We start from the raw sequence: 60,948 nt of genomic DNA on the forward strand, positions 1-60,948 counted from the left end.
AGGATCTGTTTGAGGTTGTGCATGACCTAGATTTAGAGTAAAAAATACTTCTCATCCTATCATTCAATTAAATAGTAATAGTATCTTCTGAGTGCCAGTTTAGAAGTGTGAAATTGTGCCCTTCCAACAATACTTACCACCATCACTTGTGCTACAAGGATCTGTTTGAGGTTCTCTAAGCTTTTGCCGACAAGAATTAGCCGCCTTCTTATGATCCTTCTTACGTTCTGATGGCAGTTTTGAAGACTTTCCTGCATCACCTGCTTGAAATAGTTTCTCTATACAACTGAATAGATGATACATAGTCTGCTCCAAAACTGTCTGCAGAAAAAGAGCAAGAAATAGCAGTTCAAACCTATCAGTAACCATGAAAATATTAGTATACCAACAAAAAACCGTGTAACATTAATATCACTTGCCTCCAGTGATGATGATCTTGAAAAATGAAATCCCTCATTCTTAGCACCCATTGAGCTGATATTTTGAAGAGTCAAATGCAGAGCAAGAGATGAATATGCCAAGATTGGAGTTGTATCCATATGTTCATAATTCATACAATGCACAATGCTGACTTCAGAAATGACCTTTAAAGCGAAGAATGCTGACTCTAGAGTTTTAGACCTTAATGTAGCTATTCGAGTGCCCTCAGACTTAATCAAGTCTATTATTTGCCAAGCTACACCTACAGCATTTGGATAAGCCTCCTCAAATATGGATGTGGACATATTGGGCAATTTTTTTCCACTAACATGCTTCTCTTTAGCTGAAATTTTGAAAGAGGACTTAGTTTTCTTCCGTTTCACTGAAGGAACACATTGCTTTGGCATCTCAGTGCCAAATTTGGTATGGCACCCATAGGCAGCTTTCTGCAAGAGTCTTGTTAGGACATCAAACATATCATCAAACCAATCACAAGACAGCATTAGCTTGTGGACAGACCTCACTTCTTCTTGCCTTTCCGTATTTTCAGATAAACCACTACAATCTGTGACTAGGCCCATGCATTCTTCAACAAACTCAGCGGCATCATCAGGAGAGATGGAGGAAATAATGTTGACTACAGAAGATTGAGCAGGCCCTGTTTCCGCAGCAGTAAACAAGCGCTTCAGTTTTCCACCAGAAAACAACTCTTTAAGGGCAGTTATGTACAATGGCTCAGTCACTAGGTTGTTGCAAAGGTATGCAGCACCAACAAGTAAACTCTCAATCTGATCTCCCTGCAGCTTTTTCGGTGACAGGACCAAACTGATGAAAACTTTGACAAGTTCCAAGAGAGACTTCATAGATGCCCCTTCTGATAGAGCAAATTCACAAAGCCGTGCTCCAGCTTTGGGGGACCTTTTTATAAGTGTGACACAGCGCTTGCATGCTTCTTCAGGAGTCACTTTGGAAGGAAAATATGATGGAATTAAAAGTTTTGTGATTTTCTGAGCAACAGGTGGCTGATCATCTGCAAGTGTTGATAATAATACATCTAAGCCCACGACCTGCAGCAAGAAACAAAGAATAATCAATAACCAATAAGAAGAAGGGCATATAAAATGGCCAAAGCAGATACAAAATTCACATTTTAAGAGAGCATTCTATACCTTATGAAACTGGAAAGTTCGGATATCCCTTAGAAGAAGAAGGAGATCAGCAATAGCAACTCTTACAGAAAGAGCAGGATCCAGAATCAGATGCCCCAGTCTTGGTAGAAGCACTTTAAGAATTTCATGAGATTGGGGATTACCAAGCAAATACATAATACCATTCAATGTAGAAAGCCTGACTTCATTGCATTTATCAGACGACATGTCATCAAAAATTTTGGTGATCATCTTTGTAATGGTTGAAGAAGGAATAATTTCCCAAAACAAATGAAGGATGCGACAGGATCCTTCAACTGCAACGACTCTAATTTCTGGACAATCATCTGAGAGTAATCTCTCCAATAAAAAGAACTGTTTATCAAGCATTGTATCTTTAGTTTCTTTCGTTGCATCAGGATCTTCGAGAGGGAATGAGTCTAAAAGCAAATGCAATGAATTTAACCGAACATTTGAGTTGGCAACCTGCCACAAAAAGCACACGAGTATTGAAGGGTATCTACATATAACAAGTTTGATACACTAAGTAACACAGTTCACTCTCTTATTAAGTGTAATTTCTCCCTTACAGTCTCTGCTGAGGCATCAGAAAGATGCGAGAGAGAGAGAGAAAGAGAGAGATTTTTTAGCAGCAACAATCACAATAAGGGAATATGCAATTGAACAATTACAATAAAGGATATGGGTATTTTTCCTTTTCCTGTATTCTCTTGGTGATCACTACATACCACCTGTGTTCATGGGTTGTAAGTACTTTTCTTTTTCCTTTATCCTCTAGGGAAAGAAATGCAAGAAATATGCAATCAAACAAGGGCATAATACCAAACATATCCTAAGACTGGCATATACATTATCTCATTATAGGCTATACAGCTCATGTCTACTCTCTTCAAAACATCATGGGTGTTATAAGGTAAAGGCGATTAATTACCTGTAGTGACCGAAATATCACAGGCTCAGTCAGTCGAAAAAGAAGTTTCTCGACCCCATTGGTGGTTCTTTGGTTTATGAATCCTCCCAGAACCCTCCTAATGGAGGCAGCCAATGCTCCAGAATTAGCATGTATTGCGCCTTCAATCAACCCCTGCAGAAACCCATTCTCAATTTCATTCCGCGATTCCCCTTCAACATGCTTCCAGGCCTGAAAAACAATATCCCCATATGTCTCCAACATCGACTTCCTCCCAAACGGAATCTGAGATCGAATCATCGCCAATGCTTCTTTTACAAGCTGACGGCTTAACCCGAACATAAAGGCGACGAACTTCCTTCCATCCTCGGTCTTCAGATAGAGGGGCGTAATGACACACCTTATCATCAAAAGCTTCAAATCCTCGATACTCTCATCCTCAAAATCAAACAGCGCAAACGCCTCGCGCAGCATGTACACTCTATGCACATCAACCTTCTTCTTCAGAGTCAACGACCTTGACAGCAAAAACGGGAGAGATTGTGAAATTAGAGTCTCTCTCCCCACCAACCCGTCCTTCCACCACTCCTCACACAAATTCGCAATCTCCGACAACAAAACCGAATCCGACTCAAAGAGAATCAAATTATCGTGCAACACCTGGACTGCCGGCAACAAGTCCGCCGGAGAAAACGTGTTCTTGGGGTGCGAAACGCATAAAAGCGCGATGTGCGAAAGAACCTGAAGATCTTGAAGTACTCCAGATTCGTGATTTTCTTCGACTTCTTCGTCCCTAGTCTTAGCCTGCCTAGAAGATCTCCGGCGACGCTTTGTCGGCGGCGAGGGAGGAGACTTTCCGGAGTCTCGAAGGTTCTGAAAGGAAGCGATGGAGTGAGAAATGGAGTTATGGAGAGAGGGAGGGAGAGAAGAAGAGAGAGGTGAGGAGGGGGTGATGCCATGAATTAAGCTCTTGAGAGAGGCTTTTGCTGACCTCAACCCTAGCTTTGTAGCAGAGGAGAGGAAGGACTCCGGCGACGCTTGGAGAGAGGATCGAAGCCTCTTGTCCATGGGAGGGGTGGTTTGGGAATTTTGATGTTCTCTTCGGCTTCCCCTTTAGAGTGAGTTTTTGAATATGGGAGGAGAGAGGTGAGAGAAGGAGAACGTCACTTGCCGGTGATGCGTTCTGAATGACGGGCCAATTAAAAGTGTGAGTGTGGTGGAGAATGAGGACTTTGAAACGACTTCGACCTCGTCGTTTTACTCTTGTTAAAGCTGTGATTTGCCTGTCTTTTTTAATGGACCGCCAATACCGTATATATATCTTATAAATTTCGAATTCGTTGATGGCGCGCTATTAGTAATTATAGTCGTACCCTCAATCACCCGAATTGAGGATCAAAGAGTTAACGTACATTTAAGCTTGGGTATGGGATGCCGAATCATTAATTTCCAGAAAATACTTGTCTAAAAATGTGATAAATCAGATAGTAATTATTTTCCTAAAAATTAAGGTTATATCTTCCAAAAACGTATCAAGAAAAAAAAATATTATGGTTACGTTTGGCTTCCAGAAAATTTGAGAGAAGATATGAACAAAATAAAAAGCTAAGAAGAGAAAAAAATGAAAATAATAATAATAATAATAATAAGTTTATGTTGTAAAATAAAGTGAGAGAAGAAGAAAGCTAAAAAGAGAGAATAAAATGTTTGAGAAAACTATATTGAATTTTATTAGGGATCCTTCCATTTTATAGGGAGTTATACAAGATATTTATAGATGATCATCCACAAGTTGTCAGTGGTACATAATCTCATATTTTTATGACACCCTCCTTGGATGATCATAAGAATATGTGTCATTAAAATCTTATTAAGAAAAACCTTATGGGAAAAACCCTAGTGAAGGAAAAAAAGTATAATATTCTTTTGGATTACTACAATTGCATCGTTAAAAACCTTGCCAATAAAACTCAATAGGACAAAACCTGGATGAAGGAAAAAATAGTGCAGTGTAGTGATATTCTTATCAATCAGTTCCCCCTCATGTTGACATGATTATATTTTCTCTAGTAGTACATCATAAATATTTTTGAGTCAACGTATTCCAATGAGTTTCTTGAGTATTGCAGTTGACAATGCCTTTGTGGATATATCTACTAAATTGTCACTTGATCTTATTCGTCGAATAACAATTTCATCATTCTTCTGGAGTTAATGAAAGTAAAAGACTTGAACAATATATGCTTAATTCTATCACTCTTAATGTATCATTCTTTAATATGTGCAATGCATGCAACATTATTAACTTGGTAGCATTACCTCTGATGGAGGGTAGTCCGCATGTTTCCATTATTTGCTTGATTGATCTCCACGATATTGTCGTACCACCATATATAAATACATACCTCATTTGAGATCGAACTTTGTGGGGGGTCTGAAAGATAGTTAACATCTACATATTCAAGCAATTAAGATTTTGAACATTCAAAATAACATAGACCCATGTTATTGTCGTACATGATTGACTTTATTCCAATGTCTCTGAGTTGGTGAAGAACTATATCCCATAAGTAAATTAACAAGGAATACAATATATGGTCATGTATAATTTGCAAGATTCATCGGTGCACTAATAATATTGTAATATGGTACTTTTAAACCAAGTAGTTTTTCATTATCTTCTTTAGGACAAAAGAGGTCATTTTTCACTTTAAGTGAATGAACTATCATTAGAGAATTTAATGGATGTGATTAACCCATATGAAAGTGCTTCAAAACTTTCTTAATGTATGTTGATTGATGTACTAAAACTCCATTTGAAAATGCTCGATCTACAAGCCGAGACAAAATTTTGTTTTTCCAAGATCTTTCATCTCAAATTCCCTTTTCAAGTAATTTGTTGTTCTTGTAAGCCCTTCAGGAGTTGGAGTTCCAACAAGATTTAAGTCATCAACATACACTGCAATAATTGCAAATCCGATTTTTGATTTCTTAATGAAGATGCATGGGTATATAGGATTATTCATATACCATTCTTTTAGCAAGTATTCGCTAAGGTGATAGTACCACATGTGTCCAGATTGTTTTAATACATACAAGGATTGTTGTAACTTGATCGAGTACATGCTACGAGACTTTATACAATTTGCTTCAGGCAATTTAAATCCTTCAGGGATTTTCATGTGTATATCATTATCCATGGATCCGTATAAATATGTTGTAATAACATCCATGAGACACATATCTAGTCTTTCTTAGACTATCAAACTAATTAAGAAACGAAATATGATTGCGTCCATGACGGAAGAGTATGTTTTCCCGTGATCAATACCAGGTCTCTACAAGAAACCTTGTGCTTACTAATCGAGCTTTATATCTTATGATCTCATTATTCTCATTGTGTTTTTATACAAATACCCATTTGTACCCAACATGCTTTACATCTTCAGGTGTTTGGACTATAGGCCCAAAAACTTCTCGTTTTGTTAATGAGTTTAACTCTGCTTGCATAGCTTCTTTCCATTTTGGCCAATTATTTTTATGTTAGCATTCTTCCACATTTTGTGGTTCAGGATCTTCATCATTTCTTATGATATTAGAGGTCACTTGGAAAGCGAAAATATTGTTAATAATAATATTATTTTGATCCAATTTTTTTCCCGTGTATACATAACTTATTGAGATTTCACAATTTTCAGGTACCTATAACTTTTCAGGGGCTTCTCGTTCAATATGTGCCTCTTCAAGGACTTCTTATTCAATATGTGCATCTTCAAGGGCTTCTTATTCAATATATGCATATTTAGAGGCTTTCTGCATTATTTGTGCCTCTTCTAGGGCTATAGATTTATTAATTTTAAACTGATAAGTCATTTTGATGGTCTCGTTTAGACTGTTAAGTTTTTCTTGGGTTCTTCTCTTCTGGGGAGTTACATCCTTTAAGCCGACAGGTCTACCACGCTTCAAGCGTATCTTAGATTCATTTTTTAATTGTCCTACATGGACATCAATCCGTGCTGGAGTATTTGCAGCCGAGATATATGTCTTTCAAAATTTCTTTGTATTAATGAATGCATCTGGTAATTGATTTGCAAGATTTTGCAAATAAATAATCTTTTAAACTTCCAATTCATATTGATTGGTACGAGGATCAAGATATGTCAAAGTCAATGCATTCCAAATAATTTCACGTCGTTCTTCTAGAACTAGCTCTTCTCCCCCTAACGGTGAGAAAATTGTCTCATTAAAATGATAATCCACACAATATGTCATTCGACCTTTTAAGTGTATAGGTAGACTAGTCACTAAATAAAAACTTTTGGTTTTATAATGTACATCCATATGACCTTTTACACCGAGGGACCAAGTTGGTCTTACAAGATTCTTCTAGATCTAGCATCGTATAAAGTGTCATTCACATGGAATCAAATACTACTAATGATATGTTATAAGCTATTTTGGAGCCTTTAATCAGGTTTCTATCACCTGATATAGTATTAACATTGTCTATCATGAATGTTGTGCAATTAATGAGACAAAAGTTTCATCAAAGTAACAAGTCATAAAGACTTCATCTTTATAGAATTGAAGAAATATTATCATAGAGAAAGAGTTAAAATCAATGGAAAAATATTAGTCATCGATGATAACTTAATAAGTTTTGTAAAAGCAATGAGAGCATATATAACACAATAAAACAAATATGAAAAGATAATTTAAAATTATATATTTCTTAAATAATCTCACACATTTGATTTTGTAAATGTGAAACAATTTATACATGAAATAACGAGGAAGTATTTCAATAATCAAACTGATTGTAGTGATATATCAATACTTTTATTCAAAATTTTATTATGATCTAAATCAATGTGCAAAAATTAATTTATAAATCAAATTTCAAGAGAACATATCATGATTTAAAGCATCTTGTTGTCTCAAAACTTTGATTGAAATACTACAAATTCATCTGAACATATAAGTAAAGATATAACATAATATATTGAGAACAATAGTTGAACCTATTGTAATTTCAAAATTATTTAGATAATAAAATATTGCATTAATAAAAATACCATATGTGGCAATGTACAATTATATATATTATTTTATATAACTAAAAAATTTTGAATCATAAAAACATGTCTTAAAGAAAATTGACATGCAAAATCAATTTATTAATCATATGATCGAGTCATATATTTCACATGTATCCAAAAAATCTCAATTTTCTAAATCAAAATATTATTGTGTATTAAACAACTAGAATAAAAAAAAAAAATTCCAAACAATCACCTCTAATACAAAAATATCATACTTTCATGCAATCCAAAATTCCACATTTATATGTAAAAAAAATTCTACCAATAACAGTATAACATATAATAATAGGAGTTTATAAAAACTATCAAACACTTACTTGTTTGTATAACTTGATATACATAATATTAATCTTTTGATAATATGTAAATATTATCTATATGTTTGTTATTATAGCTTCATGCTATAATATATTTCATTATAATTTTTGGTATATAAATTTTATAAATTTGTACAAAATTGTTAGTTAACAATTTTGTTTTCTATAGCTTCTAGTTATAAGAAAGTACATATTAACAACTTTGACATAACCTTTGATTAGCACAAAGAATATTAATTTTCTTATTTTCATACTTTCGGGTTATGAATAATAATATTTATATAACTTCTGGTTATATAACAAAATTTTAAAAATGTATCTTTTAGGTACATAGTTGTTCATTGATAATTTTGTTTTGTCTAACTTTTGGTTATACAAGAAAATTATAAATTGTATGCACAGCTTCTCACTATGAAACAATTGTTAATAAAAATTGTTTTCCATAATTCCTATTGTGAAAGATAAGTGAATACAAAAAAAAAAAAAATTAAAAGCCAATATTTTTCATAACTTCAAGTTATGATTATTTTTTTAAAACAAGAAAATATTCAAATTTGTACATAACTTTAGGCTATGAACTATTTATGTATAACTTTTAGTTATACAATATAATTAAAAGAAATTAAAAGTTAATATATTTCATAACCCCAAGTTATAATTATTTTGTAAGAACAAGAAAATATTTAAATTTGTACATAGCTTTAGGTTATGAATTGTTTTTTATATAAATTTATGCATAACTTCAGGTTATGAACTATTCATTTTATAACTTTCGACTATAATATTATTTTGTATAACTTCCAGTTATACTGTATAATTAAAAATAAATAATTAGGGATCACATACATAACTTCTAGTTATTTATTTGTAATTTTGTAATTTTTCTCATAACTTTTGGTTAGAGGGATTACACATATTTTTCATAACTTTTTGGTTATGAATTTACCCTATAATTTATAATTTATCTCATAGCTTCTAGTTATAGGAATTGTACATATTTATGCATTCGAATAAAATAAGTGAAAATAGAGAGTCAAAGGATAATAAAGTAGAAAATCATGATATAAATTTATCATATACCTTTTATGAGAAAGAAGAAAAAAGAGTTTGTTGAATTTTATTAGGGTCCTTCCGTTTTATAAGGAGTTACACAAGATATTTATGAATGATCATCCACAAGTTACTATAGTGGTACAAAATATCATATTTTATAACAATTTAAATTTAATAAATTATATTTATATATATTTTTAAATTTATTTTACTTATTTCTCTTTATTATATAAAAATAAAATAATTTAAGTATATATAATTTTCTTTTTTATAAATTTTAATTATATTTGATTTTATTTTTGCATTTTTTTTATGGTGAAACAAAAATAATTTTCCTTAGTACTTTTTTTTTTCCTTCATACTTTTTAAGGATGAAAATATCAGTATTGACAAATATAACAATAATTTGATTTTACGATGTGTCGAGAGGTGAATATTTTGAGACAAAAATATTGGTGGTTGACAGTTGATTAAAACTTATGAAAAACATTAATAAATGATATAAAAAGTAATAATAGATATTTTGAAATTGTTTTGTTAAAAAATTGATATATATATATATATATATATATATATATATATGATATAATTTATCATATTCGATAATAATGTGTTGATAAAAAATATGAATTTTATAAATATACATTCATATTAAGTTACATTAAATATTATTTGAAAATAATATTGTAAGATTTGATTATAATATATCTAATTTTAAAATATATTTAATATTAAAAAATCTACTTAAATAAAAAATTTAATATGATATATGTATAATTTTTTTTAATAGTTTTTATATTTAATAAATATATAAATGATATAAGAAATACCAATTAAAAAATTATCATGATAGGCTTTATATTTTTTGTAATCAATTAAATACAATTTAAAAATAAAATAATTAAAATTAATTAATTTATTAATATACTCTTTTAATATTTTTTAAGAATGGAATTTAATATATATATTGTTTGATCATATATAACATAGAAGGTAATCTTGCTAGAGTGGTTGTCATGGATCACTTCAAACCTTTTGGTTACATTTGGTTGATGGAAAATGATAGAATAAGATATGTATATTCTAGATATCATATTTTATTGAAGAAATACATATTTTATGATATATTTTCCAATGAAATATGATATTTTTTTATATATATATATATCTTATGAACATGATATTTTAAAGATAACATATATAATGAAATATATTATTTTATATTATGTTTATATTTGATTTGTGAAATTAATAAAAATATATGAAATATATATTATTTTCAATGTTTAAAATAAAAATTATAACACAATGCTTAAAATATATATATATATTGTTTAAAATATATATTATCAAATGGAATTGCAAAGCATCTCCATTAAGTTCAATGGGATTAGACTCTTCAATGAAATGAATATATTCTTAAACTTTTATCATTATAAATATTTTTTTAATGAATTAAAATTGTGTATTTATTATTTTTGTAATTATCTTATAAGCATTATTAGATTTACACGAGGGCCGAGGAGGCTTTTGCCTTTATCCAACCTTCACTGCACCTTCATCGCTTGGAAGGAACCATGCTCCCAACCTTGAAAAACTAAGTGAGTTATGCTCAACAACATGAATTAATGATTTGATATATACAATCAATATTCAAATTATTGATAGATTTTTAATGAATTTTTTATCGGTATTTTAAATCTTTCAAAATTATTGGAATTGAGTTTGGGTGTCTAAGTGAGTTGAAAATTTACATATGACATGTCTAGTAATTGTGTTGGATTTTTTTGGCCCGACATGATACACATAACACGATAAGATTTTCTTGGAACTATTTAAAATATGATTGAATGAACTTAACAAACATAGAATAGACTCGAATAATTTACAGAGACACAAATTACAAGTCATTTATTGTAATCAATTACTAAGATGCCACCCATACCCGAAATGAGAAGGTGAAGAACAATGACTGTTTGGGTTAGAATAGTAATGGAATGGTATGATTTGACAAATCAATAGTCTCCGAGGAATATTTTTTGTACAAAGGGAAGGAGGGCCAAGCAGCTGGCAGGCATACAAGGAGCCATTGCCATAGACCCATCTTGTAGCAGGCCGGGTGATAGTCACTGTGGGCTAAAGAACAATGTTGTACAATGCCAGACTGGAAATTCTGTGATCCAAATGAAGGGTTGCAGAGGGGTGGAGCCTTTTCCACACCAGTTTGCCATCAAACTTAACCCCAAATCCAAATAAACAAGGGGTCTCTTCTAAACTTCATCATGGTGGGTCGGGTCCTACAGCCATCAATGGAATTGGGATCAAGTACCAACATTTACCTTTTACTCGAAAAGTGAAAACAGAGGTTTACAATTTAGGCCGATGGTTCATTTCGAGTTGACCTATGAAAAATTAAAAGCTATTTATCAAGTTAATAACACAAAAAGTTTATTTAAGATTTGAATTAATTTTTATAATATCAAATATCATAAGGTAAACGGCCCATACCTATTGTTTGTACATATTTTTAGATTACATTATTTATACTGTTCTGCTTCGATCGTATTCGTTTGTCATTATACATATTCAACGGTCTGAATCTTTTGTTCATTAGATATCATTATATTAGCTTAGCATTTTCGAAAGATAAAATATGATAGGATGGTTTGCTACACATTTTCACAACATTTGCCCTGTAAAATCCTTGGCATGGTTGCAACATGCTAGGGTAGCATCCAAAAAACCTTAGAAACAAGTCAGGATTCATGATGTTGTGTTGTGTTTTAGCCCCCATTCAGTCTGGTGGACTATCCTATCAAACATTTGGGTCTCATTTGAAGTGAAGTTGCACTTGAGAGAAGAATCAGCAAAGGAACTCCTCGTAGATTTCCTCAATGACTTTGCTTTTTGATTTGATTTTTTTTATTTTTATTGGGGATGGATGAGCCCACACACTGATGAAAGTTAACAGCAAAAGGGAAGCTTCCCTCTAATCCAAAGGCAACACCAGGACATTCGATCAAATCCAATCACATTCATCTTTACACACTTTTTGATTGGCCCAAATGCAGCACAGATGTGTCAAATCAAACAAAAACAACTCCTCATTCCTCATGGCTTTCAGCCTTTTGAAAGACAACAGGAAGCATCCCAAGCTCCCCCATCAAAGGCCATGGGGTCTCAACTGATGCTTACACAAATATAAATATATTCCCCCCCCCATTCACAAACAAAAGAAAACAATACAACAGACTGAAAAAGTGGATGGGCAATACTAGCATTCATGAACGCAAAACAACTGCTAGAATAGGAATGAGATAAACAGTACTGATCTTCAATCTCCTTCCACTTCAGTCAGCTTCTTACCTCCTTACTTACTGTAGGCTAAAGTGATCCTTCTTTATTTATTTACTTTCACTTTTCTCTATCTGCTTGGTTGTCACTGGCTGAGACTTTTGTTAGGTATTGGAAAATGGAAACAATTCCCCAATCAAATTCCAAATCATACCATGAATTGGCAGACAACACTCATTTCATCTATAATCCAATCTATAACCAAGAATCATTTTTCCAGTAAAGAACTTCCTATATTCCAATCAATTAACACAAATCAACCTTTACTAAACAAATCAAATTCTCGCCTAATCATCGATGACAAATTTTAGCAGACTGGCAAACTTCATCACAGTCATTGTATATGAGTCTCCTCTTAGAACCAACAGCAGAAGTGAAAGAACTCTCATCAACATCAATAGAGCTGGAATTATCTGATAATGACAAATTTGGGGATATCAGTTGTTTGGGTGTCTTGGATTTTCCCATCTCTATTTCCTGCAGAAGCCTATAACAGGAAAAGATGTGCTCCTGTTCCAATGCAGTAAAAGATGAAAATCAGAGAAAATCACATTCTTCTTTAATTCCTAAGCCATGATTACATTCTTCCATAAACAAAGATGCATTGCCTGCTGATTAACAAGAAAGAAAAAACTCACATTTTCTCGAGAACCCCATAATGAGATCACACTCATCTTGCAATCCATTGTTTTCCTAGTTAATTGACCATCAAAGGCAGCTAACACTGCAGCTGCAGCAATCACTGAAGGCCGATGATCCATCAAGTTAACCTCTGCACAAAATATGAAAAAAAAAAAAAAAAAGTTAGTTTCTCCACTGATAAGCAAACATAATCATTCATAACTGAATCAGAAATCAATCCGTGTTCTGTTGATTACCTCTTGTTATAGCCAGAAGGAGTTCCATGGTTCTAGATACCAATTCTTTTGATTTGGATTCACCACAAAATTTGTTGATGAAGCATGGGATAAAATCAAAAGGAGTGATGGAAAGCATTTTCCATTCCAAAGTTTCCAAAACCATCAACTCCATTCTCCGAATCACCTTGTTATCGAAATAGTAGCCTTCAACCGGAAATTCAGACAGGTTTGGTACTCTGAGCTCTTCCATTTTGGCCGCCAATGATAAACATGCCACTGATAACAGTCCAGTAGCCCAAAACCTCTCGTTCTATCAACATTCATAACATCTCAAAATCACCATACACAATGAAATATAAGAAAGAAAAAAATATAAATTGATAGGGAATATCGGTTTGCTTACATCAATGGATCGCCTAGAAAGAAAGAGATCGAAATAAGCCACACATAGGTATGCTGTACGGTACTGAAACCCAAAGAACGCTCTAGTCTGGATCAAAACACACAACTCTCAGCAACCCAATCAAAATACATATTAGAGGAATATAACAGATATGCAGGGAAGAAGAGGAACAAACATTGAGAACCCATTTGATGGAGTCCAGGCGAGCCCGTTTCAGCCAGCTTTGGTTGGTGATTGAGCGATTATCAGAAGACATAGTGCTTTTAGTTTCTCTTTTGACCAAACTTTGTATATATTCATCCTCTGATTGGGAGAAAAGACATGGGTCCAAGTTCATATACTGGTCCTGTTCTTCCTCCCCAAAGCAAGCTTCATTTTCCTGGCACAAGAGACTGGGGAGAGAATATGAAGTCTCTGAGGTGTCTGAGTTTTCCATTGCTCTTCCCTCTGCATCTACCGAGGGAAAAAACAGAACCTTCAACTGAGGATGGTATTTCAAGATTTGAACCGCTGATTCCGGGGTTTGAGATTGAGAAAATGGAGAGAGATAGAGAAGACGACTCTGGCGTGATATGGTAAAGGCTTACTGATGTGTGGCGGTTTGGGGGGCGCCAAATTTAACGGAAGAGATATAGAGAGGCGCTTTTTAGCGGTTACACAGTATCTACAGTTGCACCCACGTACTTGCCCCTAAATTTCTCCAAATGTTTCGAGATTCTGGTATTTGGGGTGTGTACTGTTAAGGTAGAATCGTAGATAGTGTGGCCCCTAAAGATTGCAACCTTATGGGAGGGTATTTTTATTGTCTCATCTCATCCCTTGACCCGAATGCCATTCTACAAAGAAGATCATGGGAATTGCCCAAATTACATGTTCAATTAAAGATTTAATAAATCAAGGGTTTAATCCAATTTGGCCTTGAAAACACCAGAGTCTGTTCTATTTTTTTGGGCATGGGATTGTGTTTGGGGAGATAGAAAATATTGGAGCGCGTAGGGTTCCCAACAAGAAAACAGAGGCCACCTGCTTGTGTTGCATGTGACATGCCTGCTAAATTGTTTTTAACTTTTTACTGAATTTAGTTCTTTGGGTTTCACAATATTGGACCGTTGTATTGTTTTCGTGATGGGGAAAGCTCCCAGAAACTCAAAACAAACATAGTCAGTCGTAGTATGTTTTTACGTACCAATGTTGCAATGTCAGTGTTGGTGAGCTCCAAGAAGCTCAGTAAATTTGAACTTTCCAATAACATTCTTGATCTCTCTTGTACTCTGCAATACTTCTGTTCCTTAAACTATGTACTTGATTTTTATGGAAAGAGACGTATCTCAATCTTATATTGACATCTTTCTCTCTTATCATTTAGCTAATTATTCTTTACCACAAGCCAGTCAATTAGGTAAGTAGTACTTTTTGGGACCAACAACTTGCACAGCCACAAACTTAAATCATATGACTGGAAAATTTTAGCAAGTTTTGTAGAGTTGGGTGCTGCTTTGCTGGCCATTACATTGGTCATTTATTACCAGAGCAGTGGATTTCTGCAAATTCATAGAGAAGACAAAGTGGGGTAATTCTAAATGGAGCAGTGAGGGTCTAAAGCTAATGCATTACTCCAAAGGGGAGCTGATGAACTGTAAGAAAGAAAATAAATGATGAATGGGATCCTATTATTGATTAAATATGGGCTATGAGTAATCCCCTTTTCTGATAATTTTGATGGTCAGTCATGATTATATACCATAATAATACCCATGGAATGAATATGGTGTTTAATATGAACTTGGTGTAACATCAGTAGAAGTGAGTGGTGGAATGAAAGGGAGGCAAAATGTTGAGGTGGATGGATGATGTGTCATCACTCCATGGGAGAATTTGGGAAGAAAAGGCTTGGCCCACGGCATAGAAGCTAAGAAAAGAATTGATGATGGTGTGTAAAGACACGTGAACATGATTGCTGGGAGGAGCGTCTTCACGTGTGGAAAGGCTGGACCACCCCCAGGTTGTGTGTGTGAGGAAGAAGACGCTCCTCCTGTAAACAAAAGTTGCAGGTTTCAGATTAAATAATGAGAAATGGGAACATGTGTATTCAAAGTTGGAGAAGTGGGGGTCTAAGATATGTGGCTTGGGGCTGAGTGCAGCCACTGGAACCTTTGACTCACAAACCCCATACGGTCAGCAGCTTTGACTGTAGTGCTCCATTACAATTTACACACAACCTAGGCTTAGGGTGGTGGGTTGAATCATGGTTTGAATCCACTGCCAAAATTCCAAATTTCCAAACATGGGTTTATGAGCAATAAGAAGAAGCTATCCAGATGGCTTCCTTTTCTCTGCAATTTGTTTAGCAGCTCAGCAGAGATGCCCATCAGATTTGAGGTACCACTTTCAGAAGTTTCAATTCTATTTGAATACCCATTTAGATTTCTGTAGAAATGCCTCTCTTTTTTAGGCCTTGTTTGCATATAAGAGGCCAAAACGTCCTTTTTAAGTTCACTTATACCTGTACTAAAACTTTTACGATATCAATATTGTTGTTTAAAAATTATGACTTTAACTTCAACTTCAACTTTGATTTAGGATTACGATAACCCCACAGCCTACACATGAAAAATAAACAAATCCCTCATGCCCCTGTATCAAGGCTGGACTTCAAAAACTAATGAAATCAACTCCAAGTTTCAGGTCTCAAAAAAATAAAGAAATTGGGGGAGTTAGGTTTGGCTCCTTTTTGTTCTTGCAGTCCAAGAATGAGATGGGGGGTTTTTAAATGTAGTGCGAGATCTATGCTGACCATGCTTCCATAAAATAATCAAAAGAATCACTCAAATAGATATTATTGCTCTTTTTGTTTCTTCTTTTTGCCTTTGAGCATGCTGTAGATAGCGCCCATTTGCAGGACAAATAGGATCAGAATTGGCCCAAACTGAAGCTTCACAACTCCATTGCAATGCATGCTTGCATCTGGCCAAACCGGATTAAAAAAATACATACCTTAAATATGACATCTAAAATATAACGATATGATATAAAACTTGTATGAATTGGTCAATGCACATGTCCTGGGTTCGGATCGAGATCAGGCCGATGGACCTTAAACCAAGCCCAAACAATTCATGGGCGGGTTGAGATTTCTGAATCCAAAACAGGCATTTGGTTTTATGGGTTGGGCCTGAATCTGGCTCTAGCCATGAAATGATGTATTGGAATGCAGACACCCAGGATATTTTGATCTGAGTTCAATTATTTTCACCTCATGTACAAAGGAAAATCAAGATTTTCTTCCGACTAAATACCCTAATTGTTAAGGAATGTAATTACTTACATTTCCTGAATATACTTAGTTATATAAAATATTCTTTTGTCTCTACCTTTGACACTCGTATAGTCTGCCTCCATGCTTGTTTTACTTTGAGTAGGAATTTCTAAAACCTTCTTCATTCTATTAGTTTTTCTTCCCTTTCTTGCCTGCAACTCAATTTTGGTATCAGAGCCAAAGATGTCCATCATAGTTTGTTCTACTCTGGAAACCCTAATTTTAACTCAACTCCAACTCTTAATTCGAATATTACCTAAACCAATTACCTATCTCTTTCTTAACCACTTACTATCAAATGTGATTAGACGAATTTGCAACTCTAGAAAAACCAACTTTTGAATGTGATAATAGCCAATGAGTTTGAGGATTTCATTAAGGGAGATGTGGTTATACTAGACAAATTTTTGGAAGATGCCTACCTACAAATCAATCTACTCTTCATGTGATGGAAAGTGGAAACAGACAAATAGACTTGTCATGAATTGAATTTATGTCTCACTAACTCTTGTCATGGTGGGAAGAATTGTAGAATACAAAACTATTCGAAAAATAAGAGTAACTTTTAATAGAGTCTATTAATTCCCTTCAATTGCTACTATGTCAGAGACAAACTCTCATCCTTTCTACAGATATTACTTCTATTAAGGAAGTCCTTGATCTACTATGGGTGAGCCATTATTTTTTAGAGATAAGCTCGTATATACACTTTGAATAGATGAATAAGGAAGATGTTAAGACGTGTGATCTTTATCTAGAATAGATGAAGAGGTTCATAGTCTTTTTTTACACATGAATACTAATCGGAACAAAGGAATATTGTCCAACAATTCAATTTTCCGCAAGCTAACCTTATTGTTTATCCACCAAAACAAATTTCAAAAAAATCAGCATCCAAATTTTCATAAATACCCACAAAGTCCATATCCATCCTCTCCAAACAAGCTCATTAATCCTTATCAACCTTTTTGCGGAAACTCTAAGCCTAACATCCTTGAGGTTTCTCAAGAACAACCACAATCATCTTTTAAATTATTTCAGACAAAATGTGAAAATTTTGGATTAGAGCCGCAATGTCTAATTTATTTTCAATTGTTATCATCAAGTCAACTTAAGCTATCAGTCACAGTTTTCAAACTCTTAACTTAAGTTCTAATTTCTAAATCAAAATCTCATTATTGCAATGCTCACCACTTTAGCAACTCCTACTATGCCCTCTAATTGTTGTGATCATTCTTAGTATATGGATTCCAAAGCAACACATCATTTTTCACTAAAGTTTGACAATTTGACAAATCTATTTGTATTCATCTGTGATGAAAGACAAACATGTCTTGCACACTCGTCATATTTGTTTTCTTCCTTTTTTTTAACATATTTGAATTATTTTTTCGTATAAACACTAGGTACAATCCTTTTTTAAAGGAATTTTTAGAAAATCGTACTTCCAAAAATAATCTTAAAATTATCTTTAACTTGTATCAAATTGAATTTCACATGAAATTAGCATTAAAAAAATGAACTCTGAATTAATAAATGAACTCATAACAAATAAATTCAATATAAAATGAACTCATTTTCACCGGCAGCTCAGACCTCAAATCATTTTCACTGGCAGCTCAGGCCTCAAATCAAATAGTGGGAATAATTTTTTCACCTTATTAAAAGCAAGCTTTTCATTAGATTAAATATACCACTAATACCCCTATTCTTGTCCCTTGGAATAATTCTTCTATTTGTGGGCCCCTACATAGACCCCATTTCTGACTCCGCCAACGGTGTAAATGCGCAGGAAAGAGTACTAGACCCAGAAAAGGTTATATTTTTGTATTTATTCTTCAAATAATCCTTTTTTAAATGGGCAGTCGGGGGTCCCAGCGTTCTCTTAATCAGGCCGCAATGATGCTAAACTGCCTTCATAAACTAACCTATTGCCGTCTCTCCTTATCTTGAAGCTTGCCACGATGCTCAAACGTTTCTCCTTATCGCCGCGTGTTGACGATGAATTCGCCACATCGGATACACGTCAGATGATCAAATTTGTTCTCTCTTTCCTAATAAAAATACTCATGGGCAAGTTAGAAAAGGTAATCTCGAATTCTCCACTCCCCACGAGAAGCCAAAAGGGAAAATGACTAGTTTCGAACCATCTTTTCTTAGGATTTCAGGCTCCGTTAATGTCATTTCTTTGTCTGGCGTGGACAGGTAGAAGCTGAATCCGGTGTGGAGATCACAAATGGTTTTCTAAAAAATCAAAATAACAAATCATTTTAAGAGTAGTAGAGTACTTACTGATTATTTCTCCCTCTCCATGGACTGGTTGGTTAAATTGACTGGCTATTCACTGGCTGGCGGCTACCTGTTGCCACGCTTTGCCAACTAAAAAAAACACATGAAATGGCAGCCAGAAAAAATACAGCTGGATATGGGTTTCCATTTTTGTTGGGAATCGTAGAGAGGAGAGAAGATAAATTATGAGTCTGTTCACTGGCCAATCCATGGACGGTCCTCCTTCAACTGAACGGCAGTTGGACGACTCATGCGTACGCGGGAAAGCGCGTGAACACATTTGCATGCCGATATTTTCGTATCTATATTTTTTTAAAGCTTAAAACCGCACGTTCTTCATTTCTTCCATTACTAGTCCCATCTTGTGATAAGGACAGAAGAGTTGGGTTGTTTTAAAGTTCTTATTCTTCTTCATCTTGCTCAACAATCTCATCCTTTCTCAAGTCTCAATTCTCGACTCTATTTTCTGTTAGTCTTCCCTGTTTCTTTCTTTCTTGTGTTTGATCGAGGAAGTTAAGTGGGTCTCGCTCGAATCCGGGTTCTCATTTCGGGTTTCTGTTCTTCTTTGCTTCGGAAAGGTGTGTCTTTGTTCTTCGTTTCTCTTCTTAATTTGCATTTGATCTTGATTGTTGCTGAACCCTGCTGAGATTATAGGAAGAGGGCGTCGCCGTAATTTTCAAATATCGGCTCTTTGAAATGTTGTCGGTGCAGAATTTCAGATACTTAATAGAATGTAATAAATGAACAGGAATTGAATTATGAAGATTTTGATTCTAAGTTTTATTTGTTGGGATTTGGTTTCGGATATGTAGAAGTGCTAATCAAAGGATATATCTTCTACCAGAGTTGCATTGGTGAATTTTTTAACAACTGACAAGTACCTTTCACTGTCGAAGCTATTAGCACTTGGGTCTCCCTTGATCTGACTTTTTGCATTTGGGTGATCTAATGCACTGTCTGATCTAGTAAGATCATCATGGGAAAGTTAAAATTGGAGCAATTCTTTCGGTCTGAAGATGTTAGGTTTATGATGTGTACTTATTGCATGAGTCCAAACTTTTTTTTTTCTCCCTTCGAGGTTGTTTAGGTGCGAGAATGTGAAAGGCATTTCTAGGGTTTCTTGGATTTAAGCACCATGATTTCTCATGGATACCTTCCTTCCAGTAACTGGGTTTTGAAGAAAAAGACCATTTTGAGTTGTTGATCAAGTTGGAAACAAAAAAACCAAAGGGATCTTTTCTAGTTTACATGATCCATATTCTTTCTTTTTCTTTTTTTAATTGCCCCTGATCTAAACTAGAAACTGAATTCTTCTGATTTCATGCATTTCTTCACATCCATTTCCACCCATTTGTCATCATACAATGAACACTAACTAGATGGGATCAGAGAGGAACTGATGAAAATTTAGCATTATTTAAGAGATATAGAAAAGGGAAAAAGAAGGGCTCCATCCAAATATTTTTCTTTGAATTTAAGATCTAAGAAATTTAAAAGCTTCTATATCCATGTTGTGGATGTAAAAAGGTGCTGATTTTGATTTTTGTATTAACTCTGCAGAAGAGGACCTAGAAACTGATGGGAAAGGCGGACAGCATCTCAGAGGGATCTCCTCTGCTTGCCAATGGAGTTCCCCCAGTGGCACCTCCATTACCAGGTCCTGCAACAACCAGTTATCGCCAAAAGGGGCTGGTGAAGGATGGAAGATGCAGCTGTGTCAATGCAGCAGTAAGGGATTTGTGGGATCGCCTCTTCGATGAAGCTTGCGGAGCAGATGTCACTATTAATACTGATAATGGTGGCATCCTCTATGCACATGCTAGCATTCTTGTAAGTTCCTCCATTACATCTCAGTTATATGAAGTAAAAGCTTTTCTCCCTGACTAATGGCATTCCTCACTAAGTAAAAAATACGATAGTAGCACAATTTTAGCTGAGGATAGAAGAAAACATAGAAGAATCATGTCATGTGCCATTGTACTGTCTTATTCATGTTATTAAACATTAAAATGCCAGATATGGGGAAATTTGATTGATTGGGCATGTAGGCACAGTATGTTTACAAATAGATTATATTCTTTACTCACTCGATGTTTGCCAACAGGGAATGTCCTCTCCAGTGATGAAAGGCATGTTAAAGCAAACGAGAGGCCGTGGCCGCTGGCAATCGATCTCCATTCGTGGTGTTCCACTTGATGCAGTTCGGGTTTTCATTAGATTCTTGTATTCATCCTGGTAAATACTCTCTCTTTGTTTGTGCTCATTTTGAAACATAAAAAAAATTGTTCCCAAATTTAATTATTGGAAATAGATTAAACTTGCCACTTTGCGAGGGTTATGGAGATTCATCCTATTAGTTTCTTAGCGAGTGGATTGATCAATCTCCCATGGATGCAGCATTTTCTACATCTCTGGAAGAACATAAAATCATAAGAAGAAACTGTTATTAATGCCACAATGATATACCTGCTCTGTACTAATGAATCGGTGCTTATGCATGCAGCTATGAGCAAGAAGATATGGACGAATTTGCAGTTCCTCTGTTGGTTTTATCGCACGTGTTTGTGATTCCCCATTTGAAGCGAGTGTGTGAGCACCACCTAGAGCATGGTTTGCTAACCATAGACAATGTAATAGATGTTTTTCAGCTTGCATTATTATGTGATGCTCCTCGCCTTACCCTCATCTGTCACCGCATGATCCTGAAGAACTTTAAGGCTGTTGCTAATAATGAAGGGTGGAAAGCAATGAAAAAGAGCCATCCAATCCTAGAAAAAGAAATTCTTGAGTCAGTCACTGAAGCAGATACAGTAAGTTTCTGAGACTGTATCCAGAAATTCATTTTAAAAGCCCAACCCCAATTTGCATAATCATCTGGTGTAACTCTTTCACGCCACTTGCAGAGGCAAAAGCAGAGGGTCAGAAGATTAAACGAGAAGAAGATCTATTTAGAACTATATGAAGCAATGGAGGCCCTTGTTCATATATGTAGAGATGGTTGCCGGACAATTGGTCCATATGACAAGATTTTGAAAGAAGACCAGGCACCGTGTAAATATGAAGCCTGTAAAGGACTGGAATTGCTGGTCAGACACTTTGCTGGTTGCAAACTCAGAGCTCCTGGTGGTTGCACACATTGCAAGAGAATGTGGCAGCTCTTGGAATTACACTCCCGTCTCTGTGCTGATTCAGATATATGCAGGGTTCCTTTATGCAGGTGAATCTCTTTACCTTTAGCTCTCTTGTTTTCTCGTCATGTGTTACTTGAATTCGTAAGGTTCCCCATTGGTGGATTCCATATGCCAATTATCTCTATGTTGTCCATATTGGTAGACAGCATGCTGTTCTTTTACTTTCCATCAGAATAATGCTACTTAACTTTCCACTTACTTGAGAAAATTCTACCATTTTTCAGGAATTTTAAGGACAGAATCAAGAAACAGAGCAAGAAAGATGAGATGAAGTGGAGAATACTAGTGAGAAAAATCTTGAGAGCAAAGGGCATTGGGAAAGCACCATTCTTTTAAACAGCAATTGCTGGGTTTTGATGACAAAGAGTTGTAAATGTGCAGTTACCCATTTGTAGATAGAATCCCACCAAGAGGCCGTGGTGGGTGTTCCTTTTGTATCTCAATTTGAAATTATGAAGCAGAGGATCAATTCCATTTCCATATCTTTGATTTTGCAAGTCCCAGGGAACTTCCCAAATAATGCTATGGATGCTAAACCATTTTCACACTACCTTTTCTTTTTTCTGTTTCCATTTGCCTAAAAAATCTCGTGAAAATGATTTTTTAATGGGCCTTTTGGGAAATGTGCTTCTCCAAAAATTGCCAAAAAAAATCTGCTTTTGGTGGATGGGAGATTGAGCTGCTTATGAAGCAGACCCCCTAAATATATGGTCCACCATCACCTTGAAAGTTTTATTTTATTTACTAACCCCACATTGGTGGAGCTTTTGTTTGCTTTTTGCAGAAGACAGTAGTCTTTTTTTTTAAAAAAAATTCAAAACCATTTCTACCAAGAATATTTCTACTACATAAAATGATTCTGAAACTACCTTAGTTTAGGATTTTACATAAAAACTATCGGTATAAAAAGTTAACTTGCCTCTAACCCTTGTGGGTTCTGCACTGAAAAACTTCCAGAGAGAGGAGACGTAGTGGTTTTGAAGTGCTGGCCATCCCCCCCTCCTGCTTCCCAGATATGTGCCCCATATTCAATAGGGAATCTTTTAATTATTCACCTTCTTCTCCATGGCTCCGCAAAACTGTAAGAATCAGAAAGGATCCCTTTTTTTGAGTCTCTCTTGGTATGTCTACAATTTCTATTTCATCTGCATTTTTTACCTTTTCAGACTTAGTTTGGTTACTTGTATTCTCCAAGGAAAATCCATTTAAAAGTAGAATTTCCAGATCGTATAATTCTCCTGGTAGTGTTAGGTACATCTTAGGAAACCATTTTGATTATAGGCATTTGATGCTCATAACAATGGTGTGATTGAGCTGGAGCTGGGAACATGTACTTTTATTTCTCCATGGCTTCATAAGCAAGAACATAACATTTGTTGGATTAATACACTCAAAACAGTACTGGTTCCTAATGGCACTAAAAAAAATGCTGAACAAGTGCTAATTATTAGTAATAACTATCAATCAAATGCAGACTGAAGCAATATAGATGACATCTAAAAATATGTGTGGGGATCTGATTGAAATTAAGAAGACTATCTTAACTATAGCAACCTGTGTTGAATATTCATTGTAGGTGTTGAATGTTGGAAACCCTCAATGTTGTTTTTTTTTGAATGAGTAGAACCATTCTGGGTGTCTTATTCTTATTCCAAGCTGTGGACTCTATGCCTCTGCTGTCCTCTTACATTGCTACAATGTTGGCCTCTGATATCTCTGTGTGTGTGGAGTGGGAGTTTTTTTGGTAATGAGCGACTGGGTTCATATTGAGACCATCCTACTCATTTGACATGGGCCTTGTCATGTTGCTTCAATTGAAAATGAATCTGTAAAGGAAGACTTGGGAGTATCTGGTAATTGAGAGTCTTGGCATATTTTCATGGAGATGAGCTTTCCTCGTCTGAACTTGTATCTTGTCTCACATTGTACCTGCTGAGAACTGGCAGTGAAGCAGTTGCAGATATCCGGAAGGATCTAGCAGAACCCACCATTGTTCTGTCCTGCATCCTTCCCACTTCCTTGCACACTTGATCCAATATGGAGAGAAAATCTCTTACGATCATGAAGATTCTGAAAGGATGGGCTTCTTCCTTTGCTGCATCACCATGAAAATATTCTGTGGCCTCTTTCACAAGCAATAGTGCCTTTCTTTCATCGGTCTTAATCTTGATGATTTCTTCTTCAGCCTCTTTAAGAAACAGCTTCATTGAGTCGAAGAATTTCCCTGTGACATTTGGCTTCTGATATTGCAAAACCAATTTCACTTTTTCAAGGCCTACTTCAAGTTTAGACACATAGCTGCTTAAGACATCTGAGTCCATTCCTGCTGCTTTTTTCACATTGCCGAGGTCCCGGCTCAGCCCAGCCACAACCTGCAATCCTTGCTTCTTGAAGTCATCCTCCATTTTAGTTTGTGACTTGGTTTGAAGATTCTCATTGGTAGGATCAGAACCTCCATCTTCAGACCTGATAATCTCTTGCACCACAAAGTGGAGCAACGTTGTCTTACCATCTGTTCCCTTTATGTCTACTAATTTCAAGAGTGTGTCGAGTTTAAAAGCTCTAGCATCACCCCTGTTGGTGCCAACATTCATTCGATTTCCTGTCCTGAGAACAGCTTCAAGGAGTTTAAGGAACAGGCGGCTGTTCTTCAATTCCTCACTTGCTGCCTGACAAATTTGGAAGATAATGAGGTCTCATGAATAGTTCTCTTAAGGAACAAGTATAGACAATTGATCTGTAGCCATTTCTAATCTACACTATTCCAGGTTTAATATTTGAACATAAAATTTGTAGAGTTTAGAAGTGAGTTCATGGGATTGCTGGAGATCAAGATAAAATGAGGCACTGAATCTTGTTTAGCATAGAATTTAAAAAGATGCAATTGGGCTAGAAATTATTGTTGACAATACCTCTAGGGTTTGAAAGGACTTCCTCAGGTATTTTACTTCTGTATCAAAATTGGCTCTGTATAGCATGGCTTCAACTCTTTTGAATGCATATGGGATATCGAGTACTGCTTTGAGAAATCGTTCTGCAGTTCCTAGTTTCGAGATGTCACCACTGTAATCTCGAAGTTTTATTTCTTCCTCCTTGGTGGGAGCCATCTTTACTAAAGTTTCCAAAAGCTCAGCACCCAAGCTTTCTGGGTTACCTGCCACAGACAAAAATATTTCACTTAGGATCCCCACAAACAATTATTTGCAAAGCAAGCATTAAATGAACATTAATGGACATATAATCTGTTTTAATTCATTCTTTTCTTTTTTGGCATTTGTAACATGCTCATATCGTATCTATAACAAGAAACATATATAGCACTAGGCTATTCTCTCCCCGGTTATTACTTGTGCTCTATGTGTAACTTCCTAATGTTAAGCTGTGTGTGTATGTGTGTAACTTTGCATTTGACTCAGAAAAAGGAAGTCTGCAGAATGTGGAGACAAGCAGAATAGATTGGTTTTCTTAAAATAAACATCGTATCGATTTTGATTGTTAGTTAGCTCAGCTCATTGGGAGGGATTAGAAAGGATAACCCCATGGGTGATATGGTTGAAAGATGGATAGAGAGGGACAGGACCTGTCACTTTTGGAACACACACACTTTTAACTCCAGTCTCATGAGTGCTTGGGGTCATTCAGACCTGGTTATCATTTTGCCGTGCCATTTATGACATTAGCATCAGCGTAATGGTGTAAGCCTTGTATGAAACAGAATCTGCTGGTGCTGGTAAAGGAGAAAGTTATCTCAGATGGGCCAAATCTATGTCACTCTCAGAAATAGGATGCTAATGTAGCTGAGTGTAACCTAGATGATGATGAAGCCAGCTGCGTAGTGGCGACCATAGAATCCAGGCAAGTGAATGAAATGATATGGTAGCTTAGTGTCACGGACTTAGTCGTTCACTAAGCTCGTGCGGCACTTAGACAAGCCAAGACGCTTGATCTTGCTAAGTCAGCCTTGCTCCCCAATGCTTAGCTTGCTAGGCTAAGACACTTGCAACTCAAAAGCTTAAGAAGCTTGGTAGGCAACTCCTTAAAGAATGGAAGCTTTATTATCTCAAGAAAGCCTTTACAAGTGCTTGGATGCTCACTTGCTTGGTGCCTTGGCCAAATGAGGCCCTCACCTATTTATAGGCACCAATGGAACTCTCTGGAACCTTGGAGGGTTCCTTACATCTCAAGACTATTCTAGAATGTCCTACATCATTCTAGTTACAAGCCTATATACAAGTATATACAAGAGTCTTCTAGACTTCTCTAGAAAGCCCCGGACCCCTCTTGTGCCTTCCACCATAGTGTAGAATTGTGTGGACTTCTCCAAACTTCTCTAGAACCTTCCACACTCTTCCCATTCTTAGGAGTCTCCAGAAGCTTCCTGGCCCTATATAAGGCCATGGGGAGGCTCATTTGGGTCAGCTTGTGACACTCTCCCCCACCTATGCCGCAGACGTCCTCGTCGCGCCTTCTGCCCGGAACCGCTCGATCTGTTCCTGGAACTGCCATAGTGCCTCTGCTGGCTCCCAGCTAGCCTCACTTTCTGGTAGTCCTTTCCATTTCACTAAGTATTCCGTAGCAGGTGGTACCCCTCGTCTCCTGATGACCCGGTCTGCGAGGACGAGTTCTACCTCCTTATCATAGGAGGTCACGACCGCTGTAGGTGCCCTCTTGGACAACCCTCGGCTTGGATTATCCTTGTCTTCATGATAGGGCTTCAAGTAGCTGGCATGGAAGACAGGATGAATCTTCAACCTCGGGGGCAGCTCGACTTTATAGGACACCTTGCCGACCTTCCCAAGTATGGGGAAGGGTCCTTCATACCTCCTCACAAGGCCCTTGTGCACCGGCCTTAGGGACTTGAATTGTTGGGGAAGGAGCTTGACAAGCACCATGTCTCCAACCTTATACTCCGTGTGTCGTCGCTTCTTGTCAGCCCACTTCTTCATTTTCTTAGCGGCCTTGTCCAAGTATGAGCGTGCTATATCAGCTTGCTCGTGCCACCCTTTTGCGAACTTGAAAGCCGCTGGACTTCTCCCCGTGTAGCCAATTGTTAGGGTGTGAGGAGTTAACGGTTGCTGTCCCGTAGCTAGCTCGAACGGACTCTTGTTGGTCGCCTCACTCCTTTGTAGGTTGTATGAGAACTGGGCTACATCTAGTAACTTAGCCCAATCCTTCTGGTTGGCACTCACGAAGTGCCTTAGGTAGAGCTCCAATAAGGCATTTACCCTCTCAGTCTGTCCATCTGTCTGTGGGTGAAAGCTTGTGGAGAAGTGAAGCTCCGAACCCATAAGCTTGAAGAGTTCCGTCCAAAACTTCCCAGTGAAGCGCGGGTCGCGATCACTGATGATGAACTTAGGCAACCCCCAATACTTGACTACGTGCTTTAGGAATAGCCTTGCCGTCTCTTCCGCCGTGCAGTCAGTCGGGGCTGCTATGAAGGTTGCATACTTAGAGAACCTGTCCACCACCACTATGATAGACCCATTGTCCTCTGACTTGGGTAGCCCGATGATGAAGTCCATGGTGACGCTGTCCCATGGGCGTTCTGCTATAGGTAGTGGCTCTAACAGGCCTCTAGGTTGTCGTTGCTCCACCTTGTCTTGTTGGCACACAAGACAAGTCCTCACATAGGCCTCAACCTCGTCCCGTATCTGAGGCCAATAGTACGCCGACTCGAGTAGTGCCCTAGTGCGTCGTTGCCCAGGGTGCCCAGCCCACTTGGTGTCGTGGCACTCCTTAATCAGGTTCCTCCTTATGTTCCCCCACTTAGGCACGTAGAGTCGTCTCCCTTTGGTATAGAGTAGGCCGTCCTCCACCCAAAATCGCTTAGTCTTTCCTTCATGAGCCAGGGCAATAAGGCTTTTAGCCACTGGATCATGTTGCAGTCCCTCCTTTAGAAGATCCACTATATCTCCTTGGGGCTGACTTGTTATGGACGCTAGCTCGGCTTTGCGACTTAGGGCGTCGGCCACATGGTTAGCACTTCCTGGCTTATACTCCAGCGTATAGTCGAACTCGGCCAGGAAGTCTTGCCACCTAGCTTGTTTAGGACTCAGCTTCTTCTGTGTTTGGAAGTAGCTAGTGGCCACATTGTCGGTCTTCACTATGAAGTGAGACCCTAGTAGATAGTGCCTCCAGGTGCGCAAGCAGTGGACGATAGCAGTCATCTCTTTTTCTTGCACCGTGTAACGCCTCTCCGCGTCGTTTAGCTTGCGACTCTCAAATGCGATTGGGTGCCTCTCTTGCATAAGGACTCCCCCAATAGCGAAGTCTGAAGCATCTGTGTGTACCTCAAAGACCTTGGTGTGGTCGGGTAGTGCCAACACTGGCTCCTCAGTCACAGCCTTCTTCAAGTCCTCAAAGGCTTGTTGGCACCTTTCATCCCATTCCCATGCCTTATTCTTCTTAAGGAGATCAGTGAGTGGGGCAGCCCTTGCCGAATAACCCTTTATGAACCGCCGGTAATAATTAACTAGACCAAGGAAAGATCTGAGTTGAGGTACCTTGGTTGGTGGATCCCATTCTTGGATGGCCTTCACCTTGCTATTATCCATCATCAGCTTGCCATCTCTGATGCGATGCCCAAGGAAGCTCACTTCCTCCTTAGCAAACAAACATTTCTCCTTCTTTACGTATAGCTCGTTCTGCCTCAAGATCTTAAAGACCTTCCTCAAGTGTTCTTTGTGCTCCTTTAGAGTGTTACTATAGATGACTATGTCATCCAAGTACACCACCACGAACTTGTCCAAGTATGGGTGGAAGATCTTGTTCATGAGGGTGCAGAACGTTGCTGGGGCATTGGTGAGTCCGAAAGGCATCACTAAGAACTCATATGAGCCATACCTGGTCACACATGTAGTCTTCGGCTCATCTCCCTCCGCAATCCTGACTTGGTAGTAGCCCGACCTTAAGTCCAGCTTCGTGAAGTACCTGGCCCTTCCAAGTTGATCGAACAAGTCAGCAATGAGAGGGATGGGATACTTGTTCTTCACCGTCACCTTATTGAGTGCCCGGTAATCTATGCACATTCGTAGGGACCCATCATGCTTCTTCTGAAATAGGACCGGCGCGCCATAGGGAGCCTTGGACGGTTGGATGAACCCCGCATCTAGCAACTCCTTGAGTTGTCTCCTTAGCTCCTCCAACTCAGGTGGTGCCATCCTATATGGCCCCATAGCAGGGGGCTTGGCTCCTGGCTCCAACTCAATCTTGTGATCTTCCTCTCTTCTAGGAGGAAGTCTCTTAGGCAACTCGGGCGGCATCACGTCCTTGAACTCATCAAGGACCCCCTCGATTTCCTTAGGAATGGGTTCTCCCGACCCATCATCCTTCTCTTCCTTTAAGGTGGCGAGGTAGGTCACCTCTTCCCTCTTTAACCCCTTCTTTACTTGCATAGCAGATAGCATAGGGGTCTTGAGCGTACCTTCAGTGACCGTAGGGACCATGCACGGCTTCTCCTCCTCTAGGATAGCCATTGAGCGTAGGAAAGGTAGTGGCACGGCCTTGACCTTCTGTAGGAAATCCATTCCTAGCACCATCTTGAAGTCGTCCATGGGTGCCACTGTGAAGTCGACCCTTCCTTCCCACGAGCCAATGTGCATAGTCACCCCGCGAGCTACTCCCTGCGATGGCTTGGCGGCTGAATTGACTGCCTTGAGCCATCCTCCTTCTTTGGATGCTTGGAGCTCCAACCTTTTTGCCTCATCCTCCGAGACAAAGTTGTGAGTGGCACCTGTGTCCACCAGGGCCTTGGTGGCCTTACCATTCACAAGGGCCTCCACGTACATCAGCCCTTTGCTTTGAGGCGTCTTAGGCATCGGCTTGGCCTTAAGGGCATTTAGGAGCTGCAACGATCCCATCTTAGCATCGTCTTCCTGCTCCTTCTCCTCGATCATAGCATTTAAAGCCTTCCTCTTAGGGCAGTCCCGTGCCCAGTGCGGACCATCGCACAAGAAGCAATTGGTCCTGGGCTTGAACTCCTTCCGCTTGTCCTTGCCTTTGCCATCCTTGCCACTAGGGCCCTTGCTCGATCCTTCCTTAGGAGTGTGGCCCTGCGACCTCTTGTCTCCCCCACCTTTGGCCGGGTTACCCTTGGATGGTGGCTTGGGCTTGGAGGAGTCTCCCCTTCTATAATCCACTAAGGACTCGGCTACTGCCATGGCCGTGGCTAGGTCTTGGACACCACGTCTCCTCAACTCTTGCTCGGCTCAGCTTTGCAAGTTGTCCATGAAGTTGAACAGTAGCTCCTCCTCAGCCATGTTAGGTATCTCAAGCATAAGAGTAGAGAATTCTTTGACATACTCACGGATCGAGCCCGTGTGCTTGAGACGCTTCAAACTCTTCCTTGCTAGATAAGCCACATCTTCGGGATAGAATTGCCTCTTGATTTCTCTCTTGAAGGCATCCCATGTGTCTATGGTGCATGTCCCTCTCTCTATGTCGGCAAACCGTCGACGCCACCATAGAGTAGCATTATCGGTGAGGTAGAGGGTCGCGGTGCGTACCTTAGTGGCTTCATCCGTTAGTGTAATTGCCTCAAAGTAACGCTCCATGTGCCACAAGAAGTTATCCAGCTCCTTGGCATCCCTCTTGCCACTGAACGTGTGTGGCTTGGGCACCTCCACCCTTGGTGCCTCATGAGTGGCCATGACTCGTGCTGATACCGCAGTCTTGTAGATGGCCAGCTCTTGTCGGATCTCTTGGTCTCGGGCATCCATGCGTGCAGCCAAGGCTTCCATCCTTGACTCCACACTAGCGAACATGGTCATGACCTTGTCTTGGAAGGACATGAACTCCTCATGTGACACCGGCTGAACTTGTGAGCCTAGCGCTCCCTCGCGAAGGTCTTGGATCTGTTCCCTTAGATCCTCTAATCCCTTCTCCATGCCTTGCTCGATCAAGTCCACCCCTTCCCGGGTGTCCGCCATGGCTAGCTCCACCTTGGCTAGCCTTGCCTCCATGTTGGCTAAGGCGTCATGAGACTTATCCTTCCTACCTCGGCCTCGTGCAGCACGTTCTATCTCCCGTCCACGGGTTTGCTCGCTAGTCTCCTCCACGTTAGAGCCCGACATGCTTCCTTTGGTATGCCCACCTCGTAACCGTGCTCTGATACCACTTGTCACGGACTTAGTCGTTCACTAAGCTCGTGCGGCACTTAGACAAGCCAAGACGCTTGATCTTGCTAAGTCAGCCTTGCTCCCCAATGCTTAGCTTGCTAGGCTAAGACACTTGCAACTCAAAAGCTTAAGAAGCTTGGTAGGCAACTCCTTAAAGAATGGAAGCTTTATTATCTCAAGAAAGCCTTTACAAGTGCTTGGATGCTCACTTGCTTGGTGCCTTGGCCAAATGAGGCCCTCACCTATTTATAGGCACCAATGGAACTCTCTGGAACCTTGGAGGGTTCCTTACATCTCAAGACTATTCTAGAATGTCCTACATCATTCTAGTTACAAGCCTATATACAAGTATATACAAGAGTCTTCTAGACTTCTCTAGAAAGCCCCGGACCCCTCTTGTGCCTTCCACCATAGTGTAGAATTGTGTGGACTTCTCCAAACTTCTCTAGAACCTTCCACACTCTTCCCATTCTTAGGAGTCTCCAGAAGCTTCCTGGCCCTATATAAGGCCATGGGGAGGCTCATTTGGGTCAGCTTGTGACATTAGGCATGCTTAGTGATGCCAAGCACCAAGGCCTTAGAACTTTGGTGCAATAGTTTGGACCACCACCAAAACAAATCATTCAACATGTACAAAGGGATTGAAACAATTAGCAAGAAAAGAAAAATAAAAAGAAATGCACTTATTTGGCCAAGTATCTTTTATGGAGAAACAAAGGATTAAGACAGGGTGTTTTCAATTGGAGCAGAAGCAAAATAATGCTCCAGAATATAATATTATGATATCAAAAGCTTATAGAGTGCTTTGAGAAGTAAAATTATTGATTGAAGTTCAATAGTTACAACGCAAATATTTCACATGGAACCTTGTTCCAGAGGCTTTTGGGTCTTAATGAAAAACTCGACTCACAAGATAGGAATAAGAGAGTACAAAAAACTAAGTTGTAGTTTGATTCTGACGAAGATGGATCTTACTGATGAAGAATTAGCAGTAGAAACTTAATCTCGTAATGCTATAGATGTTTAGTAATTTGGCATTAAGTGTATCTATTCTATTTTCTGGTAAGAACTATCTTCTATCATCTGATCTAAAGGGTCTTTGGACAACAGTTCTAGCAGTCTTCTTATTTTCCTTTTGAAAACCAGCGTGTTCTTGAGAATGACCCCTTACCCTTTTTTCTTATATTTCCAATTTTGACATGTAATGCCGATATGATTTTAATGGTCAGGACTTGCTTCTTGTTTGTGTTCATAATATAGATTAATTTTGCTACTGTTTTGGTGGGCAACCAGGTGCTGCAATGCAAGCAAACCATGACTTAAGCTACAAGAATCATCCTACTTCTTATCATCGATGAGTATGAAGAATGAAAAGGATATTGAACCTCAGATAAAGAAGCTGGAGTTTTTCCATGTTTGACACAAGGTTTAGGATACATACCATCCAAAAGAGCTTCGGAAACCTCATCTCGTGTCACATTCAATGCCCTTAACAAAATAGCTATGTTCTGTGACTTCTTTGGATCCAACACTCTGTTCTCCTGCTCAACAGGGGGGAGAACTGATTTTCTAGTTGCTTCTTTGGGAATAGAAACCGCGGAATTGCAGCCAAAGAGAGTCTCCATCATGTCCTCATTTAATCTGAAAAAACAAGTGAGTTATACCCAAGATCAGAGTCTGTATATCAATGTTTGTTAGCATCTTCCAACTATTAACGGTTTACTTACTGAAAGGAGCTCGATTTCAGTTGGTCCCACACTGTGGCTCTATCCGAAGTTGCCCGTACTTTGTCCCAGTGCAGAGGCTTAAGCTTGGGTTTCGCTCCATCCACATCATCAGCATCAAGCCTCCCAGAAGAACTTGCGCCTCCACTGCCATTTTCAAGGGGTTTTGTCATCTCATTCCCAGGAGTGGAGTTTGTTTTAAGAATTCGAGATTGTGGAGTTGTCAATACTTCAGATGGAATCAGGGGGACACTTGATTCCGAACTCCCCGATTTCCTGGGTGTTGTTAGTGGTGGAGGAGGTGGAGGAGGAGGCGGAGCTGGGATTGTGGATGTCTCTGTGAATTGGTTGGTCAATGCCTGAAGTCGCGCCACATTCGGTGGGGGTGGAGGTGTCGAAAACTTTGGCCTTTTAGGGGTGTGTGCAATTGCTAGTTGACTAGATTGAGCACTGAGCTGTTGCGGTGGCCGTGACGGAGGTGGCGGAGGAGGAGGAGGAGGAGGAGGTTGCTGCTTTATTGATGGTATGATAGCATGCTTAGTCTCCGGCGACGAAGCTGAACGCCGCGATTTGGGAGAGGTCCTCTTAGAATGAGGAACTGGACTGGTACCATGAGATTCAGTTTTCGCAGGAGTTGCAGAGCTGCTGTTGATCGAATTACTATTCTGTCGTGAAACCGGAGTGTAAAAGCCTTCGTCATTGCCGATGGAGGAGGCTTGCGGCGTGTAGAAGACTGTCTCATGACCCTCCTCATCCGACCACGACATAGCCTGAGGTGAATTATTTCTGACCGGAGGGTTGTTCAGTGGTGGCAGTGGCTGCAGCTCTGGACTAGGCCGATACCGATCCGATCTTTTAATCGAATTCAGCTTATGATAAGGCGATCCATTTGTTCCATTGGCACCATTCGCCTCATTGCCCGATCTTCTCGACGGCTCCACCGTCCCAATGTACAGAAAACTCGACGGCGGCACTCTCGATTCCTCCTGAAAACTCTGCGAACCCCCACCGACAAGCTTCTGTGACTCGCCAGGATGCTTCACTCGGTGGCGATACAAGAAGAAAGCCAGCGCCGATAACATCCCAAGTGTGACGATCCCAACCGATATCGCAATGGCCACTTTCTTAGTAGGCTTGGTGGGTTGAGTTGCGGTGGGAATTGGGGCTGTGCCATTGGTAGTCGCAGGGGGAGGCTGGCTGGCATCGGTAGTGGGTCCGGTGGGAACCTCCGGGAAGAATGGCTGGTCGGGATTAGGAAAAACCTGACTGTCAGGCGGTGGAGGCGGCGGAGAATCTGCACCAGGGGGCGGCGAACTGTCTGGAAATAAGGGCTGATGCAGAATTCTTCTTTGGCTAAGAGCAGTAGCAGCAGTATGAAGTGAGAATGATAGAAGAAGAACGAAAAAGAGGTAGAAACAAACAAGTCTCATGACTAATTTTCATGGGCTAATCTTAAGTTGTTGTCTTCCTCCCAATTCATCTCTGGTTTTTGTGTTCCCAAGTTGCAAGCAATTCCCTCTGCTCCCACTCAGACTCAGACACAGAGAGAAGAAGCTTCTTTCCGCTGCAAGATCTGGATGCCCGGCCTAGCTGATGTCAGCAGTAGCCGCATTTTCTTTCTTCCAAAATTTTATTAATTTTAAATCTAATAAGTTGGTAAAAGAGTAGTGGGGTATTCCATACCCTTCTTATGGTCTGGGGAATTGGGAATTCCAAATAGCAGTGAGAATCTGCTTTGCCGTGGGGTTCCCTTCATTTCATTTTATTTTATTTATCTTTTAATTTTATAAATATAAATGGACTATGATACGGTGAGACCTGAGACTAAAGAAACCACTTCCATCTCCTTTCTCCTCCACCCTTTATATTATTTTTGTCCTAGGTGGTGACGGTGGGACACATTCCCGTTAATTTTCCCCATTTTATGCCGTTAAATCCCGCCTCCATATATATTTTTAAGGACATACAGAACCCGTAACGTTCAAAAATAGTCTTTTACAGGTGACAATAATCCTACACAAATCTAATAAAGCAGAGATTTGGAAACCCAAGGTAAGGCTAAAGCTGTAAATTCGATTGAAAAAGAACTTATAAAAAAAAAAAGAGTTAACGTTATCTCCATCGGCTTTGCCATTGATTCACCGACCAATTCACCCCATCGGACAAGCACACGTCCTCGAGCATATGCTTTTCGCTTTTCTTTTTCTCACCTTTCTCTTTCCTCCCAACATTCTTTTGCAATGACAATACTATCCTTTTCCTTTTCTTTTTCCACCCCCTACTCCAACTTTACCCATATTTTATGGATGACAGAGAGGAAGCTGAAACTGGTTTGTATGGTCTCATGTGAGAGTGCATGGATTGAAATCTTTCCAAGGGTCATTTTCACTCCGACTCATCATTTCATTTGCTGGTTGAATTGAACAGGTGGAATCATATGTCTTGTTGTTTGTTAGTGCTTTTAGTGAAGACTGAGGCAAACAAATGATATGGGATTTTTTCCCCCCACTTGGGTTCCTAACAGTAGAGGAAGACAAAGCTTTAGGACTTCTGTATTCCACACTGATAGCAACCATTTAACCGATTGATTCTCAGTAGAAAAACAAAATAAACCCAACATTTAGTCACCTTATTAGTCTTTTCTTCCACCGACAAAAGCATTCTGATTAACAAAACCCATCAAATTAATCAACTATTTTTCTGGACTTATCCTATGTGACTTGCTCTTCCTTACCACTTTTTAACTGTGTGGAGCTTATTGGTGACGTTTGAGAGGTTAAGATACATAATGAAGATTCATCTCCTAATTGGATTATCCCCCACGCCAAGCATCTGGCTTTGCTTGCTGGAATTGCAATCAGGAATATGTAGGGCCATGGATATGTGCCTTCCTTCTCTCTTGCATATTTACATATGCTTCTCAAAATCACAGAAAGACTCCACTTTTCAGTTTCTTCTTGGGCATTGACGTTGAAACACTGGCTTCCCATGAGCCTAATCAGTAATCACACAGTCCTTGTCTGTCTCCTTGTTAGGGAAGACTAATCAGTCCGAACCCCAAATAATTAAATCAAGACTAATCCATATGGCTTGTCTATTAGAAGAGACAGATCCCATACTAACATCAACAAGACACAGGGTGATAGAGCTCAATTCTTATAAACGTGATAGGTCTTATTGAATCACGGGTTGTGATTTGGATAAGGTGAAAATTTAAGATTTTTCTAAAAAGTATGTATTGGTTCACGGATAAGACTAGAAAGGTATTTATTTTTTATCTGAATAGAAAAAAGATAAAATATTTAGTTTTTTCTATTTAATTAAAAATAACCCAATGACATATATCAATATAATTAAATTAAACTTATATATAATAAGTTCACTTTAATTAAGTTAGTTAATATCAATAAGGTATTTTTAGTTGAATGAAAAAAATCAAATATTTCGGTTTTTTTTTATTCAACCAAAAAACAAACACCACCTAAACTTCCACAAATAATTAAGGAGAATTTTCAACCATTATGTTGTAATGATTTCCATTTCCACACGACCTCATCTTGTTATATCTCCTCTACAATTTAATAGCTTCCTATCTCTTTCTTCTACAAGCTACATGAATGGTTTCTTCATATGGACATATAATTAATATCAGAGCAACTGATACATTAAAAGATTACCCCAAAAAAAAAAAACAAAAAACATCTAGAGTGGCATTAAGAAGGAAGTGAATCAAGGTACGAGTAGGGGTGGGGCTACATACTTGATCGTTGTATCACTTTCATGAAAAAGACCAAAGCTGCATCCAGTCCGAAGAGAGGAAAAAGCAATGATAAAAAATGAAAATACACCATGACGGGGCAAAAACCACCAGTGACTTCGGGCGAACATTCAATGGCTGTATGGATAGTAATAGCAATGATATGGAGCACTTTCATGGGCCGCAGCTGCCAGAATTTTAGGTGTTTTTTATCTTGTCCACTGGAAGTGGTTCATAATGCCCCTTGCCCCCACAGGCGTATAGTTTAGCATGGTTTTGGCAGCTGGGTTAGGTTTGAGGACTGTCAGGTATGAATCAGAGGAGAAGCTTTGGAAATTAGTAATTGAAAAATTGTTGAAAGATAGTAAGATATCGGAAGGTTGTTTATCATAAAGGTTATATTGAGCCAAAATATCATAGAAGATGAATGAAATCGACCCATCCAATCAAATTTATGATGAGACGTAGATAAATAAGATTAGGACATCAGCAATAAGACGAGAAAACATCTATGAGACCAAATTGGTTTTACCTTATAGATAGAATAAACTTAATAATACAGTCAAACCCCTCAATAATTACCTTTTTTTTTTTTTAATGATGCTTATATTTTAACAAATGCCCCATGCAAAAGTTGTTGCCTTGGCCTTTAGCCAGGTGGCATACAAGATTGTATGAGTAGGGCCCATTAGAATTATACTATGGGTACTCCTTTGTTCTTGAATGATCCAATTGCAGGGGGTAACTCAAACTGGGAACCAGATGAAACGGCGTCGTTTTAATTTTCCCAACGGTCATTCCACTTGGAATGATTCCAAAGGACGAGCCACGGTTCCACAGGAGTGATTGTGACCATTCCCTCTAATCGGGCTTCACAGATGTTCACACTTCCCACTCCAATCTGGCATTCCGTTCCGATTCCCAGAAAATTGTCCTTTCCCACCGGGAAAATATTTTCTCTACAACCGTTATCCTCCATAGTGAGCCCTTTTTTGTTTGGTCAAAGGGCAATTTCGGTTCAAATGTACATCCTGGAGCAAGGATAGTTTCAGGGATTGTAGGCAATAAAACTAGTGCCTTCCCCTGCACTCTAAAACCCCACCTTTTTATATGACATTGCACTCTATTGCAGAGAGAGGGGTTTAGGCTCTAGGTTTAATGTGATAGCTATCGGTCCAAACTCGCTCCTCTCTTCTCTGGGTTTTTAAGGGCTTTCTCTGTGTAACAGACATGTTGAAGATGGGGTCCCTCTTTCATATTATTATTTTCTTTCTCACTTTCTTGGTTCTCACTGGTAAGCCAAACTGTTTAACAACACTCTATTGCTCTATCTCATTATGGGTTTCTTCTTGCTTTTCTTCTTTCCGCTAACTCCATCCCCTTATTTGCAGGTTCCAGTTCAGAATCTGTCGAACTCTTAACCCTCTATGACTCTTCTCCAGTGGTTCTTCAAGCAATGTCTCACACTGGTGTTCCTATAGCAGTTTCTGTCAGTGAGGATGACCTCAATGAGGTCTCCGGGAGTGTTTTAATGGCTGAAAGTTGGATCAGAACCCATGTTTTGGCCCACTACCCTTCTACTAATATCACCACCATTGTTGTGGGGAACACCGTTCTCTGTAACAAAGACAAAGAAGACAAGTTGAGGTTGGTTTTGCCATCTCTGAGGAACGTCTATTACTCCCTAACAAGGTGGGGTTTGGAGAAAGATATCAAAGTCTCAGCCGCTTTTTCTTCCAACTGTTTAAACCCTGACTCTGTTCTTGATAGAGATGACTTGGCTGACAAAGTTATCAAACCTCTGCTCTCCTTTCTTGAGCTTACAAACTCAACTTACTCTGTCCACCCTCCTACAAATTTCTCTCCTTTGTCAGATGAGAGTGCAGGTTTGGTGTCTTCACACTCAGAGTCAATGAAAAAGCTTGGAACTTCAAAGCTTAGGGTTAATGTGATAGTTCAAAGCGCAAAGGAAGGCAAACCCCAGAGCAGGAAGCTCTCATTCATGCATTCCAAGTTTGTAGAACCATACCCAGCGAGACCAACCCCATTACCAGAGCTGTCACCATCCCCAATCTACTCCTCCATTGGTTTCTCTGCTCCTGCAAATGTAGCTAAAAACCCTCTTCCCCCACTTCCCCCACTCGAAGGAACAGCTTCTCCACCGCCAATGACATTCCCTTTTGCCCCTGAAATGCCGCCTATTGTAATTCCAGCAAGCCCACCTTATAGTTTCTCATTGCCTCCTTGCAGTCCATTTGAGGCTGGTGCACCAGCACCGGAGACAGGCGTGAAGCAGGGACTATGGTGTGTGGCTAAGCCTAGTGTTCCTGCAGATACATTGCAGGAGGCAATGGACTATGCTTGTGGGGGTGGGGGTGCTGATTGTGAAGAGATTGAGCCTCATGGGAACTGCTATTATCCTGATACTGTTCTTGCCCATGCTTCCTATGCTTTCAATAGTTACTGGCAAAAACACAAGAAAAATGGAGGCACCTGTAGTTTTGGAGGGACTGCTATGCTCATCAACGCTGACCCAAGTGAGCTTCAACCGTGTCTGATATCATTTTATTATTATCTTCATGAATGCCACTTGTTATACTTTGATTATCTCTCTCAAATTTTAATCTTTTGGTGGTTTTAGTAGAAGTGTCATAACCCTTGTTTGGTTGCTGAGAAATAACTTTAAATTTTGGTTATGTTATTTGATTTCCAAAAGAAGATAAACCTAGTCTCAAGTTAGCCAAATGGTTGCATTATTCAGAGTTGAATGGGGGCTTCTATTTTATAGGGATACATATTAAAATTTTTGATTAAATTTAAGCATTTCCCCTTAATTTTTCTAAGCAGCCTGACACAGCAAGGAATATAAGTTTTCTTTAATGACAGAAAGTCTTTGTTGCAGGTTTTCTACATTGTCGGTTCCTTCATTCTTAGCTAAAGACAATTGAGGAAGCCATTATGGAGACAATGGGGTTGTTTTGCCACAAGTTAGTATTGATATTCTGATTTCAAAGTAACATGCTCTATTTTATCGGATTATCTTTATTGATTAGAATAGTATTTACATGTAGTAAGTAGGAGGTAGGAACCTGGAAAATTTTGTTTCTTTCTTACTAATCTCCATGGTCTTCTATGCACAAAAGAAAGACTCTTTTTGACTTCCATCTTATATATGGTATGCCCTTTTGCTTTTGCTAGAAAAGGATTGCTCTCTCTCTCTCTTTGGGTTTTCTGTCAATTCCCACATTTGATTATGGATATGAAAGGGATTAGCTTGGGAGTAAATGGCAATTCATGGAGAATCTTCTCCATGCATAACCAACTCTGGTTTGTGAATAAACGACAACTCATGAAAAATCAAAGTGAACTATTATTAGTCTTGTAGGAGTTTTTGGTTTTGAAGCATTTCCTAATATGTCCTATTCGTAGTTCCATTTTCTCATCAAACAAACAAAGCCCTTAATTTTCTGCAATGGCCGAAGCTGAATCGAGTTTGAGCTCAACAACAAACCAAGACCTAATTCAGTGAGGTCTGCTTTGTCAAAAGCATTTTGCTATAAGTCTTCTACTTCATCATTCTATGATAATAGTCCTCTAATGATGTTCCAATCAAGATTCAAAATTGTATAAAGCTAGTTTATATCATTCCAACCAAGAACTTGAACATCTCAATACTTGCAGTCAAAATTGTCTACAGTATAAAGATACATACAGCAGGAGTTGGCTGCAGAGTCATCTAACATTGGATCCCTTGCCACATGGCCCAGTTCATTCGGGCTGTCTGATTCTTTTCTCGGTTGCTCTCATCAATTTCTTTTACCGATTGTCTATTTTCTGTCAGCCATGTCACCTGCCCATGTGGTGAGACCCACATTGGCATCAAATGGCATCAAAATTTGATAGGCTCTATACTCAATGAGTAGGTGAGTGCACCAAAGTTATATAGAGGATTTTGGAAAGAAGAAAAAATGCATGAAAAAGATGGCAAGGAAGCAACTCTTATCAGAGCCAGGTTTCGATCCTGGGACCTGTGGGTTATGGGCCCACCACGCTTCCGCTGCGCCACTCTGATTTGTTGTTATAAGAGGCTTTCTAAATCAAATATATTGTTTTGATTCTTTTGAATGCCTATCTACATCAAGATATGACAGCCGATAGGGATAGAAGTGCTGATTTTGTCAAAATATTTCTCAGAAATTTCTGCAGCTGCTTTTTTTTTTTTTTTCCTTTTTTCTCAAATTTTTCTTCAATTCTATGTAGGCACCCTAAAATGGCAGTTCTGCTCACTTCGTAGTCTCAACTTGGGTTGGCTAGTTTGGTGGCTAATCCAAGCTCGATCAAACCTAACTTCTAACTCAAAGCATGCAACCCAACCCAATTTCAATCTTTTAAGCTCGAGTTGAGCTTGAATTGGTTGGATTAAATTCTAATTGGTCGGGGTTATTATATGATTTTTAGATCCATCACAATGTTTTCTATAATTTTTTTAATATATTTATATAAAAATTTAAATAATAAATAAGGTAAAATTTTAAGATAATAATAAAAAAGTACAAATAAATTATATATACTTATAGAGAAATGAAAAAACATATGATATAGTTATAATTTGATATTTTTTTAATGATTTAAAAAGATAAATAAAATTAATAAATTTTTTTATAGGTAAATAAGGAGAATGTATTTAGAGCACTTGTAAAATGGTGCAACAAAATATACATGGAATATACAAAAAATGCCATAAGGCAAGCAAGAGGAGAAAAAAGTAGAGTAAAACCTACCACCCTTTGCAAGACTGCCAACCCCATCCCAAAGCCCACTAACAGTAAAGATAAATAAAATTAATATTATTATATAAGATAATATCAATTATTAAATTTATATATTTATATATATGATGGGGTTGGTAGTCTTGTAATTAGACTCGAGTTAAGTTTTTTGAGTCAAAACTTCTTTCTGATTGGACCTTGTCAAAATTCTTATAATTCAATATATATATACGATGGTGTTGGTAGTCTTGTAATTAGACTCGGGTTAAGTTTTTTGAGTTAAAACTTCTTTCTGATTGGGCTCTGTCAAAATTCCTATAATTCAAGTCTAGCCTAAACCGATAATATCAATTATTAAATTATAATATATATATTTGATCGGTTTAGACTAGACTTGAATTATAGGAATTTTAACAGGGTCTAATCAGAAAGAAGTTTTAACTCAAAAAACTTAACCCAAGTCTAATCTAAGTATAAAAATTATTGTCCAAACCCACCCAAAAATCAGGTAGGACCAACCCATCCAATTGCACCCTTAGGCTTAATTGGTCTCAAAAATAAAAAACCAGTTGCATTACAAACGCTCAAAGATGGTAAGTGTTAGCTACCAATTTCCATCTGGAAGACTAGTCCTAGTTCTGCCATCTTTTTTCTTCCCTTTCTTGCTCTTTTCTCTAAATGTGGGGAAAAAATCCTCAATAGTTTCCATGTTGTCAAGCAGGTTAGGTAAAGTAGGTCCATTATTCATCAATTTGGATGAAAAAGGCCTGAAGAATTAATGAGGAACCTGTCTACAACTTGTCTCTATATCGTGTCAAATATGCCTTAGAATTTTAGACCAATAGAGGTCAGGGCAGGTTACAAAATGGGCCCAAAAGTGCAGAAATTTGAGAAGAATTTGAAGATTTTTTACCACTTAACATGGAGGTAGACTTGGAAATGTGGGGGTAACCCCGGTTACTTTCAAGAGCTAGTAAAATAGTTTTAATAAAGATTAATTTAGCTAGCTTCCTGCTTTATATTATGGATTGTTTTAAACTTATAGAAAGAAATAACAAGGATCTAAATAGAATTAACAAAAATTTCTTATGGTTGTCAAATTTAGGGTCTAATGAATCTAAAGAGATTCCTTTGATAGATTGGGAAGAGGTATGTAGACCTAATTTAAAGAAGGTATAGGAATTAGGAGGATGAAGAAGGTTTATTTAAGCTAGGGTGGAGAATCCTCACGGACAATAAAAGCATCTGTCCTATGGTTGGTTATTAAAGATGTCCTCTCTACTTGCAAGTATCTAATAAATAGAAGAATGGAAATTATAAATATGTGTTATATATTCAGTCAGAGCATTGACAATATTGACCATACTTCTAGAAAACGCTCTTTTGTTCAAGGAATTCGGGATCACAAAAAGTTTAATTGTCATACACCTCTATTGTATAAAGGCGAATTTTTATCTTGCCTTGAACTGTTGTGTAAAAATTATAAAAATGATTGGAGGCATATGAGTAATGCATCAATAATTATTGCGGAACGTATGATTTTAAGAGATAACGTGATGGTTGTTAAGATTAGTGGGTTCTTAAATCTAGAGATTGTTTAACTAACAAAGGTATTTATAATATCGAGTCTATCATTAAGAGATCAAGGTTTTCTAGAGATGTTATATAGAATTGGCACATTTTATTATTATTATTATTAAATTTTGCACACAAACACAACTCTCAGGTGCCACCACCAATGTCTCTAAACTAGACCCTTTCCAGAAACAAACGTGATTCAAAATAAATTGTGTGAGACCCTTGTAATCAAACCTCTAGTCTGTTGTGAATGGGATTTGTGGGGGCCTAGAAATCCTCCTATTAAACATCAAAAGGAGGGGAGGCACTGGGTGCTAGGTTGCTTTTATCATATCTTTCATGCTGGACCATCATTGATTTGGTTTCCCTATAAAGGGGGATGATGAAAATGACAAAAAGAATGGAGACATATGCAGTACAATTGCTAAGCTTTGTTGCAATGGAATTATGTGTTTTAGCAGCCCCGATTTTGGATTCCAATAATTGCCATTTCATCATCCCCTCTCCCCACCGACAATTCTCCACTTGCATCTCCTTCTCTTTCAAAATTGCCCCTGTTCTTGATGCCATTTTGCCCATTCAATAATCTCTCTTTGGACTATTGGGCTTCTCTCTCTCTGACCTTTTGGTAGTTTGAGGGTTTGAGGTTGGACAAAGTTTGAATGGGCCAGGGTCTCAGGCCCATTCAATAAACAGCCCAGGCCATGAATGCTGGTTGCAGAAAATGGCAAGTTCCATCCACATCCATGGAGAAATGTAAATTTACACTAGAAAGTTTAAGATGAGAGGTTGATTGATGAGCCTCTCTGAACTAATTCTTTGGAGTCTGCTTCTGGGTATCATGGGCATGACTGGTGCTGGCTTCATCCTGAAAAGAAGTATACCAAATCTTGTGAGTTGTGACCCTAAAAGCCTGGAATTAAAGAGTTGCAGACTAAGAAGAAATAAGAACTGAGCATACCTTCTCAGCAGAAGCAACTTCACACAACTTTTGCATTAACATCTCTTCCTCCACCTGCAGCAAATCATAGAATCATTCCTATCCCCAATCCCATACGCCAGTGTTAATAAATACACACTACTATACAATAGTTTCAAATCAATTTCTTTCATGTTTGCCCCAAATCCTTTGCAATGCAAACCCCTTAAAAAAGAAATTAAACCCTAAAAGCCCTTTTTAATAAAATTAATCTTTTGAGGACAAAAAAAAATTGAAATGGGAATTTAAAAACATTTTACCTGAAGCTTATGCAATTCATTTGAAATTGATTCGTACGTCTCCATGAGCAGCTCATGCTGTCTTTCTAGATGCCTGAACAAAAATGAACCATTAAATAAAGTAATTATGGTAATTATTATAATATAAAGGGGAGAAAATTTGATGGGCCTTACTCCAAGATGTCTCCTGTAATTTTGGTATCCATGATCCAATTCTACTTTGATCTGCCAACACCAAACACCAACTTGCAAAATAAACCCTAGATGTCCTCTAGAGGTTTAGGAGGAACGACGCCGTTTCTGAGGTCGGTGATGGGTTTGTGTTTTGGGTTTATGGGGGTGGCCGGTGGGACCGGATTTGGAGATGCCAAGTGGCTTTAGGTGTTGTTTGGCGTTTGCAAATAATGTTAATATTTAGTTTAGTTTTGGTTATGAAGAAAAATTTGGGGCAGAAAATCCATTCTATGGGTGTGGAGCTTTGACAGAATTTATTTGTGGTGATTGACCGTGGCCCAGCTGGCTTTGGTGTGGCCGACTTGCCGACTGGCCGCAGAATCTGTATTTTGGGGGAATGGATGCTCAGAAGGACATTATATTCTTTTGTTGCAATAACTAAACAATGGATGCATGACAACCCATAATTTGACGGGGCACAATCTAATTGAAAAACAGCGTGTGAGCGTAGAGCCTCAGAGGTTCTCACTTTTCATGTCTTGTCTTCCATTGAGCAGCCTGCCGTGATCACGAACTGACTGGGTCATGGCTCATGAGTCAATCCGTGGCCATTGTCCCAACCAACACGGTTATTAAGCCAAAAGACCAGATTGCCATCTTATTAAATAAATTGAACATCACTGCACTCACTGTCATGGACTTGGGAAGATTTATTCAATGGTGGCTAAACGGTGAGCAGGCTAGCATTTAGCCAGATGCTTCTTTTTGGGACTAGATTTGCAAGAGTGGAGGAGTTGTGTGTGAACTGAAATATTATTTCTTTGTAAAATAGCACATGAGAAGGATCTAGTTACAAGCATTTGATTGGAAGATTGTTCTTTAGTTTAAATGCTGCAACTTTTTGGGGTCCTCATGCCCCAGACACCATGTGTACAGGGTGGTGGCGAAGCCTTTAATTGCGCCACTCTGGTTGGGCTAAGCCGCCGGATTACAGTTGGGAGTCTTTGTCACGCCGCGTTACCCGACCTAATTTGGCCTGCACCAAAAGAGAAAAAGGATCGGATCAAGTACCTACGCTCTACCATCCTCATCAGCCTGTTGTTGCTTGAGCAACACGTGGGCTACCCACAGGATTCCCTGTTTTTCCAACGAACCCCACCAGCCCATTTGTTTTCACATGACAGGCTGCACCAATCCACACGAATGAGCCATGACTAATTAAATTAAGCTTCTTCTCTGGTCTCCCAACTCCGATATTGGGCCCTCGCTAAACTAAAATTTGTTCATGTAGTCCAAGAGTAAAGCACAACTAGGCTGTGCTAAGTGTCAACTGTTAAAAGAGACTTGGTAATGGTACAAAGTTGGTGTACAATAATCTGAGTTTGTATTTCACTTAGTATTTGTAAACCCAATTAATATTAATTTTATAGACAATAAGGCACAAAGTTGGTGTACAATAATTTTAGTATTAAATTTGGAATGTAGAACACCGTGTGGGGGTTGTCAATGGTGAAACACATATGTGTTTTGACTTGGAACTTGGAAGTAGTCCGGAGTCACCACTCCCCCCACTCACAAGCATGACCCACTTCCGCTTCAAACAGACGTGCAACCAATCTTCATATAAACCTCCATACCCCTCCCCTTCTTCTCATCAAATTTCTCTCTTCCTCTCCCCCCGTATATAATCCCTTTCTCCATCTCTTTCTTTCTCTCACTTACTCACTCGGCACTCATCGCTCTAGCATAGGATGGCTCTGGAGACTCTGAATTCACCCACTGCAGCCACCACGGTACAGTTCCACCATGACTCTGACCTCGACTACCTTGAGCCATGGACCAAGAGGAAGAGGTCCAAGCGTCCTCGCCTCGACAACCCACCTACTGAAGAAGAGTATCTGGCTCTCTGCCTCATCATGCTCGCTCAAGGAGGCCGCGGCGATGTTGCCACCCAGCTCCGCCACCACTCTCCGCCGCCCCCGCCGCCAGCCCTGACGCTCAGTTACAAGTGTAGTGTTTGCAACAAAGCCTTCCCGTCCTACCAGGCGTTGGGCGGACACAAGGCCAGTCACCGGAAGCTCGCCGGAATTGAAGATCAACCCACCACCGCCGGCACCTCCAACGCCTCAAACGCCCTTCCCTCGGTCAACACCAGTGGTAAAATCCATGAGTGCTCCATCTGCCACAAGACTTTCTCCTCAGGTCAAGCTTTGGGCGGACACAAGCGGTGCCACTACGATTCCGGCAGCAACGGCGGCAGCTCAGGAGACGGCGCAATTACGTGGTCGGATGGTACGCGTTGGAGCCACAGTCACCGTGACTTTGACTTGAATCTACCCGCACTGCCGGGTTTCTCGCCTGCTCCATGCGTTGACCGTGGAGGAAAAAGTCAACTTCCCTGCGAAGAGGAGGTGGAGAGCCCATTGTCGGCGAAGCATCATCCAGGAGTATAGATTCCGAGCACAGGGAAAATGGATTGGAGTGGACTTTTGATATTTAAAATTAATGGCTGAATTTCCTATTTAATTACTACAACTAGTGTATTGCCCTTGTACAGAAAAGTTATCAATTTTGGTAATCACTTTGATGTTGAATTGCTTAAATCATACGCCCATTTTTACTTTATCAAACTCCCAAAGTCAATATTTGTATAATGGCATCTGTATTAGCACCAATTTCTGAGTTATAATGGCCACCCATGTGGTACATGCACTCTCCCTCTTGCCAACCAAGAAAAAAGTAGGTCATACTGCATCTGCATGCATATGATCAGTGCTTCCGCATACTCCAATTTCATGTTTTACCCACATTTTATTCATTCATTATCACATCTACTCAACCAATCAAAGGACTAGTGAGAAGGTAGGGTGAGTGTGCTCATTGTTGGACTTGGGCCCTACTAATCATAACCATTGGTCGTCCGGCCTCCACTGCCTGCTGGAGATCCAATTAATACCCGGCTGCCACTTATCAGATTCTATAAATTAAGCTTCATTTATAGGTCTTCAAGGTTGTGGCCCAGAAGTTTTTGGACCAGCGCCCATAGGAACTGATCACTCTTCCGTTTTATTTTTATATGAATAAGCAGAGGCGTGGTAGAATTCGCTCTGTTCCGATGTTGATTGAAATGTAACTAACGAATTAGCTACCAATGTCTATTGTAGTGGATGGCATCGTATTCTACCTAGTCAAGCAGCCCAATTTGGTTTAATCTATTACCTATTCAATAATGTTGAAAGCAGCCTAAGATTTCTTTTCTTTTCTTTCTTTCTTTTTTTTTTTTTTTGGGAGGGTTTTTTCCCAGCTCTATCATATTACCATGAAGTCGACTATAATTGCGTTATGTCATCGGTGGCACCATTTTCGGGAGTACTTGCTTTTATGCTTGGATTGAACTCTACAAAGTCCAAACTACCAACTACCCTTCTCCCCAAGCTTTCCATCAGAACCATTCTTTGTATCATTGATGGCACTCGTATAAATGGTCGGCCTGGTGCTCCAATAGAAATAAGTCTGAGGGAAGACCAAGACTAGAATGATGTACAAGTGGCGTTTTGTTGGTCTAAGTCTACTCCTATCGCTGGTGCCGAGACTTTTCTGTTTGGCTTCGAGGAACCTACTGTGTTTTCAAGTGATGTCTAAGTTCTCCCCCTTTGATTAGTTGATGAAAATTCTTTAAGAACAAGTCTTTGTCTTTAGTAATGGGGTTATCACTTTGATGGGTTTGCATTGGCGCAGTGATGGTGGAATTTGAGGCTGCTACAGGGCTTCCAAGATTACACTCAGGATAGGATAAGTTGACAGGGGAAAAAATTAAGTTTCAAACTTGGAGGGCTTATTGGTACCAGTAGGCAGTACCTTTATAATCTAGTGATGTCACAAAAGCAGTTAAATACTAGAGTATATTATTAGGTATCACCTTAGAAGGAGAAGAAAAATTCGGAAACATTTCTTAAAAAAATAAAAATAAAATAAAATCCACCAACTATGAATATATTTACATTCCCATCCGGAGGAAGTATGAGATGTTGCACTCATTACAAAGTGCCTACAACATGTACAATGATGATGCTGATTAATTTTTTTATGGATGAGAAGTAACATATCTTATATCATATGATATGTTCTTTTATATGAAACTAACAGCTTTTATGTCTAAATAGTTTTCACAATCTCCTTGAATAGCTTAGTCCATTAGGGTTTTAATTCTGAATAAATTTGATACATTCAAAAGTTTTGATTTGCAGCAACATCCATATCTATTTTTCCCAGTTTCCAAAATAAAGGCTAATCGTTGGCTTAGCACTTACCCTTTCGATCGAATTGAAAAAGAAAAAAGGGTGTATCATGGGTTGGAACTTTAGATTTGGGCTCCCCTGCCCCATACCAGGTATCAGCTGGGCTTGCTTTTAACCATGAGCAAAGCTAGCTAGGGTCCAGCCCTGTTCAAATTGAAAGCAGAAGGGAGTTGGGCTGGCCTTTGTTTGAACGGATGGCCCTGAGGGCAAGAGCAGGCACCTCCAGCTCCATGATTGAAGGCTGAAAGTGGGGAATCAATGGGCTGAGACATGTCCTGTTGTTTTTTGTTTTTCCACATTCAAGTATAATGTGACTGCATGGTCATCATGGACAACAACGCATATCAAACTAGGCGTGGGCTTTCATATTCCTCACATTTGTCATATTGCATGAGTAGATTCTCGTACGTGTAAGTTGTAACCACCACCCTCTGTCTCTCAACACCATGCTCTATACTATAGCAGTCCACTATAGGGCTCTAGGTGGAGTTTCAGCCACAAAATCCAGAGACAATCATCATACAATGCTGCTGTTCATCATCACGCAAGGAGATGAGTTGAAGACTTGAGAAGCTAACTCGCTCTCAATTCTGAAAACCCAGACATTATTCAGATGCATAACTTCATGTGGGGTTGTGGGCACTTGGTTTGTTTAGGAGCTTAAATTCATTATGAGTATGATTCTGCAGGTTCTGGGATTTTGACATATGAGAAAAAGCAAATCAAAAGCTGCAAACCAAGACCAAACTCTCTCCAGGTATGGACCACCCAAAATTTCTATTCTTCAAACCATTATTAGGGTTCGTGCAGGTATCATACCTTTACTACAACAATGGCAGTGGAATCTATGTTAAATATAATCCAATCCCATTTCAATACTAGAATATGCAGCTAAATTTTTGTGGTTTGTAAAGGAGTTTGATCAGAACTTCTTACTCTTTTCACCTCTCAATCATCTTGTTTTAATTTTTATCTATGGTACTTGTTGAATAATTTCACTTGAAATTAATGTTACTATGATTTTGCTTCTGACAGTGTCAAAAAAATGTGGTTTAAAAAGATGTGATGAGTAGTCACAGTCCATTACCTTACATATGAAATTATTGTAAGAATTGCCTTTTCCATTGAAATGAAATGTTGAATGATTCAAAGTTGGTTTTTTTTTGTCACAATAATCATCACATCAAGCAAGGAGAAGTTAATTACTTTTGAAAGTGGTTTGGTGTCTTTAAGATTGATCTAATCCTAAATCATATCATATATTTATAATTTTTTTAGAAGGAAATGAGTGAGAGAGAGAGAGAGAGGGCAAAGATGAAGGCAAATACTTGCATGTTCATTGTATTGCAAAGATCTCATTTTTAAACCAGGAGTCCTTTAGAACACTGATCATCATGGTCAGTCTTTTTCTTTTTTGAAAGATGTCATGAAGGATGTCACCAAGGCCTTGGATTTAAGCTATATATTACTTGGAAACACAGGCTATCATGATTAGTTTGCGTCCCTTGGGCAGCATTTTAGCATGGATTACTACTGTCCAATGCCATTAACCACAACATGAGAATCTGTGCCCATGTGCTTTCTTACAGTCATCTGGCCTCCTCTTTTCTCTCCACGTTCATTTTCTATCCATTGACAGGACTTGAAGCATCATCAGGGAATATTGAAGAAGATCTATTAATGGGATTTAGGGCAGTGCTCTTAGGAAACATCAAGGCAATAAGACACTGAGATCATCCCATATTTGTATTCAGGGATCTTTCATTCTAGATTTCTCAACAAGAAGAAAAGAAAAAGAGGAGAAAAGGTATAGGATAAAGATGGGCAAGGGCCTTGCAGATAGCACGGCCACATGTTGTGGGTCAAACTTCACTTAGGCCAAACACAAGTGACATCCACAATGACACTCTTTTTTTTCCGGTGGGCACATCCCCACAAAGCTTCTGAGGTATTCAATTAAGATTCTACAAATCCATTTAGTATTATAGGAACGATAAGCCCTTAGGAAGGCGACATGTATTAAAAATAATAAACCCTTTGATGAAACCACTTTGAGACATACATGCGAAACGAATTAACCCTCAACCTTACTCCATTCCATACCATTTCTCCCGAGTAATATCTTTTCCGAGATCATGATTCAACTTTATGTCAAAACTTAAACTAAGGGTAGTACCTAACCTTTTTTTTTCTTCTCAAGAATCAATCTCATCTTCCATTGCTCCTTCATACTAAAATACCTGAAACCAATGCTTGAGTGGTCAGAGTCTGAATGCAAAGTAATATAAATAAAGCGAAGCATTATTATGGGGATGTGTTTAGAGTTGAAAGAAGGAGAATATGATAAACCCCATGTAATTGTATATGATTTCCAGTGATTTTTGGTGGCATTGAAGTAAGGAGATTGGAGCATGGCATGTGAGGTGGAAGGAACAAAAGATTGGATAAGGAAAAGGGGTTGGAGTTGTGGTCACAGTTTGTCCACTAGGTGAAGGGGAGATGTTCATCATTGTGATTCAACCAATCCATAAAAACAAATGGGATCATCATATTCAACTTTGCAAGCTACTCTATTAAGCTACATCTCATCCCCTCAATGGTCCATTCCCCAATTATCATCAATTAATCTTAGATTATTGAATAAGCTTCACAGCATATTAGTAGAATAAGCGTATTGAAGACGAAGTGGGGAAGCGTGGCCAAGTGAGAAGCCATGAGTAAGCCACGTGACAACCACAGTATGGGACAGGGCCCATATGTTGATATCACGATAAGTTAGTTGGTGATATATCGGGAGAATCTGGGAGACAAACAATCTCTAGTCTCTACTATATTTATTATATATATATTTTTGGGAATAATAAAAAAAAAATGAAATGGGTAGCATTATCATCAAAGTACGAGAGGGTATGGAGGAGTCGTTTTCTGGGATACAGGGGCTGTTTCTCGCACACAAAAACTAAGGCAGTAAAGTTGTATTTGATAAGGGGAGCATCGAAGTTGAGTTTGTCAGATTGGCGTGCATAACATAACATACCATTGAGATTTTGTGTAGAAGAGAGAAAATGGGGAATAGGAAAAGGTTGTTCATGGCTGTTGAAGTGAAAGAAAGTGAAATTTAGATGGTTTGGAGGGTGAAAAAGGGCGGAGAGAAAGGTGGAGGTGTGGGTGGGTGTAGTGGTGGTGCTTATTCAGACGAGGGTTGGGGGAACATTCTGAGGTATGGGTTTTTGTGTAGCTGGGATGGCTGGCAAAGATGAGAAACAGCTCATCCTTTTGATGGGGTGTGGTTTTTTGGGTTTGGGTTCTGTTGGGTGGTTTGTGTGATATGTGGGGTTCTGCTGGTCCTTGTCCCACAGGTATAGTGCTCATGCACTGAAAAACTGAATATTGTGTTGTTCTGCCCACTCACATTGGTTCCTCCTACTTTGCACAGTTAAAAGAGGGAAAGATGCATTTTTTAGGCCTATCAAGGCTGGAGTGTCTTTCTTTTCCACTGTTTTTCACTGGATTTTGCTTCATTTTTTAGATGGTTCCCACTTCACTCAATCATTTAGTTTTCCGATATTGTTGGGTTTGCTTCATTTGAGGTGACTTTCATTTTTATTTATTTATTTGTTTTGGTGCATTAGTGTTGATTGTTACTTGGTAAACATGGATGATCTTTCTGACCTAAGATTTGGGCTGTGTTGAATCTCTTGCTTTTAAAGCGAAATTGACAAGGGGAGATGTTTTTGGGTTGTGTTTTCCAAAAAGAGGATGATGAGTTTTTGTAATGGGTGTTTGGTGTTTGATTTGGTAAGAACATGGGTATGTTACTGGATTGATTGATTTCTGTGTCACTCTCTGGTTTGATTTGTTTTGACTATCATAGTTTCAACGGCAACTTAGCCAGTTTTCAGTTTGCTTCTACTTTGAAACCATTTTGTTGGTAATGGTGTTTAAGATGCTTGTTGTCTATATTCTTGGTGGTTTCTTCAACTCATACCGAGAAATGCTGTTTTCTGCTGCAGGTGTTCTAGCATCAATGGAGGAGAAAGGGGAAAGAAGATTTGGAAGGGAATGTGGATTCTAGGGTTTGGGTTCTGAAACTTTGTGGACCAAAACAACTATTGGCGGCGTGTGACTATTTGAAAAAGGAAAATAAAGAACAGGGAAAGCAAATACATAGAGAAAGATAAACAAATAAGGGTTGGGGTGTGGTGTCAGTGGTGGCGGTGCAAGTGGAGGCCTGGAGGGTTGTTTCTCTCTGGTTTTGAGAATTATTTATAGTGTTTGAGAAAGCATCTGTAGGCAGTGTCTCCTACGCTTACTTTCTGTGCCCGGGGTCCATGGGCTCTGCTACCTGACCAGGAAACAACCTCTTCTTTGGGTCTCTTGCCATTCAAGAGTACATTTTGTTAAAAATCACAATACCCCCATTTAGTCCCTCTCTTTTGCCTCGGTTCATGGGAAAGATTCGGTCATACTAGAACAACAGATCAGTTTTTTCTTTGATCAATTCTCCCTTTTACTTTAAGACCATAAATTTGGTTACCTTTAGGAATTCAATCCTGCTCCCCAGGGGGTTTTTATTTTCTTTTTTTCGGAGGTTTATGTTCTTGATTAGGGTTCGCTGAACTTTTGTGGATATAGTGGAAGTTGGGAGTTGGATTTGCAGTGGGAAAACGGATCTTTGCTTTGGCGAAATGAAGTTCATGAAACTTGGATCAAAGCCTGATTCTTTTCAGGCTGATGGGGACAATATTAGGTGAGTATGAGATCTGTATTTGGGGAACCCACTTGTGTTTCCTTTTTTTCTTTTTATTGAAAATTTATTTTGTTTTTGTTCTTGCTATTGTATTGGTGTTTGTTAATCTTAATCAACCGCCTGTTATTTAGGGTTTTCTTTTTCAATGTAAGATCTTTATTTCGATGATATTTTGGTCTGGGTTCCTCCACTGTTATCCCATTGGTTTTTTCTTTCCTTAGAATAAAAGGGTGTTTTCTGTGGCACTCTGGAATTCCCAATTCTTCTCTGAAACTCATCCTGGTTGTCTTGTTCTCAAACCTTATCCTACCCATATTGTGGCAGGTGTTGCTTACGTCAAAGATATGTGGCTAATAGCACCATTCATGATGTGTGTTCTGGTTCCCAACTAACTGAGTGACTGGACAACTGTTCTTTTTCTCTTGAGAAGTGTTTCACCAATTAGCGTAGATCTCTGCAGTTGCCTTGTGTTTTTCTAAAGATACAGTTGGTTTCTAGACGGCATGTGAAAAATGAAATTATTCCATTTTATTTTAGCAGTTGAGATAATGATAATAATAATAATAATTATTTGCTCTTATCACATTGTTATTTCATTGCAGCTACATGTACCTTTTAGGAAATTTCAAGAAATGACTCTAATTTTTATATATGACCTCCCACTTTTGAAAAATCCCTTGTGAGTGTGGATTTGTTTCTTATAGAGGATTAATTTTATTTACACATGCCACTCAAATGCTGACCCATTTTCTTTTGGAGGGTCATCTTGATTAACAGAAAGATTGCTCTGCTTGCTTTCTTTTAGGGGCCACTGATTTGGCATTCAGATGGATGTTCAAATTTAACACTACTGGTTGAAATAGGAATAAAGGGGAAATCAACAAAATGGAAAGGGAGGGGTTCTTTTGTTCATTTCTCTCATTTGGCACCTGAAATAATTCAAAGGGAGGAAGTTGATCATTGACACCTTTTTCCTCCAAATATTATAGAAGATGAGGATGAGTTAGTAAAAGAATTTTTCTTTTTCCATTCATTTTCAAGTGGAATTAGGAATACTGAGTGAATCATTCCAAATCCTTCTCATGATCTCACTCTGTTTTTCCCATTCTAAGGATTCCTTCTGTGTCAAATAAAGGAAGGTTGTGATTTTAATCTATATTCTTTCTTTCCTCCTTGAGCTCTATTTGCCTTCTCAGATCACAAAGTTCCCATGAGGGAGTTGTCTTCTGTCACTAGTGATATTTTGAGGAAAGTATGATAACTTCTGTCTTGGAAGTGTTTGGCCTTTTATCCAATGTCTGTGGTTCCTGCCAAGGAAGTTTCTATTTCATGAATTTGATTCTTGTGTTTAACATTTCTATTATACAAGTTTTTGGTTCATTAAGTATGATAGCATTCTCAAAGGAGCTACCACTTGGAAGTTCTTTATGTAAACGTGGCTTTTCTTGAATTATATCTTGTTAGATTCGAAGAGAAGACAATATTTTATCTTTTTGGATTTTCTGAAAATTTGGCCTGGTGCATTTTGAAAAGAAGGAACTTTTTACTCTAGCTATTGGATCCTTCATTCATGTTTGATTGACAGCTATAAAACTCAGATTTATTCTATGTTGAACAAGGATTTAATTTCCCTCTTATTGAGACTATATTTCATATCATGTTCTTCTAGTATCTCTTTGGCAGAGTTTCAATTTTCCTTCTTTTGAGCAAACTAATCACCCAAAGTGATTTTGTAACCGCATAAATGTAATCTCCTACCTTAAGATGAATGGTCATCCAAAAGCAGAAAGGTTATTTGCTTATTTAATATGCAGTGAATGCCTGTGCTAGTATTTTTTTTTTTTTACAATTTGAAAATGAGAAACCATTTTTGAATTTCCCCTATAAACATCCCATTTAAGGTTAATTAAATATTCAGTAAATGGCTGTGTTTTATCATTTCGTTTAAATGTGTGAAACCACCTTTGAACATCATATTAAACATCCCTCTTGGATCCATGTGTGATAACGTCTATGACTAGTTTTCTAGTGTTACCTCATGTGTGCTCATTGAGATATGAATGTATTAGTGAATGGAGGCAGCATGTTTAGATTATCTCTATGTATTTTGATAAGTAATTATACAATATGAGGAAATACTATTTTAGGTCCCTACAAGGTAGGGGTGTGGACAATGTGGTGGAATGAAGGGGCACCTTACCTTGAGGGTAACTAGAACTGATTGAAAGGGCCCAAGGGAAAACAAGGGGGAGGATATAGTAGTGGGTGGCCCTTTGTCTTTGAGATCAAAGGCTTCTGAGCCAGGCTAAAGATGCAAGATCAGGAGTTTTGGAAAATTATGCCCAGAGAGATTATATAACTGATTTGGTACTTGTGGTAACCTCTAGTTGGCAATCTAAAGCACAATCCCATTTTGCTGTTAATCCTAAGCCCCTACAGTGAGCGGTCAACAAAGGTGTTTTAACCCTATTCCCTAACTTGTTCAAAGCTCCTTCTCATGCTCTCTTACAGAGTAAGGTTTCTAATGTTGAAAGTTAGAAGTATCAATTTTCACCTGTTTTCAAGGGAAACTGGAATGCGAAGACTCCTATGTAATGTTAGCAAAAGCTTGAGCCCTGAGATTTTTTTTCCTCTTTCTTTGGTTATTTGAATTTTGATCAGTTTTACATCTAAACGCTTTGATACTTACATTTTGAGTGATTATAAACTTTGAGAAAGTGAATGCAACTATATAAAAAATTCCACAGCTTTCATATATCAAAATTAGGAGCAAATGGCCCAGTTTGAATCGATATGGAATTATTGCTTCATGCTTATTCTTTATTTTCTCCCTCATTAGCAATAGTAAGCATAATTCTGATAACCAACATGCAGCTTCTTCTGGTTAGTGTAATTTAGGGTGAATAAAAATAGCCTACGTCGTCTCTCATATGGGTATTTGAAACCCATATGAGGATGCAAGAAGAGGCATTAACTGCAATGGCACACACATATATATAGCCTTAAATTTTGACCAGAAAAAAAAAATAAAAAATTTGTTTACTGTTTCTTTGCTCTTTTGAAATTAAAGTTAAAGAGTCGACATTCTCTATCAGTGTTAACCTTTGTTTTCAGCTCTGCTTGTGCTTTTGTTCTTCCAATTAAGTATGTAAGTAGACATTTACGTTAGGTTTATACTGGCACAACTAAGCAAACATTTCAATGTCCAGGTACGTGGCAACCGAGTTGGCAACTGATATTGTTGTTAATGTTGGAGATGTGAAATTTTACCTGCACAAGGTACAAAATCTATCCATACTTGAAAAGAGTGCCATACCATGATTGATGCATCACTGTGAATAAACATATTAGAATTTACAGCTAAGATAGTAATAGTAATTGTAATAATAATAAAAGTCAAAACATTTACTGGTCAGAGTATAACACAGCCAGGCACATGGTTGATTCTACCTGGTTCAACTGATTGATCAGTGTAATTTAACCAGGTGAAATTATCTATGATCTTACCTTCATTCTGAACATTAGTTGAAAGGTGTAGAAGGGGAATGAGAGTCTACTGGTGAATCAACTGGATCATTGGGATTGTTCTGTTTCAGCCGTTCACACTTATTTACACAGGTTTATTGGACAACCCAATTAAAGGCCAAACTGTCACAATGGGAACTGTTTATGGTCTGACCTATTTGACTGGCTAAATCATCTGGGTTTTAGTGACATTTATCCAAATTTAGCACCTGTAATGTGGTCTGGCAATTCATGTTCCACCAAATCAGGTCCAATTCTGTGTTGATATGCTCTTTAATTGCTTCATATTTGTTTGGTAAGACTAACATATGGTACACAATTTCTGTAGTTTCCCCTTTTATCCAGGAGTGCTCGCCTGCAGAAGCTTGTTGCAAACACAAATGAGGAGAACAACGATGAAATTTATATCCAGGATATTCCTGGTGGGCCTGCTGCCTTTGAAGTTTGTGCAAAGTTTTGCTACAGTATGACAGTCACTCTTAATGCGTACAACGTAGTTGCAGCTCGTTGTGCAGCAGAGTACCTAGAGATGTATGAAACTGTTGAAAAAGGAAACTTAATCTACAAGATTGAAGTTTTTCTCAATACTAGCATCTTCCGGAGCTGGAAAGACTCAATCATTGTTCTTCAAACTACCAAGTCTCTTCTTCCTTGGTCTGAGGAAATTAAGGTGGTCAGCCACTGCCTAGACTCGATAGCTTCAAAGGCTTCCATCGATACTTCCAAAGTGGAGTGGTCATACACCTATAACCGGAAAAAGCTCCCATCTGAGAATGGAAATGATCCTCACTGGAACGAAGTGAAAAAACACCAGATGGTTCCAAGGGACTGGTGGGTAGAAGACCTCTGTGAGCTTCAAATTGATTTATATAAGCGTGTCATAACAACAATCAAAACAAAGGGAGGAATTCCTGCAGATGTTATTGGAGAATCTTTGAAAGCATATGCCATGAGAAGGTTACAAGGTTTCAGTAAGGGTATGGTCCAATGTGGTGATGTCCTAAAGCATAGATCATTGGTAGAGACCATAGTATGGCTTCTGCCTACAGAGAAAGGCAGTGTTCCCTGTAGTTTTTTGCTCAAGTTGTTGAAAGCAGCAATTTTATTAGAATGTGGAGAAATGGGAAGAAGAGAGCTGATGAGGAGAACCGGCCAGCAGCTGGAGGAGGCTATAGTGACTGATCTTTTGATTCATGCCTCCCCTGGGGAAGCAACTATATACGATGTCGATATAGTACAAAATCTGGTTGAGGAGTTTGTGATACATGACCGGAGTGCTCCTGGGGAAAATGAATTCCAGGAGATTAGAAGCCCTGGGTTTGTACCAGAAGCTTCCAAGTTGATGGTGGCTAAGCTGGTTGATGGCTACCTTGCTGAAATTGCAAGAGATCCCAATCTACCTCTTTCTAAGTTTGTTGACCTTGCTGAAATGGTATCAGGCTTTTCAAGACCATCTCATGATGGACTTTACCGTGCCATTGACATGTATCTGAAGGTAGGTTCAACAATTTAGTTTTAGCTATTACCTTTTGAACTGTGATCAATCAGTTAGATTTGTTTTCATGTCTCCTGGTATGAGTTGGTTCTGCTGCAATAACCAGATATATGTTCGAGTCAAAAGTCCCATTATGAAATAGGCACCATTGAAGGGATATTTTGTTTTGAAACTGGGATTACCTTTGTATAAAATAGCACTGGTAGATTGTTGGATGGTCAAAATAACTTGATAATTAAAATCTGGAGATATTTTCATAGAAATGACATGATAGACTATTGGATGGTTAAATTAACTTGAAGGTTAAAGACTGGAATAATGGAAGCTTCCCATTTCCAATGCATGTGCCACATGCATAGCAGGTGACATGAATTTGCCATTTGACTATAGGACAACCCAAATGTTTCTCAGTAGTTTGCCCCAGTGTGTGTAGTGGCAGGTTTCAAACAAGTCAAAAGATCTTTGCATATTTAAAAGGATGTTGTTTGCTATAGCTGACTGTGTACTGGTGCAGGAACACCCTGGAATCAGCAAGAGTGAGAGAAAGAGAATATGCCGGCTGATGGACTGCAAGAAACTATCCACAGACGCTTGCATGCATGCTGTGCAAAATGAGCGGCTCCCCTTGCGGGTTGTTGTGCAGGTCCTGTTCTTTGAGCAGGTTAGGGCAGCAACATCATCGGCAGGCAGCAGTACGCCTGATCTACCAGGGTCTGTTAGGGCCTTACTCCCAGGTGGATCCCATGGAAGCTCCAGGTCTGCAACAACGAACACAGAAGAGGAATGGGATGCAGTGCCAACAGCAGAGGAGCTCAAGGCTTTGAAAGGGGAGCTTGCTACTCTAAGGTTAGGGGCCGGAGTGGGAGGTGGCAGTGACAGAAGTGGCAATGAATTGAATGATGGTCCTAAGAGCAATGCTGAAAATGTTGCTGCCAGTAAAGTGAAAGGTTTGCTCATGTCAAAGAAGATATTTTCAAGACTCTGGTCGAGCAAAGAAAAACTAGGTGAAAACAGCAGTTCTGATACATCAGAGAGCCCTGGTTCAGCCAATGCAGAGGAAACAAAATCGACTCCTTCCAGAAGTAGGAGGCATTCAGTATCTTAGTAACAACAGCATGAGAGAAACTTGAGGGTTAGTTGGGCAATTGGTGTAAAATTGTATCACTAACATTAGGAAGTTAGAACCAACTTACAGCTTCCAGCAAACATTGGGACGAAAAGAAGGGAAGGATTTTCCACTAGCATGCACTGAGCAAGAGAAATATGCTGTTGAAAAGGAATTTGACTTGGGAATTCATATGTATTGCTTCTTGTCACCTTATCATTCCCCAATAAATGTGGAGGGTCTCTCTTACCCTTTCCAGGTTTCTATGTTTTAAATATGGGTTTTAACAATGACCCAGTTTTGCTGTACTATAAGCAAAAAGAGGAATGCTAAGAGTTTATGGTTTTTGTATTACCCTTCTCTAGCATCTGAGGTTTTTTGACATGAAGTGATGGGGAAACCCAAAGACCTATCTACCCATTGTAACAATGTGCATTTCTCATCTTTCAAGTTGCAGTACCAGCAGATGTGGCTTGTGTAATGGTTCATTGAAAACGGGTCCATTAAAGGTGTTGTCCATTAAAGCCCACAGAACTAAAATATTTCTTCTTAGGTAAGGCACAGAGAAGAAAACCAGTGAGCCAATTTAGCTGGTGTAAGTGGGCTATGGTATGATATTGACATCTTCTTGCTAGAGGCTTCGATTTACCACTTCAACCCCAAATGAAATTGACCTTGACTTTGCCCAATAGTAGCCTATCATCACCCAAAAGCACCAATCCATATCCATTACCCAAAAGATTCAACAATGCAATTATTTTACAGTGGGGGAACATCCTATGAGTCAATGTGGGTAGTTCTAAAATTCTCTATTGCTCCCATCTTTTTATTCCAATGAAGAAAAAGAAGGCATACTTACAGACAAAGTGCACTACCTAAAAGATGCTCTTATAGACATTTTCTTGACATCTCTCACCACCTAACACTAATCTGCAAAATGTTATAGGATAAACAATTTTAGCCATTCATACGTTTGACTCAGAGAAGACTAGCATCCATGAGAAAACAAAATGCCTACCAAACTTGACTCTTATGGCCACTGTTAATTTCCTCCC

The 60,948-nt window shown here is 38.7% G+C and overlaps 7 protein-coding genes, 1 long non-coding RNA gene and 1 other non-coding gene across 12 annotated transcripts in view; 4 read left to right on the forward strand and 5 right to left on the reverse strand.

Annotated features, from left to right (window-relative positions):
• LOC100264215 (uncharacterized) overlaps positions 1-3,614 on the reverse strand; it is a 6,023-nt gene extending 2,409 nt beyond the window's left edge. The window contains exons 1-4 of the mRNA XM_010654409.3: positions 2,521-3,614; positions 1,590-2,054; positions 420-1,487; positions 138-321 (exon numbers count right to left, since the gene is read on the reverse strand). Of these exons, the coding sequence (XP_010652711.2) occupies positions 138-321; positions 420-1,487; positions 1,590-2,054; positions 2,521-3,567 (2,764 nt within the window). The 5' untranslated portion in view covers positions 3,568-3,614. The remainder of the gene's footprint in view (positions 1-137; positions 322-419; positions 1,488-1,589; positions 2,055-2,520) is intronic.
• Positions 3,615-11,985: 8,371 nt separating this feature from the next.
• On the reverse strand, positions 11,986-14,314 carry LOC100854424 (cyclin-D5-1). The gene is made up of 5 exons (XM_003632456.4): positions 13,764-14,314; positions 13,589-13,675; positions 13,204-13,495; positions 12,964-13,097; positions 11,986-12,835 (listed from the first exon to the last, which is right to left on the reverse strand). Exons 1-5 carry the CDS (start codon positions 14,022-14,024, stop codon positions 12,617-12,619), a joined length of 993 nt encoding a protein of 330 aa, XP_003632504.2. The 5' UTR covers positions 14,025-14,314; the 3' UTR covers positions 11,986-12,616.
• Positions 14,315-19,377: 5,063 nt separating this feature from the next.
• LOC100855250 (BTB/POZ and TAZ domain-containing protein 4) lies at positions 19,378-22,866 on the forward strand. Its single transcript, XM_003632444.4, has 6 exons — positions 19,378-19,771; positions 20,754-21,023; positions 21,298-21,428; positions 21,697-22,003; positions 22,097-22,410; positions 22,609-22,866. The coding sequence occupies exons 2-6, from the start codon at positions 20,772-20,774 to the stop codon at positions 22,718-22,720; spliced, it is 1,116 nt and encodes a 371-aa protein (XP_003632492.1). The 5' UTR covers positions 19,378-19,771; positions 20,754-20,771; the 3' UTR covers positions 22,721-22,866.
• Positions 22,867-23,693: 827 nt separating this feature from the next.
• Positions 23,694-34,943, reverse strand: LOC100249049 (formin-like protein 6). Its single transcript, XM_002279577.4, has 4 exons — positions 33,228-34,943; positions 32,942-33,141; positions 25,297-25,538; positions 23,694-25,053 (listed from the first exon to the last, which is right to left on the reverse strand). Exons 1-4 carry the CDS (start codon positions 34,652-34,654, stop codon positions 24,262-24,264), a joined length of 2,661 nt encoding a protein of 886 aa, XP_002279613.1. The 5' UTR covers positions 34,655-34,943; the 3' UTR covers positions 23,694-24,261.
• Positions 34,944-37,859: 2,916 nt separating this feature from the next.
• Positions 37,860-40,183, forward strand: LOC100254154 (glucan endo-1,3-beta-glucosidase 1). The gene is made up of 3 exons (XM_002279561.5): positions 37,860-38,275; positions 38,373-39,518; positions 39,884-40,183. Exons 1-3 carry the CDS (start codon positions 38,212-38,214, stop codon positions 39,913-39,915), a joined length of 1,242 nt encoding a protein of 413 aa, XP_002279597.1. The 5' UTR covers positions 37,860-38,211; the 3' UTR covers positions 39,916-40,183.
• A 798-nt stretch (positions 40,184-40,981) lies between these two features.
• TRNAM-CAU (transfer RNA methionine (anticodon CAU)) lies at positions 40,982-41,053 on the reverse strand. Its single transcript has one exon. It is a non-coding gene; the product is annotated as a tRNA-Met (tRNA).
• A 2,345-nt stretch (positions 41,054-43,398) lies between these two features.
• LOC104879910 (uncharacterized) lies at positions 43,399-44,851 on the reverse strand. Its single transcript, XR_786290.3, has 4 exons — positions 44,721-44,851; positions 44,568-44,640; positions 44,290-44,343; positions 43,399-44,196 (listed from the first exon to the last, which is right to left on the reverse strand). It is a non-coding gene; the product is annotated as an uncharacterized LOC104879910 (long non-coding RNA).
• Positions 44,852-46,269: 1,418 nt separating this feature from the next.
• LOC100264451 (zinc finger protein ZAT10) lies at positions 46,270-47,350 on the forward strand. The gene has a single exon (XM_002279534.5). It carries the CDS (start codon positions 46,472-46,474, stop codon positions 47,171-47,173), a length of 702 nt encoding a protein of 233 aa, XP_002279570.1. The 5' UTR covers positions 46,270-46,471; the 3' UTR covers positions 47,174-47,350.
• A 2,136-nt stretch (positions 47,351-49,486) lies between these two features.
• LOC100257621 (BTB/POZ domain-containing protein NPY4) lies at positions 49,487-60,247 on the forward strand. Of its 4 annotated transcripts, none has more exons than XM_010654412.3 (5): positions 49,487-49,775; positions 53,032-53,768; positions 56,978-57,047; positions 57,622-58,788; positions 59,303-60,247. In XM_010654412.3, exons 2-5 carry the CDS (start codon positions 53,707-53,709, stop codon positions 59,891-59,893), a joined length of 1,890 nt encoding a protein of 629 aa, XP_010652714.1. In that variant the 5' UTR covers positions 49,487-49,775; positions 53,032-53,706; the 3' UTR covers positions 59,894-60,247. The 4 variants fall into 4 exon arrangements, with proteins under 4 accessions (XP_010652714.1, XP_010652712.1, XP_002284345.1 ...); XM_010654410.3 differs by lacking the exon at positions 49,487-49,775 and adding an exon at positions 51,891-52,377; XM_002284309.5 differs by lacking the exon at positions 49,487-49,775 and adding an exon at positions 52,403-52,608.
• Positions 60,248-60,948: the final 701 nt, after the last annotated feature.

Source organism: Vitis vinifera, chromosome 7 (assembly GCF_030704535.1).
Source record: "Vitis vinifera cultivar Pinot Noir 40024 chromosome 7, ASM3070453v1".
Lineage (NCBI taxonomy): Eukaryota > Viridiplantae > Streptophyta > Magnoliopsida > Vitales > Vitaceae > Vitis > Vitis vinifera.

What these genes read in the sequence shown, in the direction of transcription:
- LOC100854424 (XM_003632456.4), bottom strand. Translation starts at nt 14,024, where the DNA reads ATGGAAAACTCAGACACCTCAGAGACTTCATATTCTCTCCCCAGTCTC. An exon ending in CCTTCTGGCTATAACAAGAG is followed by an intron (nt 13,098 to 13,203) that starts GTAATCAACAGA and finishes TATTTTGTGCAG; the next exon opens with AGGTTAACTTGATGGATCAT. An exon ending in TATGGGGTTCTCGAGAAAAT is followed by an intron (nt 12,836 to 12,963) that starts GTGAGTTTTTTC and finishes GCATTGGAACAG; the next exon opens with GAGCACATCTTTTCCTGTTA.
- LOC100855250 (XM_003632444.4), top strand. Translation starts at nt 20,772, where the DNA reads ATGGGAAAGGCGGACAGCATCTCAGAGGGATCTCCTCTGCTTGCCAAT. An exon ending in AGATTCTTGTATTCATCCTG is followed by an intron (nt 21,429 to 21,696) that starts GTAAATACTCTC and finishes TTATGCATGCAG; the next exon opens with CTATGAGCAAGAAGATATGG. An exon ending in TGCAGGGTTCCTTTATGCAG is followed by an intron (nt 22,411 to 22,608) that starts GTGAATCTCTTT and finishes ACCATTTTTCAG; the next exon opens with GAATTTTAAGGACAGAATCA.
- LOC100249049 (XM_002279577.4), bottom strand. Translation starts at nt 34,654, where the DNA reads ATGAGACTTGTTTGTTTCTACCTCTTTTTCGTTCTTCTTCTATCATTC. An exon ending in CTGAAATCGAGCTCCTTTCA is followed by an intron (nt 33,142 to 33,227) that starts GTAAGTAAACCG and finishes TTGTTTTTTCAG; the next exon opens with ATTAAATGAGGACATGATGG. An exon ending in AGTCCTTTCAAACCCTAGAG is followed by an intron (nt 25,054 to 25,296) that starts GTATTGTCAACA and finishes CAAATTTGTCAG; the next exon opens with GCAGCAAGTGAGGAATTGAA.
- LOC100254154 (XM_002279561.5), top strand. Translation starts at nt 38,212, where the DNA reads ATGTTGAAGATGGGGTCCCTCTTTCATATTATTATTTTCTTTCTCACT. An exon ending in CACTTTCTTGGTTCTCACTG is followed by an intron (nt 38,276 to 38,372) that starts GTAAGCCAAACT and finishes CCTTATTTGCAG; the next exon opens with GTTCCAGTTCAGAATCTGTC. An exon ending in GCTCATCAACGCTGACCCAA is followed by an intron (nt 39,519 to 39,883) that starts GTGAGCTTCAAC and finishes TCTTTGTTGCAG; the next exon opens with GTTTTCTACATTGTCGGTTC.
- LOC100264451 (XM_002279534.5), top strand. Translation starts at nt 46,472, where the DNA reads ATGGCTCTGGAGACTCTGAATTCACCCACTGCAGCCACCACGGTACAG.
- LOC100257621 (XM_010654412.3), top strand. Translation starts at nt 53,707, where the DNA reads ATGAAGTTCATGAAACTTGGATCAAAGCCTGATTCTTTTCAGGCTGAT. An exon ending in GCTGATGGGGACAATATTAG is followed by an intron (nt 53,769 to 56,977) that starts GTGAGTATGAGA and finishes TTCAATGTCCAG; the next exon opens with GTACGTGGCAACCGAGTTGG. An exon ending in CCATTGACATGTATCTGAAG is followed by an intron (nt 58,789 to 59,302) that starts GTAGGTTCAACA and finishes GTACTGGTGCAG; the next exon opens with GAACACCCTGGAATCAGCAA.